The sequence below is a fragment of the Rhipicephalus microplus genome, chromosome 8, assembly GCF_043290135.1.
Source record: "Rhipicephalus microplus isolate Deutch F79 chromosome 8, USDA_Rmic, whole genome shotgun sequence".
In the NCBI taxonomy this organism is placed as follows: Eukaryota; Metazoa; Arthropoda; class Arachnida; order Ixodida; family Ixodidae; genus Rhipicephalus; species Rhipicephalus microplus.
Genome location: NC_134707.1, coordinates 91,839,568 through 91,911,656, shown reverse-complemented (window position 1 = coordinate 91,911,656; position 72,089 = coordinate 91,839,568). Strand labels below are relative to the sequence as shown.

The following is a 72,089-nucleotide window of genomic DNA, read 5'->3' as shown; positions in this document are numbered from 1 at the left end:
AATTACCCTCTGCTATTGTGAGACTGCGGCTCGCGTAAGCGATCACACGCTCTGCGCCGTTCTGCCATTGAACTAGAATGGCTCCAATTCTTACATTGCTGGCGTCTGTGTGGATCTCGGTGTCGGCAGTGTCGTCGAAATGTGCCAGCACTGGAGCTTTCTGCAGTCGACTGCGTAGCTCTACGAAGGTTTGTTGTTGTTCTTCCGTCCATACGAAAGGCATATTTGGCCGTGTCATTCTTGTAAGAGGTTCCGCAATTTTCGAAAATCCTTCGACAAAACGGCGGTAGTACACACAGAGTCCGAGGAATCGCTGAACAGCCTTTTTGTCTCCAGGACGAGGGAAATCGGCAACGGCAGCCAACTTCTCCGGATCTGGTCGAACACCCTGTCGCGAGAGAGGAAGACGGGACGGCAGCCAACGTGGTCGAGTCATTCTCTTGCCACTTTATTATCCAGGGCGATTTGCTGAAGCGGAGCAGTGGCGGCTGCCACGTCTGTACCGCCAGGCCAGAAGCTTGTTCTCCACAGCTCGTGCCTCGAGCTGTCGCATCAGCTGCACGAAAGGCGCAGCGCGGTGGCTAGAAAAATAACGTTGATAATGAATGGTGATGATGATGACGCTACAGATTACTCCCCCCACATAAATGAAGCCGGAATGAAAATAATGAGAGCGTCTATACAAGCGAGTTAGGTTTGCAAAACGAAACGGGGTCCGTGAGCAGTCCAGGTCGTAAACTGGAAGGGACAATCGGCAACCAGTGGGTCTCTGGCGGGTGACACTGGGAATGGCGCAGCGGACGAGGGTGGCTACGCAGGCACGCTGTTGGAAGGAGCGGGCGAGGGTCGTGATGAAATGACACTTTTGTCTATAGCGAGTACCAACGACAAGGTGAAAATTGTCAAGGGCCGAGAACACACACGGGCCGTTTCGGTGCGGTCAATTGTCGCGCGCACTCGGACACTGAGTCTTAAAAGATGGACTGTAGCATTAGCATGGTACGGAATTAACGGGACCCGTGACAATTAATCTGGCGTCCGCGACAGGATCTTTTGGTGTACAGTGTGTCCAAAGTAGTGAGAAAGAGCCTCGAGTTGTCGATAGAGCTATCGGAACGATTTTGTGTGTTGCTCAGTGTTCTCGTTAACGAGTGCAGGGGAGTGTTCCGATAGACTGATTTAGGCAGATACTTTTTGCACGCGGCAAGCCTGAATTAGTGAGACACGATGGATCTCGAAAAGTTAGTAGCTCTTGGTGAGAAGATGGGTCTTTCTGGCGCCGAACTACGGAAGTGGGTCACCCAGAAGGAAAAAGAAGAAAAAGAGAGGGCCAAAGAAAAAAAGGCAGCTGAGCTGGAAAAAGAAAGGTTGGCGGTCGAAAGAGCCAAAGCCGAAAAAGAAGCTGAGTGGGAGAGAGAGAGGTTGGCAGCTGCCAAGCAAGAAAAAGCAGCTGAGTTGGAGAGAGAGAGGTTGGCTGCTGCGAGAGAGAAAAAGAAAGAAAGGTAAAGGAGCAACAGCTGAAGGAAGAAATAGAGCAACAATTGAAGTTGGAATTGGAGAGAGAAAAGCTGGCAGCTGAAAGGGCGAAAGAAGAAAGAGAGGCAAAGGAGCGGCAGCTGAGAGAAGAAAGAGAGCAGCAATTGAAATTGGAGCTGGAGAGAGAAAAGTTGGCAGCCGAAAGGGCGAGAGAAGAAAGAGAAGTGAGGGAGCGACAGCTGAAAGAAGAAAGAGAAGCGGAGATGGCTGAAAGGGAACGGCAGCGGCAGCACGAGATGGAACTCGAGCGGCTCCGTTTGCAACAGCGAAGTGAAACTCCCGTCCAAGCTAGAGTTGAAAGCAGCGAACGGGAAGATCATGGCTTCCGCTTGAACCCAAGCAAGCTGCTCGTAGCGTTTGATAAAAGGAAGGACGACCTTAACGCGTACCTTCACAGATTTGAGACGATTGCAAGGAGCCAGAATTGGCCGGAACATCAATGGGCAACTGTTTTGAGTACTTGCTTGAGTGTTGAAGCGCTCAGTGTGTACGGTAGGCTGACGCTGACCGATGCAGCCAACTAAGCAAAGGTGAAAGCTGCTTTGCTGAAGCGATTTAGATTTACTGTGGTAAGATTCCAGGACAGATTTCGGACAGGAAAGCCAGCGGATGGTGAGACGGCTACGCAGTACGCCGCCCGACTTAGCCATTATTTCGACAGATGGATTGAACTTTCAGGGAGAGCGCAGGAGTACGATGAGCTTAGAGAGCTCCTAATTAGAGAGCAATGTTTTACTAGTTGTCACCCAAGCCTGTCGCTGTACTTGAAAGAGAGGAAGGTTGAGTCACTTGAAGGAATGCTTGAATTGGCTGATCAATTCTTGGAAGCGCAAGGTGGAACTAATTTGGCCAAGGTCAAGAAGGAGTGTCCCGATGATCCGAAAAAATCGGCACCCGAACAAAAGAAGCGTGCACCGGAGAGTGTTCCACGATGTTTTTTGTGTAACCGAGTGGGTCACCGTGCTAACCATTGCCGAACTAACTTCACGAGCTCCGCGGTTGTAAAATGTTCTAAGTGTGGTGAGACTGGGCACAAAGCAGACGCATGTCGAAACGGAGCGAGTCAAACTCACCAGGTATCCTGTGTGCAAACGGCACCGAAATCCGGTAATAAGGCTGTCATCGAAGAATTCGTAGAGTTGAAAAATGGGGAGAAAATTCCTATTGTCGGTGCTGTAATGTCAAAACAGCCAACCGGTGTTACGAAGGGAATGCCAACGCTGCCTGAAAAAGTTGCGGGCAAGAAGATTACGGTGTTAAGAGACACCGGTAGCTCCACGGTTATCGTGCGGAGATATTTGGTACGGGAAATTGAGTTGACAGGCAGAACGAAACCGGTTTGCCTAATTGACCGTACGGTTCGGATGCTTCCCGAAGCAGAGATCGAAGTTGAAACTCCGTACTTCAGTGGGAAGGTTACCGCTCTATGTATGAGGACCCCCCTTTACGACCTTGTCATCGGAAACATCGACGGGACGCGAGGACCGAATGATCCGGAATGTTTGGGAGAATACCCTAAGATAGAGTCTTCGCCAACCCAGCGACCGCGAGATACAGTGGAGGAGCATCCCGTGACGGATCTCACTAGAGCCCAATGTGCAGCCACGGCGCAAGAGACAGCGAATGAGAAGATGATCGTGTTGAATGAGTTCACGTGCTGGGCAGCGGGACGTACGTCGGCACGACCCCAACCGACCGACAGTGTAAAGGTGATGGAGTCGGCCAGCCAGGCCCAATACCGTAACATGAACAAGCTGGTAAATAAACAGACAGGACCCGTTGAACGTTATGACCCGTTAACGGTGTCGGAAGTGACAACGATGGCTGAGACGCCACCTCAGATAACGTCGTTGGAAAGGGCTCGCCGAAAAAGAACCTAGAAACACAAGAACAGATCGAGCGAGCACCGCAAGAAAGGGCGCATGCGCCGCTCAAAGTACACAGGATAAGTGCTGAGGTCGAATCAGAATGTGTTTGGCAGTGCTGAGTGCCATATGTTGTGTTATTGTTGTGCTATCCTGTGTCACAAGTGTCGAAGTGTTTGTGCTGTGATGTGATGTATAGTGTTGTATAATTGTTGTAAAGACAGAACTTTGTACGTTTGTATTGTTTGGAATGTGTGATGAAGCGTTGTACTCATGTACTTGCGGTTATATTTCATGTGTGTGAGATTGAATTGTATTGTCCAATTGTATTGAGTGATATATTGTGAATGTGACGTGTCATGAGCGACGGACTATGTTACAGTCTTTGAGAGTGTGTGGTGACTGTTCGCGCTCGTTTGTGTGGTTTTGAATATTATGAGATAATATTCTTAAAGTGGGGGGCAGTGTCACAGAACGAGCGCTCAAAAAGGACGCTCCGCCAAATTCTCGCGACAAAATGCCGGAGTGACGCCGCGAGGTCAACGATAAAAGAACAAAAAAGAGAAAACAAACATCCAAGGCTTCCCGGGCGCGCGACTTTCTCCCCTCGGAAGCGTGGCTTCGCTGACAAACCTTCTCACCCCACATCGGCGGCCGAGCAAGCACTCGAAATTTCTAGATGGAAAGGGGCGTGTTATGCCGGGTTGAGTCATCTGTCGGGGACGGCCCTCGTACAGTCTCACGCCTTCCCCCAGCCTCTGCTGCGCATCGCGCCGACGAAATGATGAGAACTTTCTTGAATGTCGCGCGGAAGTTATTTAACCGAGCAGCGGAGATTAGAGATCAGTAGAAGACGGAAGTTAGCGCCAGAGCGCGTAGGGATTCCACCGTGTGGTCGGCGAAGGTTTTTGTCCGTAGGGAGAAAGCAGGAGAAGACGGAAGTTAGCGCCAGAGCGCGTAGGGATTCCGCCGTGTAGTCGTCGAAGGTTTTGTCCGTAGCAACAAAGCAGGAGAAGAAGAAGAGGATTTCCACATGATGGGTGAAGGCTCGAGCTACAGGAAAGAGCATGTGTCGAGCGAAGACGCGTGGTAACAGCTGCGTGTGTGAAGCCGACGTGTTTCCGGCGAAGAAGTTGAAGCTTGGAGAGTGGCCAATTGAAGACGCGATGTTTCCTGGAAGAGAAACTTCGGCGAGGTTTCCTGGAAGAGAAACTTCAGGGGTAGCGGAACGATAACAACACTGGACTTTGAGTGAGTGATTCTCGGAAGAGTATCATCCAGACTTTTTTTCCAAGAACTTTGGACTGAATAGGTTTTCTATCTCTTTAGTCTTTAAGTGTCTTGGTTGTTCAATGCATGCGACTGCATTGTAGTGTGTATTGTTGTCTGTGTCCATTTTTTTGAGTGTGGCTGATTGTACTGTGTAGTACGTTGTTTTATTGGTGACATATTGTACTCAACTATTGTAGAGTGTGCATGCTTGTGTATTGTTTTCGATCTGCCAATATAGAGAATATAATTTTGTTTGTTTATCAACTCTCGGCTCTGACTTGTTCTTTGGGCCACAGCGGCGTCCGCTGGCGCACCAAGTAGGACCACTTCTAAATTATCCATGTTTTCGTGGTGCGGTTCGGGGGGCCGATACTTCGGCCCTTGGAATTAGCCCGGCGATTGCCTCCCTAATTACCGGGACCCGTGACACCAGTTCAGAGGGTCTAGTGTTACTTCCTTGTTGAAGCTGGTGGGAACGTCGACAGGGAGTGCGGTCAACCCTGTTAGTGTGTTTACCGTGCTGGCACCGTCGCTTCCGGTGGCACATTACCGTTGCGGCGGCCGCCTGGTCGGCCGAGTAGGGTGCAGATAAGTTGGAAACGGTGCGCTTTGGACCGATGAAGTGCGACATGATTTACAGTGATAACGAGCCGGCTCAGAGAGCACTGATAAATTGCTTTTTCCGACCTTTGACGACGTGTAACGCGTAGGCGTACGCCGATGAGTCGTCGCGTTGTTCGAGCTAGAACCGACGTTTGGTGATGCGAGATCGAGCGGCGGGTATGTGGCGCCACAGTTGTCATGGGCCGTCGACGGCGTTTAAATGCTCAAGCACGAGTACGTAGTGGTAGGTGGATGGTTTAACTGCGCATTTGTTGGGGCATGTACGGTGTGCTCCACCTGTGGTGAGCCAGGCGTGCGGCCCTCGGGATTTCCTGACATCGTCACTGCATCATGCACGTTCAGCCGTGCATGCTCCGGGGCTTGAACTTCTGTAAGATACATCGAGGATGATGTTAGTAGTTGCTGGCAGTCCACGACGTTTTGAGCAGCAGGCACCGGTGTGCAGAGGAAACTGATGACGTGCAGTGTCACAGCGGGCTCTGGGTTCATAGTGTGAGTGGTGTCGCGGGCCTCACCAGGTTCCGGGACAGGCGGGGAGTCTGCAGAAAGGTCAGCTGGCCCAGCTGAGGTCGTCGAATCACCTGGGACAGACAGTTCAGCTGACCAAGTCTCTGCAGCGAATGCGACGGTGTACGGGGCAGCGGCCTGTGTCGAATCGATGTGGCCAATTGCCGGCAGGGGAATGGTCTGGACTGGCTGTTGGGCGAGAGGCATCCTGGAAGGTGATGAGCCAGGTGAAGTTGTGTCATTTTTAGGAGGAGGAGCATGTTTAAGGCCGTAAAACTTGAGCACGGCATCTCGCAAGTGATCGTACGGGCGAGGGCTCCTTGAGAAGTATGTGAGGTGGTGTTTGAGGTCATGTGGAAGATGGTATTCCAATACCTCGTACATGAGCTCTTGGATCCAGATACCGTTGTGATACAAGGCCGCCGCAAACTCCTCGAACCACGACTCTAGGCTAGAGATCCGGAACGGGGGCATTGGCGTGTCGAAAAGAGGCTGCCAGGCTTGTGCTGACTGGAGCATGGCTGCGTAGCTCAGTGGTAGTAGTGCAGCGCCGGTCGCTTGTTCGTGTGTCCGGGTCACCAATGTAGCGAGAGAGGAAGACGGGACGGCAGCCAACGTGGTCGAATCGTTCTCTCGCCCCTTTATTATCCAGGGCGATTTGCTGAAGCGGAGCGGCGGCGACTGCCACGTCTGTACCGCAAGGCCAGAAGCTCATTCTCCACAGCTCGCGCCTCGAGCTGTCGCATCAGCTGCACGAGAGGCGCAGCGCGGTGGCTAGAAAGATGACGATGATGATGAATGGCGAAGATGATGACGCTGCAACCCCTCGGGCTCACCACGTGGCCGAGAAACCTGAGTTCCTGATAGCAGAAGTGGCACTTTTCGGGCTTGATAGTAAGGTTCGCTCTTCTTATTGCAGTGAGGACACTTTTTAGCCTTGAATGATGCTCATCAAACGTGCTTTAAAACACAACGACATCATCCAAATATGCAAGACACGTCTGCCACTTTAGTCCAGCTAGTACAGTGTCCATCATGCGTTGAAACGTAGCGGGAGCAAAACAGAGGCTGAAAGGCAGCACTTTAAATTCGTAGAGCCGGTCAGGCGTCACGAACGCGGTTTTCTCACGGTGGCCCTCGTCAACTTCAATTTGCCAGTACCCTGACTTGAGATCTAATGATGTAAAGAACTGGGCGTGGCGTAGAAGGTCTAAGGCGTCATCAATCCTAGGCAGGGGGTAAACGTCGCGTTTTGTGACTTTGTTAAGCCGTCGATACTCGATGCAGAAGCATAGCGTGTTGTCGTTTTTCTTTACTAAGACAACAGGGGACGCCCACGGGCTTGTCAAGAGTAGAACGACGTCATTATTCAGCATTTCTTGGACTTGACGCTTGATCACCTCTCTTTCCTTAGGGGACACACGCTATGGATGTTGGCGAAGAGGCCGCGCCAACTCCTCGGTAACAATGCGGTGTTTTGTAACAGTGGTATGCTGAACTTTCGATGCTGTGGAGAAGCAGTCCGAGAATTCCCTCACAATGTTTAAAGCCGTTCTTTTTGTGAATCTGGCAAGTCTGGATTACCGTGAATGCGGCTTCCCAGGTCAGCACAAGCTTTTTTATGCGGTGAAGTCGTATCCCATGTGCCGATATTGGAAAAGTCGGCGATTTCACTGAGGAACGCGACAGTAGTGCCTCTAGGGACGTGTTGAAACTCATTTCTGAAGTTGGTCAGCAAAACTCGAGAGCGTTTATTCTCTAAACGAACAAGGCATCGGGCTATGCAGATGTTTCGTTTGAGCAGCAGCGGGATATTTGCCTCTGCAATGCCTTCATAGTCGTTGAATTCATCATAAACGTCGCAGGCTACCAAGGTCAACACGCTACTCTTTGGTGGTAACGTGACGTCATTGTCAACAATTCTCAAAGCATTGATGTAACTCCTGTGAGGGTTGCGCGCTAATGCGTGTGCCGTAGAAAACGTCACCTGCGACTTTTGCAAATCAATCACGGCTCCATTATCACGCAGAAAGTCCAGTCTGAGAATAAGGACCCTTGAGCAACTCGGCAGTATTACAAAATCTCCGAGATACGTGAATCCGTGAATACTGACTCGCGCTGTGCACTGTCCAACCGGAGTGAGAAGATGGCCTACTGACGTACGTATCTGCGACCCAGCCAACTGGTTGAAAACCTTCTTCAGCCTGTAGGCAAGACCCATGCTCATAACGGAAGTGTCTGCTCCAGTGTCATTTAGCGCCATTACTTCTTCGTCGTCCACAGTTACCGCAATGTTTGATGTCACCACTCTTTGTACCACGTTTGCCTGCGTCTGTACATGTTTTTGCTGCCATCGCTGTCGTCGTAGTGGATGATCTTCCGTAGAGACAGCGTCAACGGCCTCACCTCCGGAGGTCACTGAACTCAGTTTTCCCGACTTGCAGGACTGGGTGAACGGCGTCTCGGAGGGCTGCGTGAATAGGCTGGGCTCGGTGACCTGTAGCGAGCAGGTGACGATGAGCGAGACCTTGGCGACCGATGTTCGATACTGCGACGATTCGAGATAAAACTCTCTATTTTCAGTGGTCGCTCACCAGGTCGTGGACGAGGGGCATTAGGCGAAAATCCACGGAGACCCACACGACGGTATGGACATGTTCGGTAGACGTGTCCGGCTTCCCAGCAGTGCAAACAAAGGGGTCTGTGGTCGGGTGTACGCCAGATGTCACTCTTTCTCGGTCTTGCTTCGGCGATCAACGGTGAGCTGCGAGGACAGAAGCCTATCTCCATTTGCTGAGCGTGTCCATCATTGGAGTAAAATACGCTGGTTGAACTGTACGATGGAGGACGTCGCACTGCTTCCGCGTAGCTCATCTCGACGTAGTGCCTCTGTTGTGGCGCCTCGGACAGTTGGGGAGCGTGAACGGCTTGCCGTAGCTCGGAGTGTACCATCTCCGCATTGGAGAGCTGCTCTACAGGTGAAGCAGTCACCTGCATCTTTTGTAGCTCTTCCTTAATGAGAGCTCTGATGAGCTCTCACAACGCGCTGATATCATTTCCGAGAGTGACAGAAGTGACCTTACTTGGGTGTACACCACGGTTGTACTGCCTGGCACGGTGTTGAAGGGCCCCCTCCATGGCAGTGGCTTGCTCACGGAACTCCGCATGTGTCTCAGGTGGGTTTCGAATCAGGCCGGCAAAAATCTCTTCTTTAACACCACGCATTAGCTGGCGAACTTTCTTGGATTCGGACATTGCGGGCTCCGCACACCTGAAAACCCTACCCATGTCCTCTATGTAAGTCGTCACCTTTTCGTTAGGGCATTGAACCCTTGCCTCCATAGCACGCTCCGCTGTCTCTTTCCTGTCCTCTCGGGCAAATGCCTTCAGGAACTGCCGGTGAAACTCATTCGATGACGTAAGCGCTGCTTCATGGTTCTCAAACCACGTTTCCGCGGAGTCCTCCAGGAAGCAGTACACATAGCGTAGCTTACGCTCTGTGTTCTAATCGTTGATGACGGTGACCCGGTCGAAATGCTCGAGCCAGTCGTCGGCGTCTTCAAAAGCAGCTCCATGAAATGTCTTCGGCGTCTTGGGCTGGTTGATAACCAGGTGCACTGGTGCTGGTGCGGTGACGTTAGGCGGTGTTTGATTCATAGTCCTCTGACGTTCAGGCAGCAAACCGTGCTGTGGGTCGAGTCCCTGGAGACGACGGCTGGAACGTACGTGCACAGGGGTAAGCTCGGCTGAGCTACTCGATGGACTTGCGTCAGGGGTGCTCTCAGAGAACCGCATCATCAACCGTACCCCACACCTCCACCAGGGAATGTCACAAAGACACAGGTATTTAGGAACATAAATAGGGCGTTTACTTTCATAACCCAGAGGGCCAGAAACGCGAGCAACAGAGCACGCGCACCCAGAACTACTTCGTTGTCTTCCTTAGAGGCTGGATACTATAGTTGCAAGCCTACCTTTCGTCAATATAACAACTTAGACTACTGATGGGAGCATTGGAGATATGGAGGACGACCTCCATCGGGCCACCTCTATCGTCGATAGCTACGCTCTCGGCTGTGGTCTCCAATACGCTCCTGCAAAATCAGAGCTTCTCCTCGTCAAAGCCATCTCCAAAGACAACACGAAATTACATATTTTTTATGGGAGCTCCTGTCAGAGAAGTCGAGAAGATCTAGATCCTGTGCCTGTTCATTATATACAGACTCAGACCGGACTCTACCATATAAAATTGAAATGTATAGGCGAACAGGTCGGACGTATGACCCACCGAGTTTCCAACAAACGCGGCAGGTTGATGGGCAGGGATACGCTTCGGCTCGTTCATGTCTTTTCACTCAGCTGGATCCTCTACTCCGTACCCTATCTTCGCAATACAAAGGAACACGATTACCGCATCGACGCCTAACAAATTGAGCTTTACACTTACTGGTAACCACCTCCAAAGCCAAGTTATTCGCTCTGGGGGTGCTAAACTCGGTATAAGAAATTGAAAAAGGCACACCTCGTCAGCTAATATACGCGACTTTCGCAGATGGTGTCTGGACGCTGTTTGTTGGGCCGGCTACACATAAAACAGGACTTCATTCCAGAGGAGAGATGCAAACTTTCTAAGATGTGGCACCACAAGTTCTGGGTTCCTCCCCTGTCTCGAAACGTGCACTCGCGGACACACAAAGGCAGACCAGGGGCGCGCACTGTAGCCCTAGAATAACAATACGGATCTAAAGTACGTGTATACTACGTTGATGTAGAAAGGCTGTCACCCACTGGATTCTACATGGTGGCGTAGTTCACAAGGACAAACGCGTTAACGGGCTCTCCTATCTGGCTTCCAACTCCACGCGCGCTAAGGAGGTAGCAATAGCACTTGCCGCCTCGTACACAGACTCTTTATTAATTATTACAGATTCACCTCGAGCCTGTGAAAATTATCTGGCAGGCGAGGTGTCACCTTTAGCCTACATTATTACACAGCGAGCTGTCAGGCGTTTAGACAACTTACCCAAACGCATTGTTTGGACTGCGGGCTACGAGGAGTTTAGAGGTAACGAGGCTGCGGATGCGGCCGCCCCCGTGCTTAACCGACGGGCATTTTACCTAGGCTTTTCCGCCACAAGGACTAGGCTACCGCTTCCAAGATTTAGAGAAATTCTGTTGTACATTTACGAACAACATCGGCTTTTTCCGGTGCTTGCTAAGGGTCTGAGTGAGGACAATGAACGGACCCTAAGGCGCATGCAGACCAACACATTGTTGTATCCTGCAGTAGTAAAACATTTTGACCAGGAAGTCGATGGGCGGTTCCCTCACTGTCGGAAAGTGTCCGATAACTTGCACATGGTGTGGGCATGTCAGATTAATGCTACGCTTCCTCCTAACCCTTTCCCGACTAGAAAGGCGTGGGAGGCAGCCCTACTCCGTAGTTCAGAGCTGAAGGTCTAGTCCAACGGGCACGGGTAGTGGCCTTGTCCAGCGGGATCAAGTAGTAAGGACTCCCCCGGTGTAAAAGGCTTTTATGGGCCTGCAAACTTTCCATAAATAAATGTTTTTCACACACACACACACACGCACGCACACGCACACAAACACGCACACACAAACACACACACACACACTTAGAGCGTCGCAAGCGACAGGTTGTGTCGCAGCTATGTACTCCGCTGGGGGTGTCATTGTAGTACCGTAGTATAAAATGGCTGAGCATGTGCGCCTCAGTCACCGACGTGACGCCGCGATTACCTGCAGCGTTAACGTCACCACAACCAGTGTCAGCGTTAGCGCCAGCACAAGCTCTTACTAATGTACATCATCTATCACTTAAGCAAGCCATGTTGGCATAAAATATTTTATTACAAAAAAGTACCAGAGAGTTGCGGCATATTGCATGCTTGAGTGGTCAGACCCTATTCCGGGACGCCAATGAAGTTAGTCACCGTGCGAGCGCGCCTCATCAAGGAGCGTTCAGCATTCAAGGTGGGGCCACTGACAAGGTACTCCTCTGAAGCTTTTTTTGGTGGAATGAGCCTCGCAAGTCGAGCAGGTGCCACTGATTTCCGGCAAAAATGTCTGGCGACCACCAGACTGAGATAGCTGTTCGTCTGGTGCCGTAGTATTTGCTCGTCGGTTTCTTTTTCCAGAATACGTGTGCTGTCCAGGTGGAGGCGACTCGAAGATCGGTAACGGACCAGAATTTCGCGGAAGCGCGTCAGGTTTGCATTCTGATTAGGGACATGGGCGTGGAGAGGCGCGTTCGCCACCTCGTTTCCAGCCAGGCCCGAGTGGCTTGGGGTTGATATTATACAAATGGGTTGAGGGCTAAAGCGCCAAGAGGCTGCGAAATGTAGGGAACCATCTCCCCAGTGGTTCGCATACACACATGGTTCTATCTATTAGGAGATGGTGCAATGTTTTAGGGGCGAAGCTCCTTTTAGTCTAACGTTGTCCTGCGTCAGACATAACTACCATTATCAGACAGACAGACAGACGGACATTTGGGCGCAAGGATGGACTAATGGATGGAAGCGTGGATGGCAGCACTGAAAAAGATGGATAGGCGGATGAATGAATGGACTGGTGGAGGCACGAATGAATGCAGGGGGGAATGAACGGACGGACAGATAGACATACAAACAGACGGACAACCAGACATACATTTAGACAGACGTATGGGCAGACGTACAGTCGGAAAAACGTACGCTTTTTCTCACTCATCGTGATTCACTCCGTGCATATGCTGTGATTGCGAATGCGAATGCATTTCTTAGTCGAGCTATGTCAGGCGTCCATCAGCATCCGTCCACCGCCCTCTCCCATAGAAACACCTGCTCGTGCACGCACTCCTAGCAACCGGAACCCCCACCATGTCACGCTCGGCGTCGGCAGCTGTCAGCTACGCAACAGCTGCGTGCGCGCACGCTTATCTTCGCCCCTAGCAACCGGAGTCCTCTTCTCCTTGACTTTAACGTAACACGCCACCGCGTAATATTTAATAGTATTTATTATAACATTTAGCGTGTGCTGCTAAATATTTCTCTCTCTGCCTGCCAGCGTTTGTGTTGATAAGATGCTGAAAATATGGCCGCCAGGTACATCGACTGGTGCAGTGCTTCGCCGCTCCTTTTCTCGTCGTTCGCTATCTCTCCTTCCTGCACACCACTCTGCCATCCGCTCGCTCATACGTATATATAAACGAACTGAAGCGGGCGCTTCACTTTCAACCGTTGGCTGGTTGATGATTACGTAAATAAATAGTTACGGTACCAATCCTAGTCTCGTCATTAATTTACACCACTAAAATTACTACGCCGTGTACTGTCGGCGCAATGAATGCATTAGCGTTTCTTCACTATGCCCTTTGGGGAGGTGGGGGCAATTTTTTATATACCCGGCCTGGTGCAGTCTCAAGCTTTATCTTCTCCATTGTTCGTAATACTCTGTGATAATATCAAATAAAACAATTGCTTTTGAAGTAGTTTAGGGGGTGTTAAATTAGGAATAATTACGCGCTGACTCTGCTTACATGCGTATATTTATTCGCATCGGAATATTTCACAGGAAAACACGCATCGAGTTACAATAATTTGGCCTTAACGAATGTCTACACTTTCGGTATTAGTTCTTTTCGCTATTCGGAAAAGTCGACTGCTTTGTTGGGATAAAAACGCGGGGAATTTGAATAAACGCGAAACAAATGGCATCATTGTAAAATACTACAGTGTAGTGGTTAGATCACCGAACTTCACTGTTAAGCACCTATTGTTAAAAAACGCGTTCAGGCACTCTACGTTTGTAGTAACGTTTGACGAGTGGCGTTATGCGTACAGCTGGCGTCATTCACATGTGTGTGATATCACTCAACGGAGAGCTCAGTTGGCCCGAAACCTGTACTCCAACGCTGTGTAATCAGTACATCATGAACAACGGCATCCATTGGGTACTTCGATCATAGGAATATACATGCGAGGTTAAGGAAGCCCTTTTTTTGTTTGCACAGAAACATGAGAAAAATGTAAGACAAAGACATCGCCCTACTTCCATCACACTGTTGAATCAGCGCTGTAGGTGCGTAGATGAATAATAGCATGTCTGCTGCTGTTTTTGATAATTAATTACTGCAAAAAGTGTTGCGAGAAGACTGATCGTGGCCTCACATTTATGTGTGTAGCCAGGTTTTTTTTTGTTGTTTCAGGTGACATTGTGTGCATCGACTGCGCAGAAAAGGCTGGCACCACAGTTAATATTGTGGGTGGTATAAAAAAAGTGACAGTCGGTATTTTCTACAGAAAGTGCCACACTGTCCACATTTGTTGCTTCAAAAAATATTTCACTCAGTGGGGTTGCCCAAGCAGCTGTAGACGTCGCCTATATCGAAGCACTCCAAGCCCTATTCTGAAGCACCACCACCAATATTTATGAAAATCGGGTTTGAACAAGAGTTCTTTGCTTCTTCCTCTTCTCAACCTCAAGAAAACTGTGGACTCACATTAAATAAATTTTTGTCACACATTCGTTCGGTAAACAAGCTTGGGGTAAAGACCTATTGTCGCGAAAACTAAAGATGTTCACAGATATTTTGCATTCTGCTTCTCAGGCCGTATTTTTCTGAGGGCATGTGCACTTTGTGCTCATAATTCCAGATGTTTCTCTTCAAAAAAAATTCTTGCGACTCAGCAACAGTGCATTGTCTTACGGCGCTTGAGTTCCCAAGGTGACTATGACTACAAGATACCCTGCAGTGCTGAGAGCTTGGTTGAGTTCAATCATTTGCAGTTCTTTGACACGTTCAAGCATTGCTGAGTACACAGGCCTTCCTATAGGCCGCGGTGCTCGGCTGCATGGCTTAGAATACGCGTGCTCGATGCGTGCGGCCGCAGTTGCTTTGCGAAGAAGGCGACATTTGGAGCATTTCACCTTTTGCGGAAGGCAACTGTAGCATTTCACCTCTATCGGAATGCGACTGCTGCGGTTGGAAACAAACACGCGTCTGCCAAGTCTTTCAGGCTCACAACGCAACCATTTAGCCACTACTTCCACCAAACTGCTACTCATTTATTTTGAAACAATCGAACCAACAGGTCATGAGTGATACCTCTCAAATCTTAGAAAAAGGGAGAAATTTAGGACTCGTTTTTGTTTTTCGGACGCAAGAATAATTAGAAGAGGCACGAAACGCAGGTAATATAGATGTTTGATGATTTAAACGTGAAGAAAGAGGAGTGAATGAAGAGATAACTTGCCTCTTGCAAAGACCAAACCTTCAAAGTGCAAATAACGCACCTGGTTTCCTAGCAACCAAGCTACAATGGGTGTGTGAACAGGCGTCCAGAGAACCGTTTCGACACCTGGGTAAAGTGACACAACCCGACGTGTCGCATCGCAACAAACTTTATGCTGGGCCTGAGTGGTAGAGTTGTTGGCGCGGGTGATTGTGCAGAAGTTGCAGAAGAGACGCAGATGGGACGGAGGGCGTGTACAAGAAGCTGGTGTCTATAACAAGCGCTGGAGCATGACCATACAAAAGAAAAAACTGGCTGTAAGTTCTAGTGCGTTGAACAGTAGTGTTATCGGTAAACGTGATCTAAGGTAGTATTGTGTTCCAGTTTTTGTGATTGGCTGGTCTTATATAGAGATCATGTCTGACAAGGTTCTAGGACAACGCTCAGTGAGACCATATGTTTGTGGATGATATGCCGATGTGGTCTTATGAATGGTGCCAGAGGCCTGTAGGGCTATGAAAAAGAAATGTCTTGCCACGGTTACTCAGCAGAACACAAGGGTCGCCAAGGCACATATTGTCACGCAGAACAAAGTCGGCCAATTCGGACGAGCACCAGAAGGAGGAGCTGCCGTCTCAGCGTAGCAAGTAAGATGGTACACGGCAGCAACAATCCATCTGTGACCTGCGGGTGCAAGCGGAAAGGGTCTGTATAAGTTTATGCCGGCGAACTTGAGGAGAGCGGACGGACATGGGAGAGGTCGTAGCGGGCCGGCGGAAGTAGATGTCAAACGTTCTCAGTGCTCACAAGACGAACAGGAAGTGTTGTACTTGGAAACACTAGTGGAGAGGCCAGGTCAGAAGCAGCGAGTCTTGAGGCGATTGTAGGTTTTATGAAAACCGAAAAGGCCAGCCTTGGGTTTAGATGGCAGAGTATATACTAACGATTGGTGCTTATAATGCGTCTTGAAGTATGGAACTGACCATGTTTCAGGGCTCTTAGTGTTGACATTTATTTTACGACGTTCTTAAGAGGGCAAATGTTTTGCGTAGTTTTTGAGAGATTTAAAAGCATATCACGCAGAATGTATTATACGGAAAGTATAAAGGTTGTCGATTCTAATTATATCGGATTTAGGAAACTCTTCTCTAGTGCTGTAATAACAGTCCGTGTTACCTATATAGCGAGTAATGTTCTTCTGTAGCGCGATAACTCTACGTATGGTAATTATAGTTGTTGTGCTCCATAATAAAGAGCAATAATTTATTTGGGCATAAAATAAAGCATTTTAGTCATGTAATTTGACTTTTGAAGGGAGAGAACTACGACATCGCGATAAGACACCTTTCACAGAGGAGAGGTTTCCACATAGGTAGTTCAGATGTCTATACAAAGCAAGCTGGGAAGAAAAGTGCATGCCAAGAACTTTGAGGCCGTCAACCATTTCAATTTTTTACCTTCAAAAGCAATTGCATTATTACACTGAAGCAACTTATTTTTGGAGCGAAAATAATTACCTAGTTTTCTTCATGTTGATTTAGCTGAGACCAGATAGAGCCTTCGTAGCAGTGCATTACAATCAGTTGTGAAGTTGCGCAATTAGTTCCCAGATTATACGAAAGTGATGCCATCAGCGTACCTAATAAGTTCAGCATTAGTGTCAATATCCACAATTTCATTATTGTAGATTTCAAATAAAAGCGGCATTAAAACGTTTCCTTGAGCAACGCCAAATTTGTTTGAAAGCAAAGACGACACGTGACCGTTGACGTAAACGCACTGATATATGTCACTCAAGTAAGACTTGAACAGTGATGAGCAGCTACCACGCAGTCTATTGCAGTCTAATTTGTCTAATAAAATGTTCCGACTTAAGCAGTCGAATGCTTTGCTGAAATCTTTAAATAACGCCAGCGATAATGCTTTCACTTCTATGTTCCTTATTATCGTTTCTTTGATTGGCAGATGAGCTGTTTCTGTTCACCAGTGTTTCCTAAATCCGTGTTGCGCGTTAGTTATGGCATCAAATTTATCAAAGAAATTGACCATACGGCAGTGTATAAGTTTTTTGTAGTTTCTTGGAAAACACAGGTAACACCGAAATTGGCCGGTACTTGTTGGGGTAATTTGGGCTACCTGCTTTCAGTATTGCCGATACTCAAGTTTATTTCAGTGCCTAGCCAAATACACCTGATTCAAGTGTTAAATTGAATATGTGAGCCAGCGCAGGTGTAAAAGAAGGTACACAACGCCTAACAGCACCCAGTTGCAGGTTATTGGTGTCTAACGCTTTAGTATTTTTCAAGGATTGAAACGTAGCACAGACTTCGTATTCGTTAGTACTTTGTAAATAAATGCTATCGGCAATAGGACTTGTGTTGGTTTTTTTTGACGTTGCAGTGCAGGTGGGGTAGGCAGAAAGAATAGCAGCACTAAATTAATGTTGGTTAAAGTGATTAGCGAGGGTATCGCCTTTCAGTTCGGTACCATCTTAAAATATATTGTTTGAAATGCTTTGTTTGGCCCATTGGCCAAGAACACCAATAATCATTTGCTCTGTCTTTTCAGGGCGTTCTCGTGAGGCATATAGAAAAAGTTGCTCGTAATAAGCTTGTTTGGCATGTCGTAGGTCACTATTTAATTGGTTTTTAAAAGCTTTAACTCATTTTTATGTATTTGCGAACGCGAGTTCACAAATAAGTGATACAAGGAATTCTTACGCGAGATAATGTTCAGGTGTTCTTTCGTCACCCACGGTTATCTCACTTTTTTCCGGTGGTTTTACTTGTTTCAGTGAAAATTGCCTTTCGTATGTCTTTCAAAACTTTCCTATGAGCTCTTTTGACGCCTCATTAGCGCACGTTACTGTCAAGGCAGTAGACTAATCTTGGGCCATTATTTCAGGTTTAAAAGCAGCCAGTCCATTTCCTGTTATTCGCTGCACAGTGAATGTTTGAACTTCACGGTTTGGAATTCTTTTTAGGTTTTCATGGAGCACATAAACAGGGAGGTGAACGTGAATGCCCGATGCAATACTGCTGGTTGTGTAAGCTTTTGTCCCTGCATTTATTATTAAAAGGTCAAGGCATGACGATGTGTCGCACATAATGCGAGCAGGAGTAATGTATAGTTTTTTGAAACCACTCGAAGAAAGTAGCTCAACAAATTCTCTAGCAGTGCAGTCATCAAGAATATCAATGATGAAATGACCGCCACATGGTTTGGTTTGGTTTGGTTTGCTTTTATTTAAGGCAAAATTGAACAAGATTGCCTTGGGGGATACGACTAAAGTATAAGTAAAAGCCTGACTTAGTCGTGCCACCCAGGCAACAAAGCAGAAACATACTGCAAGTACAGCACTCAGAAACTTACAACATCACGTGTTATCTTACACGGCAACTATAGTCAAACAGGAACTGCCAGAAGTGTGAATAAAAGAATAGAAATATAAACAGTCCTTATTCGAGTGGTGGCAAATAACACAAACAGATGCATGTTTTCTATCAAATAATTTAACAAGAAACATCTTGACTAGAAAATCGAGTTGCTCTACAAGACAAATTAGAGTATAATAAACAACAGGCAAGGGACAATAATGAACAAGGTGCAATGAATACAAAAACATCATTAACTACTAATTTCAACAATCAAGAAAAGCATCGCTTTCATCCACTAGGAACTCTTTCGTAATTTTTTAAATGATCTACCTGAAATTCCGTCTTCCAGTAAATGTAATATAGTTGGGTGTTTGTTTAGAATGTTTGAAATTTTTGACGCTAATCGTTGGTCACCGTAGTTCGTGCGTGATCTATATTTGTATATTAGGCTCTTTCTCAGCTTGTATGGTGTGTGTTTCACATAATAAGTGTCCAAGAATAGTGATGTATTTACTTCATACTGGTGTAATATCTCTAGACATAGCTTATGTCTGTATAACAGTTTTATAGGCAATACTTTGTACATTTTAAAGTATGGTCGAGCACTTTCGTAAAGGGGAATGTTAGATATAGCACGTATAGCACGCTTTTGTAATATCAACAGAGAGTTAAGGTTTGTGGTGGTCGTTGTTAGCCACACCAAGGAGCAGCATGTTAGTCGTGAATGTACTAGTGCGTAGTAAATTTGCAGCTTGACATTTGATGGGATGTAGTATCTCAGTCTATTTAAAATGCCGATTTTCCTGGAAAGATCTTTTTTATCGCGTCATTGTGAGGAGACCAAGAAAGTTGTTCTTGGAATAGAACTCCTAGAAATTTTATTGTTGTGCGCGGAATCTCGGTGCTCTGGAAGTAAATTGGAGTGCATGGTATGTGAGCTACTCCTTTAGGCTTGAAAAACATGTACTTTGTTTTAGCGATATTCAATTGAAGTTTATTTGCATATAACCATGAATTTAGTTTCTCCAACCAAACGTTAGCTTCTTTATATAGTTCACATACGTTTGAACCTGTGAAAAATACATTTGTGTCATGAGCATACAATATTATTTTCTTGTGTCCATCGATATTTACGATATCATTATTGAACAGCAGGAATAGGATTGGTCCAAGAATCGATCCCTGGGGGACACCATACTTAATGTGTTCAACTTGAGAGTGTGTAATATTTACAACAGTATAATGTTTTCTAGACGAGAGATAACTTTGTATTAATTGAGCCAAGTGAAAGCTATTTTTGCCAAGTGTTACATGCCAAGTGAAAGCAATTTTTGAAACAAAATCCAGAAAACTTTCATAAAAATCTAGAAAGTCTACTATTCCCACTCGGTGGTCTACTAACAGCGAATATTTTTTCTCGATCCAAGACGGCGAGCTTTTCAAAATCTTCTGTAGGCCCACAATGTTTATGCACCAATGGTCGTTATTTTTCTGCAGTCCCATAAAGTGCAACACCCGCTCCACGTTTATCCAATCGATTGGAAAAGAAACTCTTATATAGAGGCAGTTTCAACTTGCTACTGCTATTTGTATATATATATATACATATATATATATATATATATATATATATATATATATATATATATATATATATATATATATATATGTGTGTGTGTGTGTGTGTGTGTGTGTGTGTGTGTGTGTGTGTGTTCAAGAAACAATACCACGAATACACTCCGGCACGCATCATCGAATTCGGGTCCTCTCAATCGTGAGTGCGAGGCGTTAACCACTGCACCACCGAAGATCACGCCCTTCTGCGTTCGCTTAAACGGCAAGCTATATATATCTACCACTTTCCGCTGCTGACGGGAATGTCAGAGGAATTGCGTTTTTTTTTTCAGTATACCAGCAAGATGGCGCTATGGTCGTGTGTCACCAGATCGCGTGATGGCACGTGCTCCAATCACCCGCGCGTATACTTTGCCCCACTTAGAGGAGGGGAGTGACGCTCCCTCGCCCGCCCTTATCGCGTGCTGGAGAGGAGGGGAGGGTCTTACGTTTTGGCTGGCGTCGGGCTTCACCTGGAACGATTCTACTGTAGTTACCAGGCCCACAAAGGTCACTACAATCGTTGCAGTCTCCGTTTGCGAAAAGCGCGTGCTGCCTCGCCGCTATTGTCTAATGGCTAAGGTACCGGGCTGCGGAGGCTGCATTTCCGATGGAGGCGGAAATGTTGTAGGCCCATGTGCTCGGATTTGGGCGCACGTTAAAGAACTCCAGGTAGTCGAAATTTCCGGAGCCCTCCACTACGGCATCTCTCATAATCATATGCTGGTTTTAGGACGTTAAACCCCACATATCAATCAAAAGCGCGTGATTTTCAGACACAGCGAAGTAACAACTGAGACGCTTAGTCATGCGCATCTGTAGTTGTGAGTACGTTTCGTGCGTCGTTTGTGGGTGACAAATGCGGGGAACATTTCTACCTGCTTTTTCACTTTGCGCGTGACCTTTCAATTAGTTGCGATGGCGTTTATTGCTTTGCCGTTGCATCAAAGGTGTGACTTTTTATTCAGAACAAACTGCCCAACGAAAGCTGCGTTGCGCCATCGGCACTTGTTTCAATGCCATTGTTTTCATGCCGTCAGCATAACGTCGAGCATGGTTGTTACTTCGCGGCTATAAGCTATGTCTTGCTTTGCCATATTGCACGCGAAACTGATATACGATAGTATCTCATTCCAGTTTTTATTCTCCACATTATTGTACATTCAAAGCATATCTGAAAGCGTTTTGTTAAGCTGCTCTATCAAATGATTCGTTTGTGTTCATAGCGGCTTAGAACTGCGTGTACCAGCTTGGCTGTTAATGCTCTACCCCAGCACGTTATTACTAGGAACCGGAATATAGGCAAGTGCCTTTTTTGTTATTTGCGTGTCTATCACGTCATTTTGATATATGGCTATAAAACGGATGTTAAAAAGGTCTTTTATAGTGTTTTATAGTGCTTGTAAATGCGTGTTTAATTGTTTGTGCTTAAATGCCTATAGGTGCTTTAAATGCCTATTTTTCGAATAATCACCTCTATGACTGCTATTTAGGCACAGATTTAGTTTTCGAGCATGGTTTGAAACCATAAATCATACCAAAAGGCAACATTATTATTCACAAACCCTATATAGTTCAACAAATGATGATGTTCTATGATGTTCCTTTAGGGCAAGCTGATATAGTACAGGCAGTGCTACAGTCAGTGGAGCATGTCATAAATTTTAAAGCCAAAAAAGTTACAGATCTGGAGGACCAAAGCAGACGATCTAATTTTAAGTTCATGGACTACCCGAATCATCCGATGAAACCGAAACATCGCTTAAGGATAAGGTTGTGAAAGACGAGTTCGAAGTTAAACTTGGCGTGAAATTCAGATCCATTGGTCGCATTCATCGACTTGGACATCACAAAGGCAAGCGCGCAGTGATCATATACCTCCAATATTTCAATGAAAAACAGGAAATATTCGCTAATGTAAAAAAGCTAAAAGGCAGCTCAATATTTGTCCAGAATGAATACTCCGCATTAACATTAAGAAGACGAAACCTACTGTGGGAAAGTGCTAAAAGTGAAAAGCAACTCGGGAAGAAGGTCTCCCTCATTCACGAAAGACTAAGAATAGATAAAGAATACTCTTATTCGGACAAAACGCTGAACAAACGTATTAAAGCAACAAAAACCGCACAGTCCACGCACGTAAAAGGTCAGCGCGATAATACATCGACATTATCTTGCGACTGACATGATGCCTTTAAAAGCCCTAAACAACTCCGAATATTGAATGTAAACGCCCGCAGTGTGAAAAACAAAACTGAATCCTTAGAAATTTTGTTGCTACAGTATGATCCTCATGTAGCTGTCTTAACAGACACCTGGCTGAATGAGGAGATATGTGACAATGACATAATGCCCCCTTCTTACACAGTATTTTGTAAAGATCGACAGGCTAGGGGAGGAGGCATGGCTATCTTAGTTAAAGATAGTGTTCAGGCGGTTTTATTAGATGACGTAGTAGGTATCGAAAGCATGCGTGTTAAAATCTCTATCTGGGGTCAGAGTTTTATTTTGTACGCACTTTAAAGATCTCCAGATGCCACAACGGATGTATTAGAGACGCTGAATAATGAAAAGTCAATGCACGAAAATAAGAAAATTGTTCTTCTCGGTGATTTCAACCTGCCGGGAGTATATTGTCAAGGCATTGCTGCCAGTAGCTCATATAATAAACACGTTAGCAATATGTTCGATATTATGTTAAGGTATAATTTAATGCAGGCAGTCCATGAACCAACTCGTGTACAGATTTCATCTAGCTCTGTGTTAGACCTGGCGTTTATCAGTCGTGATTTTTCTGATTGCACTGTAGAAGTGGAGCTAGGGCTCTCTGATCACATCTCGATAGCATATTATTACCACTTCAACCACTTAAAAAAATAAAGACGTCCCTGCACGTTCCTTTAATGACTTTTCTCATGCCAATGACCCAAGCATTATCAATTACTTGCAAAACAGTTTGATTGATTTTGAGGGCAACAACGATCAATTACTCTGGAACAAGTTCAAAGACATGTGCCACTACTGCCTGGATAATTTCGTTCCTAGTAAACCGAAGAAAGTTAAAAAGAAAACGCCTTGGATGAATCGGAAGATCATTCAACTAAAACGCAAAATAAAGAGATATAAAAAGAATCATGTGCAGAATGACAAAATAACGCAGAAGTAAGATGACCTCGCTCGTGCACTTCGCGCAGCAAAAGAATATTATTTCCAAATATCGCTTTTTTACTTCATAAAAATTAGCCTGATAAGTTTTGGCACTACATAAAAGATAGCGAGAAACCAGTTACTCAAATATCAGTTGACGGGAAGCCGGTGACAGATAAGTGTGAGGTTGCTCAACACTTCAACTATTTTCAAGATGTATTCTCTAGTGCAACTGTATGCGCCTGTGACGGCACATTCTCCAAACAATAAGCCCCGCCACGGTGGTCTAGTGGCTAAGGTACTCGGCTGCTGACCCGCAGGTCGCTGGTTCAAATCGCGGCTGTGGCGGCTGCATTTCCGATGGAGGCGGAAATGTTGTAGGCCCGTGTACTCAGATTTGGGTGCACGTTAAAGAACCCCAGGTGGTCGAAGTTTCTGGAGCCCTCCACTACGGCGTCTCTCATAATCATATAGTGGTTTTGGGACGTTAAACCCCACAAATCAATCAATCTCTAAACAATTATATATGAGTTTTGTATCGTATGCTGGGCTAATTAATATGCTTCTTAACTTGAAAACTAAAACTTCTTTTGGTCCCTATGAGATCCCTAACATGTTACTCAAACGATATGCCGAGATTCTTGCAAACTTTCTTGCAATCTTGTTTCGTGTCTCAGTCATCACTGCACAACTGCCTATTGACTGGGAGATAGCCCGGGTTGTTCCCGGGTTCAAGAAAGGTGACAGGACACTTTTACAAAATTATCGTCCTATTTCACTGACATCCCAATGCTGCAAACTTGTGGAACATATTAAAGCCAACTGTGTTCGTGAAATTCTTGAAAATAATGCTGCACTAACAGAACATCAGCACGGCTTTCGAAAAGGGTATTCAACGATAACTCAACTAATAACAGTAGTTCACTCATTCGTTTCATCTCTTGATTCTAATGGCCAAGTAGATGTAATATTTCTTGATTTTAGTAAAGCTTTTGACAAAGTTCCTCACAATAAACTTATCATAAAGCTTAGAATTCTGGACGTTCCTGAACACTTCATCAGATGTATTTCTGCTTACCTGACTAACAGGAAGCAATTTATTGACATTGGAGGTGAACGTTCTGAAAGTTTGGCAGTCACTTCAGGGGTGCCACTAGGCAGTGTCCTATGCCCCTGCTTTTCTTGGTTTATAATAATGATATTGTTAGCGTAGTAAGCCCTGGTGTTCAAATTCGATTATTTGCAGATGAATGCGTATTATTCAAAAAAATTTTTCTTTTTGTTGATCAGGTTGTGTTAAATAGCAATTTAAATAACGTATTGCAGTGTTGCGAAAAATGGGGCATGTTTTTGAACGCTGATAAAGCCGTACTTCTCCCTATAACGCGTAAAAAAGCACCCCTGTCTTTTACTTACCAGCTTGGTTCTTCGCCACTTAGGCAAGTCGATAGCTCTAAATACTTAGGTGTTACAATAACAACTACCTTATCGTGGAATAAACATATAAATATTATTTCCTCCGCTGCATTCAGAAAACTTTGCTTTGTAAAACATAAGCTTCATAATGCCACAAGAAATGTTAAATTACTGGCCTATTATTCTTTAATAAGACCCAAATTAGAATACGCGAGTGCAGTATGGGACCCATACACTCAAACTAACATCACGTGCCTGGGAAGAATACAAAAGAAGGTCGTAGGGTTCATTTTTAACAAGTTCTCACGAGTCGACTCTCCTTCTGAAATAATGAAGGCCAATGGCAATTCCCTTCTCAGCACACGTCGAAAACAGATAAGAATTGACCTTCTTTCTCTTTTTCTGAACCACAAACTTGCGATTGACCCATCGGCGTACCTGAAATCGTTATCAACCCGACCCACAAGGCATCGTCACGCCAAATCTCTAACACCCAATTTCTGCAGGACAGACGCTTATAAGTTCTCATATTTTCCACGCACGGTCTCAGATTGGAACGGGACAACTCAAGCATCCTCAGAGAATCTATTTATCCTTCGCTCTAAATAGCATTGTCCTGAAAATTCAGGTTTCCAATCTTTTATTACAGCGTTTTTTCTTTTCTTTTCGTTTTCTTTTTCATCTTGTATGTGCTGTACGTATTTTATACTTATGTATTCATTACTTCCTTGGCTTGAACGGTGAAAATAATGGTGTTTATTGTTTTGTATTTGTTTTGTATTTATTTTTACTTTAATCGCACAACATATGAAGTATCATTTTGTGGTGTTTTTTTCTCTTTTGTCTGGTACATGCGTTATTATGAAGTAATTTGCTATGTCGCTTCTTGTGTTCCCTATGAGTGTATGAAAAACTCACCCCAAACAATCTTTATGCCACCCATTGTTCGTCTATGTCCCCTTGTAACTGCCCACCTGCTTGGACCTAAGGGTCTGCAGTTTGTAATAAATAAAATAAAAATAAAAATAAAAGATCTCTAGTTTTAGCAACTACCGCAAAACAACCACTAACCGCAGTTAAATGCCATTCGCTGGCCGCCATACGCGAACGATGACAGAAGGAGCACGAGGAGTGCAAAATACGCTATTTCTGCAGCCTTAAGTGGAAGCCGTGTCTGCAGGGAGTAAATGAGAGAGAATTAAAGATGGGAATAAGGGTGGCGTCTATGGCCGACACGTCTTCTACGAACAGCTTTCCAGTTGCCTGCAAAAACTCAAGAACAGCAGGTTTTTCTGTGCAGCTGCTAGTAGGCAGAGAACGAATAAAAAACAATGGAGGGCTACTCAAAAATGCTCATGTTGATTTCGTGGTGGCGCAGGCCACCAAACCTTTATACCTATACAGCGAAGCCTGAGACAGGCGCTGGCAATGGCGTATTTAGCCTACATTACCCCGTGCCTCAATACGTTTGTGCCGTATGAAATCCCTTGGCATATGTCTTTAAGTGACAAACATGAAAAAATACGGAACAGGGCTGCAAGGTATGTCACAAGTGATTACTAAAAATGACAACTGTACCAATAGGCAAAATCAACGAGGATGGAAAGTGCTATCCTCGGGTTGAATTAAGTTGAGACTAAAACTATTATGTCTGGTATTTCATGGGAAAGCTCGCGTTCAATAATGATTGTACCTAAACAGTCCTGTTCGCGCAATGGTAATTGTTTTAAGATTTTAGAATGTCGTATCAGATCTATTCTCCATATTATTTTGTTTTTGTTAGTTTCATGACTCCGTGAAATGGCCTATGAAGAGAACAAGTGTGCTGTATAAATGAAGGCGTGTTTTTTTTTTTGACTTTATAAACCATCTGTGGCAGCACCATCTGTAAGCTTGAAGACGCCCAGCTATCTTATTGGCCGAATTGAAAGCTGCGAATGAGAAGCATGTTGAAGCCAGCAACGAAATTTGTTTGCTTATGGATAAATTCGCGGCATGGGAAAGCCATTCCACGTCTCCCCATAGCGCAGGTTTATCGGAGGCTAAGGCTGATGTGTTGCGTGCTGTGTCTAGCAAGGTAACAGAAATTTTATTGTGGTGTAGTAACTCTAAAATTAGACTGCGGCGATCTAACCTTCTTTTTTTGAGCTGGACGATGAACCTAATGAAGACTGGACAAAATCCGAACAAAAAATAGCAAAATTCTGCTCTGAAAAATTAGGCGTCACTGTGACGGAGCAGAAATTTGAGCGTGTGCACCGAATAGGCAAATACACAGGAGATAAGCAGAAGACTATAATAGCAAAAATAACGTTCTTTAAGGATAAAAAGCGAATCTTGTCGTCCACACACAAGCTAAAAGCATCCGCATTTTCCATACGAGAAGATTTTTCACCAAAAACTCGGCTTCTGGTGAGAAAACAAAGAAACGCAGAAAAATGCGTATAAGCTCTCTGTGCTTATACGCACTATCTGTGCTTATAGCATAAGCTACGAATCGCTTCCAAGATATACATATATGACTCTGCGAGAAACACAGTTATCAAATCTGTCAGGTAGCTACAGCACTTCACGCAAATGCAGAATAAACAAACAAGGCATGCTGATACTTCACTATCACTGTCACTAGCAAACACACGCAGCATTATGACAAAACAAGATTTCATCTCTACTTTTCTGGATGACAGAAGTTCTGAAATTGTCGTCTTCACAGAAACTTGGCTAAATCCTGTCATCAGTGATGATGAAATCTTCACCTCAGCTAGCTTGTACCATAACTACAGGTGTGATTGCACTGGTAAAAGAGGAGACGGTGTTTTGCAGGGCATAAAAAAACCGTCACTTCATTTTTAGTGAACACTCATTCTGATCTCGAAATAGTTTGGGCAGCCTGTACCGTCCCTTCCTCCAAAATCCTTGTAGGCTGCTGCTATCGAGCGCCGGACATCGCTTCTTCCTTCAATACTATGCTACAAGACAGTATCAACAAGGCATGTGAAATTTTTAAAGCAGACATAATTTACACATTACGTGACTTTAACTTCCCCTCATTGACTGGATGACACTAGCTGTCATCACCATGTAAGACGTCAAATGATTTTTTTAACTTGACTCTAGATTTCAACCTCTTTCATACTGTTCAGAAGCCTACACGTAGTGCAAACATTCTAGATCTTATTCTAACTACTGCTCCGGACACAATGCGTAAAACGAATAATTTGAACGGATTCAGTGACCACACGCTACTCCAAGTAGGGATAAACATACCCCGACATGTAGCTGCTGTACACGTAAAACAAGTTAGAGACTATAATAAATGCAACTATCAGGAGATGAATTATCAACTAGCATTCTTTTTTAAAAGTACTTGAATACCTTGTTTCCACAATTGATTTGTCAAAGAGAACTGGCTAATTTTCAAACAAATTTTGTGTATGTTACTAGACAAATATCTACCACTGGTTAAAATTAGCAATGATAAATCAAATCCGTGGTTCACTAAAAATCTTCAGAAAATGCGGAATAAAAAACAGCTATATACTAATGCAAAGTGCTCGGGCAGTTCTTCTTGTTAGCTCAAATATAAAACCTGCATAAAAGCATGTTGCGCTGCTTTACGTAAGGTTAAGGCGAACTATTATTCTATTGATCAACCCACACTACTGAAAAACAACCCAGCTAAATTTTGGAAAGTCATCAATCCCACCAGCAAAAAAACAGGACATCTCATTACACGATTACAACAACGTCCCACTTTCAGCTAGCCAATGCCCAACAGCACCTAATTCCTTTTTCACTTCTGTCTTCACAAAAGAGAACAGTACAAACATACCCTACGCAGCCGAGCTTGACTACCAATTCATGGAACAAATAGACATTGAGCTAGACGGCATAGTTGGAGCCATAAACAATCTCAAGTTATCTACGTGAAGCGGTGTAGATGGAATCAATTTTAAGATGCTTAAAAATACAGTAAAGGTTTCAAGCAAAATTCTACTCTAAATAGTCCGGCAGTCTCTAGAAAGTACCAAAGTACCGTCTGACTGGAAGTTGGCAAAAGTACTACCAATATTCAAAAGTGGAAATAAAACATCATGTGAAAATTACCGTCCTATTTCGCTTACATGCGTTTGTTGTAAAATGCTAAAACACATGATCGCTTCGCATATTTACAGACATCTGGAATGCAATAATTTATTTTTCAAAAATCAACACGCTTTCCAACATGATTTTTCGTGTGAGACTCAGGTGTTCAAACTAACCACAGATCTTAATGCAAATATGGACAATATTCATAAAACTGACTGCGTGTTTCTGGACTATTCGAAGGCTTTTGACCGGTTTGCACACTGTCGGCTGATATTGAAACTATCCGCCTTGAAGTAAGACTCCCGTATACTATCATGGCTTCGCAATTTTCAATCTATTATGCAGCAGTAAACAACAGTAAACAATTTTTCTTCTTAACTAACTGATGTTTCTTCCGGTGTACCACAAGGCAGCGTACTCGCACCATTAATTTGCCTCATATTTAAAAATGATCTTCCGCTACATGTCTCTTCATGCGTCAGGGTATTTGTCGACGACTTCTTTATTTATCGCCCAATTAAAAACTTCAAAGATCACCTGTCACTTCAAAATGACCTCGATGGATTTAATGGTTGACGTAGTACATGGCTCATGACTCTAAATCTCTCAAAATTCAAAGTAATATCATTCACGCGTAAATCTTGCAGATCCTAATTTTCATACAGCATTAATCAGTTCATTGTATCGATTGCAACGCAATATCGGTACTTGGATATTATACCTACACCTACTCTATTGTGGTTCGACCACATTAAAGCCATATCTGCCAACGCCTCCAGGTCACTTGGTTTCTTTAAACGCAAAATTCGCACCTTCAAGCATACGCAAACTATCATACTTAACTCTGGTCCGCCCTCAAATAGGATATGGCTGTTCGATCTGGTCTCCCCATCAAAATACTTAATTGAAACATTGGAAAAAATTCAGAATAGGTCAAGCCGCTTCATCGCCAATAACTAGTCTCCATTCCAGTATATTGTATATTAAACCACAACCTTCACTTCCACTCTATAACATCCGTCATGACAATTCCTTGACTTCATTCTTTCATAAAATGACTCACTCCTCCCGAATCACCGTTACTGGTCTGCACAAATCATATCTCACCTCACGCACATTACACAATCATCTCAGCTATTCCCGTATATACGGCTCTACAGACGCGTTCAACAAGTCGGCACTCTCACGCGCCATTATTCTCTGAAATAGTTTGCCTGAATACATTGCTGCCGAGACAAATCATAAAACAGTCCATCATATGTTACCGATTCACTTCACAAACTTCTCCGAGTAGATGCCTTTCCGCAGTGCTAGGATGAATTTTGGGAACGTTTTCACACAACATCATCATCAAAGCGAATCGTTCGCATGCAACATCAGATAAGCTATTTCTGACGAACAGTTATCTCGCATATCGCCTTTTTTTTCCTCGTGCAGTAAATTGACCCCGCTGTACTGCCGCTATGAAATGTATCGTTTTTTTATCTTCATCGCGCATAGTATTAGTTTTCGTTTTGTAAAACTTGAATTCATTTTGAGATTGCGGCAGCGGTGCCATGTAACCACTGCCTTCTTGTGCTCAATAAACGTACACTTTCGCTTACGGTTTGCATGCGTGCTTCATCTTTACATGTATATACTTATCTATAATGCTTTCTGTTTAATATATTGCAAAGGCATCTTTCCTCATGTATTTTTGCCAACTCGACATGTATATGTACTTGTATCTAGTGTATCGCCCCCCTTACTCAACGCCCCCACCCCTAGGGCCTGTAAGGTACCTTGAATAAATAAAAAAATAAATAAAAATTGTGGAGGCGTCTTCACCGGTGGCAGCAGCAGCAGTGGTGGGCTGTACATTGCGACCAGCGACTCGTAGCGACTCGTTGTAAGAATGAACCAGAATAAACAAGTTGTATGGTACAGGTGTTGGACGACGCACGCTCGACGCATAGTTGACAGATCACTGGTCTAGTAGCAATTAGGGCAACGGAAAGGTTTGCCTCATTTCCTGTCACTTAACTTCCGCAACAGAAGCCACTGCAGGTTCTTGCGGAGGGACAAGGAAGCTGCGGATATATGCCCGAACAACCTCATGAATTAGGTCTGGTAGAGAACCTTAACAGCTGGCTGCCAGAGCAGAGGCGCTGATTGACGTTTTCTTTGGTCGGACGTAAGGGCGGCACCATTGCTGTAGTGCTCAATCGGTAGTTGTAGCCTATTTGAACAATTGCTCAACGATTGTCGGGGGTTACGAAGAAGACTGGCAAACAGCTGTTCTTTTCTGCCTCGTAAGAAATGCCTGAGGCTGTCTGGCTGCCAGCATCTCGGGGTCAGGTCGTCGAAATAGGCGGGTCATATTTTCCGCTAACAAGGTGACACTCTCAATCGGTTTCTGGATGCATTACTGAATGAGTTGCTGAGAGTAATCACGATGGTCATTGTTTGGAAAAATGCTGAGAAGTTGCTGCCGATAATCAACTCATGAAGACATCGTGATGTCGTGGTTCTCGTACCATGTACGAACGCTGTCCGCCAAAGCAAAGAAGGTGCGTGAAAGCTTTTGTTCGACAGTTCAACGACTAACCAGTCCTTGACGTCGTCATAAATCTTGTATGTTGTGGTGCGATCTGTGTTATTGTCAACTGCCTGGTGGCGTCACTCAAGTCAGAGACTGGGACCGGCGTCTCCGAATAATGCACTTGGTTTTGTCTTGCTGACAAGTGCACAACAAGGTGTCAAACCCAACAAGGTGTCAAAAGTGGCCAAGCAGACACCTTCACTACTCCTGACCAAGGAAGCTAAAGAAGCATTGACTAACGAGCAACAAATTCCTGAAAGGAAGTTGCTCGAAATTTCTATTGGGCAACCAGACGCATTCCACTTCACCAATGCTGCATGTTGGCCAACGGGAAAAACGCGTTACGAGGACTACGCAGTGCTCTCCGGAATCTGCCACGCTTTTTTCGACGTCCAGGCACGTTCGCCATTGTACTGTATGGGCCCGAAAAGTCGTCGTTCGCTCAAAACTTTCTCGCTTTATGCAGACGAGCTGATTTCCTATCAAACCGTCGTCAAGCGTTTCATCGAGCACTTTGTGGATCCGGCCAACAAGCTCCACAAGTCTTCTCGCTTGTAATAGGCGCACTTTGGAACCAGATAAAAGTGTTAATGATTGCTATGCAGAATTATGCTGACTTATAAAGCGTTGTAACTACCCGTCTTCTCAAGTCAAAAGCGTCTTGTACCTGACCGGTTTGTGGTAGGCCTTGGAGATTGCCACCTTTTGGAGCAGTTATGCCGTACTTCCAAATTATCACTAAAGGATGCTTGGATTTTGGCGTGCCAGTGGGAAGACGCCGAGAAAGAAAAAAAGGCAAAAGTAACTGCCTAAAAAATTATACGGGTCGAGATGAGCGCAACGAAAGCTCACAAAGCGCCACGGCGTCTCGATGCTAAACAGCGCAACGCGCAGGTCAATAAAGAACTCGCTGGAAAGGCTACTTGTTCTTTTTGCGGACGTTTATCGCATCTTCGCTCATAATGCCCAGCATGTGCATCTCACTGCTATAATTACCGAAAAAAGGACGTTTCACTGAGGCCTCTAATCCCTGTAAAGCAAAAGTGGCCAAGCTTTCCACTCTCCACATGGATACTGTTGTCGCACCCGAACATACAAATTGCGTAGACGTCACGGTTTGTATTTATACTGCCTCTTTCACGGTGGTTTCTTGTGCGAAAGTCTCATTAGTGCCAGCTGATTTCGTGATTTCGCTGCAGTACCCCTTGGGTTCGACCAAGTGCACAACTTCTTGACTGGTCCAGGAGGGGAACCACTTCGTGAGCTGGGATTGTACAGCCCTCAGCTCCTGTGGCAAGGGAAAAAATTGCACAGTGACTCTATGTGGTGCAGTTTTTAACTACTCTATGTAATGCAGTCACTCACTGGGTTAACCCGTGCTGCAGGCTCTTGAAATCATCCTAAGGCCAGGAGGCGTAGTGACGCCCCAACTGAAGCATCATGCGGAACTGTTTAAGAGCCTTGGTACGCTAAAATATGAGTACAAAATCAGACTAAAACCTGTCTCCTTACCATTTTAACTTGGTGCACCTAGACTTGTCCCTATCCAATCGCAAGTTCGACAAGAACTAGACATAATATAGACCGAAAAAGTTGTTCGTCGGATAGATAAACCAACACCTTGGTGTGCGGGACTCGTAGTAGTTCTAAGAGCTTCAGGTGGTTACCGACTTTGCATTGACCAGACTCGCCGGAATGAGAATATGCTTCGAGAAAGCCGCATATTGCCTACTGTTTAGCAATTTCTCTGTCTGATAGGCGACGCAAATTTTTTTTCTAAGCTCCATGCCACAGGTGGCTTTCATCAGGTCAAGCATGCTCTAGAGTCTCAACAGTTGATACCTTTCATAACACCTTCTAACCAATAATGTTTTGTTGCCTGCCGTTTGTTATCACATCCGCCCCGGAATATCTTTAAAACCAGATGGCAAGGATCCTCGAGGGACAAGAAGGTGTTGCAAATATGATAAACGACATCCTCGTTTTCGATCACCACGAGAAAGAGCACGACTCCCGCTTTGAGCATGTCTTCTCAGAAATCTCCAAAGCCGGAACCCCTCTAAAGAAAAAGAGTGCCACTTCCGTGGGTTTGATGTACTTTCCGAAGTGCTGTCGTCTCAACCAGTGGCATCAAACTTGATTCAGACAAACGAAAGGCTATAAAGACTCTTGAAGCACCCAAGAACATCGTGGAACTTCGCCTAAGTCTCGGAATGATGAACCGTCTCACAAGGTTCCTTCCTAACATCTCCGAGATAACAGCACCCTTGCGTGCTTTTCTGAGCAAGAACATGGCTTGTGCGTGACACCACGAACAAGAGTCGGCCTTCAGCAAGATCAAACAACTCCTGGTATCATATAGGTGCCTCACTAAATATTACCAATCCTACGCAACCTCAATTTCAGTGGATGCATATGCTTTTGAACTAGGAACAGTCTTACTAGAAACGCAACCATGTGGAGAACATCAACCATGCAGTAACATGTGCTTCTCGCTCCATGACGGTCATGGAACAGAGGTACAGTCAGACTGATAAAGAAGCTCTGGTGGCTATATGGCCAATGCGCAGGTTGGATGAGTTGGTATGTGGAATTCACTTTGTCGCGGAAATGGATCATCAACTGCTAGTCACTTTGTTTAGCAAAATGACAATGAGTATGGTCTCCCCTCACATCAAAACCTGCGCCTCAAGCTGCTGGACTACCAGTTAACCATGCAGTATGTCTTGGTAAATGTACTTGCAACAGCCCATCCTTTCTCGACAATACCACCGAAGGTTTCTTCTTCTCTCGACATGGTGGAATTGTTTGCAACAGAAGTGGTTTACAACGCATCCTCAACTTAGCCACTGTATCCGCATAACATCAAGCAAGCTCAATGCACAGATGACGAGTGCACATATCTGCTTGATCTAGCCCAGGGAGGTAGGCCACACAAGAAAAATTCTTCCACTACATTTGGTGACGTGTAGTGCGGCAGCTAACGAGTCTGTGACAGTCTGTGACATTAGTATGTCACAGACTGTGACATAATAATGTCACAGTCTGTGACATTATTATGCTCAAAGGTCCCTGCATCGTGGTGACTATTCTTTGAGACCAGTAGTTCTGAATCTGCTGCATGACGGTCATCAAAAGGTATACCGGTACAAGGGAAAAGCCAGAGATTCAGTGTGGTGGCCAAGGGTTGCCAAAAACATTGAGTCTATGGTAGCTCAATGCAAGCAGTGTGCACGCACTCGGAGAAATCCAGCGGAGCACACTATTACCGCGGCGCTAATCGACATTTTTTGTATGAACCTCTTTCACAGCAAAGGACAAACGTTTCTGGTTATCGCGGATTATTACTCCTGTTTCCCTGAAGATATTAGCCTTCGATTATCAACAGCTTCTGTAGTCGTAGAGGTGCTCCAGAGCATATTTGCTTGATGTGGTATCCCAGAAGTTGTGAGATCCGCTAACGGGCCACGACCTTCCTCCGAGAAGCTGAAGGGGTTTGTCGATTTCTGTGGTTTCACTTTTGCGATCAGCATCCCCCATTTTCCTCAATCCAATGAAGAGGATGAACGGATTGTTCGCACAGACAGATCTTGACAAATCAAGCAAGCCGCATCTAGCCTTACTCAGCTACAGGAATACACCACGCATAAATGGCTCCAGTCTCGGTCAGGTCCTGATTGGGGGGAACTCGGGACACGAGTACCGATAATGAAAGAGTTGCTGCTAGCATCTTGGCCTGATAGAGGCAAAGTGGCAGCTAATGATACGTCCTACAAAATTAAAAGTGAATGCAACCTGAATTAGCATTATCGGGCTAGGCCACTGCCTCTACTGGAGACAGGAGATCGAGTTTGAGTTCGACCTGAAGGAGTCCGAGCTACTGTGGTAAGTGAGGGCCAACAACCCGCTGTTACATTGTAGAGACGGACCAAGACGCAGTTTTGCAGCGTAACCTGTGACACCTGTCGGGTCCTCACACCAGAACTCGACGGACTCTGCAATTCCTACAGGTGCAGCGCAGGATGCTTTCCCGGCGAATTCGACGGCGGACATACCGGACACTGCAACCGAGGTCGACAGTGATTGTTGTGATGATGGTGTTGTGATAACGCGTAGTGGCCGCCGTGTAGGGCCCCAGGATGTCTGAACTTGTAAGGTAAACAAGTTCTTGAAGGAATGAGGTGTTGTGCCACCTCTGTTATTGACAAATGTCTGGTGGCGCTGCCCACATTAAGGTCTGGAACGGGCGTCTCTGAATAAATCACTTAGTTTTCTCTCGCTGACAAGTGCGGTCGCATCTCCTGTGCCTGGCTCTAAACGTCTCGCCTTTCAGCCAACTTCCAAAACACATCACCATGGAAGGTTTTGGGTATCTAAGGCTGCTCAACAGTCAGCTGTAAAGCACCTCCTATGCCAATTTTTCCAAGCACAATGCGTAGCTGAGAAATTTGCTGAAAAATTGCGTTCAGACAGGCCGCGCTGTCGGTGACTGCAGCAGTGGGCAAAAGCATTCACTTGAAGAATGAGTTGCACTGTCAGACTCGAAGTGTCAGGTCACGGAGGCGTCCCGAGCATCAGTCACAGAAGTCCATCACATCTTCCAGTGTCGCAACGTAGAAACAACAACACAAAAGATTTTCTTGCAATGATAATAGGCAAGACTGTACTGGAACCGAAGGAAAAAAGGAAGGAAGGAAGGAAGGAAGGGAAACAGAGAGGGAAGGAGAGCCTTGAATCTGTTACACACAACCACGCTGAGATATTTGCCAATAACCGGGTAGTTCTAACGAAGTACAATTGAATTGTTAGCTCATGTCTTTTAAACTACTGAGAGGGATCAAGGGAAAAATAAATATTAGAAATTAAAAAAGAGCACAAGAGCAGACGCCCCAACGTCATCTTCTTCGATTATGACGACGACGACGACGACCACGACGACGCTGATGATGATTATGATGATGATGATGATGATGATGATGTCATCAAGTGTATGGCACTCACTCACGAATTGAGATGGGTCAACAACCGTGTGGTAGAATACATAAATTCAACTAAAACAGCCAGAAAATTTAGTTTAGGGACAAAACTGCGAATAAATAAAAATGGCTGCTGAGCAAGTGGTCAAACCTTCTCTTGCTCCTGATAGACCTAATGACAAATTGGAAACTAAACAGCTGAATAAGTTAAGATTTACTAGCTCAGAAATCATTTTGTTTCCTTGAAGTAGTCAAACACAGTACGACATACATCCCTGGGGCAGTAACTAATGAAGTGCTGTCTAGTAACAAAAGTGCTGTACCAGTTACTTTTATTGCTAGCTTCTGCTATGTGGCTTCTGAAAATATTTTTCTCTGGTTAGAATAACGACGACTGCATAAAAAGAAGTTTTCACTTCACAAGCCAGAAACTGCTCCTCATGCGGCTAGCTTTGTTCTTCTCTGTTGTACTGCCGAGTAGTAATCATTACCATATCACGATATCCATATCCCTGGATGACTGGTTTTCATGTACATTGCTTGGTAAGAAATCAAAGCCAAGCTGCCGTTTCGAAGACCAACCTTTTTTCTCTTGCACGTTATATATTCAACTGTTAAAAACATGCGAAATTCGCGCAACAAAACTTCAAGAGAGTGGTAAGTTGTTCGAGTTAGTATAGGTACGTAATATTATTAACATATCGATAATACTACATTAAAAACAAAAACGCCAGGCCCGCGTGAAAGGCACTGCATAGAGTCAAAGCGTAGTCTAGAAGAGTGGTCTTTCAGAGCCTTTTCTAAACACTCATTTTGTAACTGCTGGAAGCGCACTTGCTTGACGTCCAGTTCGGCATTATTATTAAAAGTTTTATAATTGAAGGCTGGCATTCGATGTGCTACTTTTCGTCATTATTCCGAAAAGCGTGGTATTCGCTAAACTATCACAAAAAATTGGTGCCAAATGTACATGCTGTGGCTGACTACGATGATAAGTTATGCCTGAAGTTGGTATGCACCATAAAAACAAGCTCTTCTAAATGGTTGGAGCGTTGGACGACCCACTCGTTGCACGTCGCATTGTGTGATGACTGCTTGTTCTTTCGCTGTTCTAAACGCTTTATGAGTCATACTGACGCGATTGCTTTTCTGACAGCAAGCCTGCCTAAGGCAAGTTTTTCAACAAGTCCCGAAAAGCGGCGAGGCTAAGTGTAACTGGGCTGGCACTCTGCGGACCCGAGTTCGAGCCTCACTGTGTCATTCGTACTAGGTTTTCTTTGTGATTTTGCGCGAATTTTTACGGACATCTATGGCAGCGGTGGACAACTACGGCACCTCGCGAGACCAGAGTTGGGATCTTATAAAACTTTTACTGTAATAATGATGAGTATACTAATAAAGAAAGCGAAAAAATACAAGATGCAAAACCAGAAGAGCTATAGAGGGCAAGCAAAGTCCTCTGTAGCTTTTTCTTTCATCTCTTCTTCTTTTCAACAGTTTTTTATCACTGTAGATAATATAAAGATATTTAAGGTACTGCCCGAGAAAAATAAAAAGGCAATATGCTTTTTTGAAATAAAAATCTAGATCAGAATTTTACTGGTAGAAATACCGTCACTATATGTGTGTTCACGCAAGCACATCACAATTCATGGTCTAGCTCACATGCTGTTAAATGTAGATTGTTGCTGGCTAATAAAAACAATTTAGAACTACACCAGCAACCTTTAGAAGTATGAATATTGCTAAACAGAGTTATAAAATAAAGAAATAAGGGGAAGTGGGAAGCTTCTGAAGGGTATTTTGTAAACAGGGGACGGGTGCAGGAGTTAATGTTTCGACAAGTGGACTTGTCTTATGCAAGGTTGAAAGGAATTTCCGTAGCGCTTCTGCATTTATTCTTCAGTGCCTCTTCTCCACACTAACAAAGAAGAAAAAGAGGACAACAGAGGAATAGGCTAAGAAGGGGGGAACCATGGCGAAATGGTATGTGAAATGGCAGAAGGTATAGCCTGAAAAAGAAAGACGTTGATGTATATGTCAATCCTAAAGAAAATTGAAATTGAAAATGCTTTTCTAGATTTTACGTGCAGGGGTGAAAACAGACAAGGATTATTATTGGACGTGCTCTTACAAAATGTTTTTAAGAGCAACACGCAGTACATTCAAACAACGAATGCACGTTCGAACAGTTGTATTCCAATTTACTTTTTTCTCTGATGCCATTAAAATGTGGAATGGATTAACGAATGATGTGGTGCTAAAAAGTACATTGAGTGAATATGAAATTGCTCTTCACGAGCATTTTGTTGAAAGTATATAGACTATTTGTGTTCATGTATTTGTTGATTCAAACATCAAAATGTTTAAAATGTCCTAAATATATGTTGAAAATATTACGAGTTATATGGATGTACCCATATGTCTCATAGACGTTTGCTTTATCTCACAGAATTCGTCTTACAAATGCCCCTCAAATATTCATGTAATCTTCGGCACGCTCCCTGTAATGACCCTCAAGTTAGGGTTAACAGTATGACTAAATAAAAAGAATACAATTCTTGCTCACACCACACCGGGGGCTTAGCCAAGAATCAAGTAGCTGAAAAGAAAGAAAAATATCCATTTAAATACTAGCAGAGAAAATTATTAGAGAAAACAAATTGGAGAAAAACGAAACGAAAAAAAAAGACGAAAGGGAAACAGAAAAAGAGGTGAGGCTGGTGAGAAAAAAAAGAGAGCGGTATGGCTGTAAGCGTGTCACAGAGTTATAGTTTTCGTAAGAAAGTACCGCTAAACAACGAAGAGTTAAAATTATATAGGAGCCACACTTAAGACTAATCGGCTCCCGTTGTCTATGTACCTTATCGTGTGGACTCAACGGGTTCGTTTGTAACGTTTTTACCTGATGGATGAAGGGTAATAAACTTGCTAGTAAGATACTACTCTTCATAATAAAGCGAAAGCTGTTATAGGACCACAAGTGTTGTTATGCTGCAATAGTCCTGCCCCACTGTGGTCGGTGTCCGTAGGCACAACAGACGCGAAATAAAAAAAAATTGCCATTTTTTTCTGTTGGTTTAGCTTGGGAATAGATCTTATCTAAAGCATGCGCATAGAAGGTGACTTATTTTCATTGTGCGAAACGTTATGAAGTGGCGCTAAAGATGTGAACAAAAGCACGAATTGACGTACGTAAACAGCCGAATGTTTTATACACCCAGTTGTTTACCGTTTGGTGACCATTCTAACAGCAACATGACTATTAAAAATGCCAGAAGTGGCACGCTAATAAGCACTGGCGCTCACGAGATTGGCTATCCTAGACAATGCTACACGAATCGATTTCAGTGGATAGCGTTTATTACAATTGACGATGACCTGATGGGACGGCTGTTTTGTGGGAGCTGGCGTATCTACAACTGATAAGGCTGTAAAGTTTGACGTAAGATGTGTCAAAGACAGCACGTCCCTACGATGGTTAGTTTATCGAATACTGATGCACAGTGCATCGATATCAGTTCAAGAAATCACCTAGATTTAGGCGGGCTGATAGATAGATAGATAGATAGATAGATAGATAGATAGATAGATAGATAGATAGATAGATAGATAGATAGATAGATAGATAGATAGATAGATAGATAGATAGATAGATAGATAGATAGATAGATAGAAGCTCAAAGTGAATGCGTTGCTCGAAGAAATGCTTGGCATTTAAAACAAAGCAAATAAGAATCAGCCATCACAGACTGGCATTTCAGCCCCCACGCTGCTTGCGTGCCACCCAAGTATTGAAAGTATATTCAGTAGATATAAGTATAGCCTGACACACTACATACCACTAAGAATAATATCGTGCTAGTTGAAACGGATAACGCTCAGTTTAATTTTTTATTGCTTGGTGCTTTTTAGTTGAAAAATCCTGTTTATGTAGCAAGCGCTACGTGTAGCACTCGCAAAGTAAAATAGATGAAGTTATAAACAGCAGAGTGCTACGTTATGGTGATTGTTGCCCGCCAACAATACCAAAAATATTTTCAAATACCACTCAGTTAAAATTCATATATTGCATTTTAATTGACGTAGATAAGTAATTCATGCCACGTCAAGTCGTAATTCGTGTGATGACCTGAAATGTTATGTCTTGATTTTTATGCACGCATAGATGCATAATTTATTTTATAACATACGACTGCACGTATGTTCTCGTAAATACAATGGCATACTAGATCTACCACTTATGTTCTTTATAGACTCATGTCATGCCACACCAACTCTGACAAAGCAAGTTTTATTGAACCATGCTGGGCGTGACACGTCCCGATGCTCTGCGAGGAAAGCGTAAAGTCAACGCGTAGCAGTGGCGTGACCTACTTTTCGCAGCGCCAAAAACTTCAGGGAGCGGCGCGTTTGTACGCAGGGGCCGCGTTACATAGTCTAGTCAAAGAGCTGCTTCGCATTCAATGACTTGTTCTGCTTGGAAATGCAGCGAAAGTCTTTCTCTCTTCACGAACACACACGTCCTGTTTACCTGCTTTCCAATACAACATGAAATATTGCCGTTATAATGTGTGGTGCAAGCGTACAAGACCATCAGTTGTGATAACATAAAATCAACATAATCACTTGAAAGTTTAAAAACGGCCGCCCACTAAAGAAGGCATGCACGTTGCTGCGCCTCATTCCTTGAAGGGACATCAAAGGCAATTAATAATTCGACGTTGATTGTCGAAATAGTGGTCCAGAAACCTCGTAGTGTTGATCTTGTACAACGAAAGGGCTTACTTTGAAATAAAATCACGCTTGATTTGTCAGCATTGGTTTAGCGCTCTTCAAATTACCCGCCTCAAGATGGCCATCGTCTGGGTCGACTTGCGTTACTGTTGGCGTGCATAGCGTGGTCCGGCTTTACTGCGCTAGTAGCAGCAGACCGAAAGCAGCGGGAGCCACAGCAGCAACAACGGCTATTGATCAATATCTCACCATTGGCTCCAAAATTGCACACATTTTTTGTTTCAACTGTGCCCCTCTTGATGACATCACCTATCCTTTGTACCTACGCCAAAATAGAATTTTGGAACAACCGCAATATTCTGCATGGTGACGTCTGGCGATTTTTTTTCCATGAATCAAACAGAAACGAACAACCAGCATTTATTGCATCTTATGATGCACGGAAGAATTTTTATATAGTGCAGCTAGATTGTTTAATAGTGAATAATTGTAGGTAGTCTCTCTGATGTCATCGGGATCATATTGAAAATGCCTTGCAGCGGCGCATGTGTTCTTGTGCATTTACCTTAATTTCTTGGTAAGCACGGCACTGTTGTTGATATATTGTCGTTTTATATGTCACACATAGAGCTTTCACTCTGACTTAAATTGTTATATGACTTTTTTGTCCCTTTAAGGTGACGTAGTAGGTTCACAGCTCGTTCGAAAAATTTCACACTGGTGGAATATTGCTATATCGTTTAACTCTTAAAGACGAAGCTTGATAATCCCCATTTTTGCTCACAAGAGTAACGTGTGGCTTTGCTTGCTTTGAAACGAACTGTTGCTGAGGTAGCATGAGTTTATACCAGTGGAAATTCAGGCAGCCTTTACGGGCTGCTCAGGCATAGCTATTCAAGTAAATAGTTTCAGGTTATACAAATGTGTGCCGCAGAAAAAATACTATGCCAACTGATTTTTCCAGAACAAATGAGCTAGGAAAAAAGATATTGTGTCCCATTTTCATCAAAAGAGTACCAAGGAATAGTTTTTTTATTCGAACAAGCTATGTTGCAGCTGAATCACAAGGAAAATATAACCAGAGGTTTGAAAATCTTCGGCACAGGAAAAATGTCATGAAAAAGACGTAGCTAACATTTCCTTTCTGAATTTTAGAAATTAGCAATTGTAGCAGTCATTTCATTTCTTTCTCTTGTCCTTGAAAAAGCTACGAGAATCCTATATGATTGCTTAATTACCATTACCACACGTCTAGAATACTCCGTGTTTATCGGAAGCCTAATATTTAAACTTTCGTTACACTTGCAAAACGACAGGTCGTCAATACAAGCGAATACGTATGGCTTTACCGTCAAACATACAGCAATTCCTTTGAGATGTCTAGTGGAAAAAACAACTTCTCCATTGAGACCACGTGTATACGCCGTGTTATGACGGGGCTGACATCGAAGGAATACAATTTTACAGAAATTGATGTGATGGAACTAACAAAGTAAGTATTGCATTGTTAGGCACTAGCTTTTCAAGAGTCGCTACATTTTGTCCCAATGAGCTCACTCAGGTGAGTTAAAATGCCGCTGAGTATCGACACATGTTCTAAAACTTATAATTTTTATAATTTTTTTTATTTCTCGAGAGCCAGTAGGAATCCTTCAGGAAACAAGGCAGGTTTCCTCATCTAGACCATTTCGTCGTTATTAAAAACTTCATTAAAATGCGTTTACTTTGGTTGACAGTGCTAGGGCTTTATGGCAAAATCTTTGCTGATTCCCATGCATTTGATTATTAGTGCTCTTATTCTCAAACTAATAATTGTTCAGAGTAGTGAGAACATTATGCGCTCTAGAGAGGCAGACATATTATTCTTTACCTACTTTGCGTCATATGAAAGTTAGTGCGAGAAGTACGGTCTTGAAAATTCAAATGCTTCTTGAAAGAAGCAGACGTTCTTGGACGGTGAAGTCTGGTGGTTTTAGAACCATGATACTGCTATGTTTCTGTGAATCTGGTATCATTTCACAATGGTAAAGATAACCAGTGAATTTTAAAAGGATTTTAACTGCACGAGCAACACCGAAGCGAAACTAAACCCCAACTGATCATTGATGTATTTGCTTAACGTCTAGAAGAGTATTACTTAAAAAACAAGTAAAGCTGGCGTGCAGAAAATTCCAGGAGCTCCCGGTCAACAATAACTTATAATGACCGCTGATTGTGACAAGTTTGGAGGTCATCTGTAATTGTGATTCTTCTTGTGTGAAAGGGGACACACTACGTGCTGTCTTGAATGTGCACATCAATGCAAAATCGCTTTCTCTATCGAGGTCACAGAAACTTGGGGCTGCTAAGTATAGGTAGTATGTTAACAACAAGTGATTAGATGCATGCGAAGTGAACACTACTGGCCAAGTCGTGAATGAGCAGCTTTGTAGCATTTGTGAGAAGCTACCAAAGTAACATGATATATACTAGGAGCACAATCTACAGGAATCTACAGGAATTTACTTTGAGTCACTCTCACCTGCTCCACATTTGGCAGTGTAGACGCCGTGAAGGCCCATGGTAAAACCACCTCGAACATCAGCAGCGGCTCCTCTATTTCTTCAGTGCCAGACAGAAGCACCCAACCCAGCCATTGACCACCCACTCCTCCAGTCCTTACCTACTCTCACCCATGCCTAGCCTTGGAGCCTAACCATGAGGGCGAGAGATCATCTAGTGGTGCTTCAAGATGGAAATCATATTAAGTATTTTTTGTTCAGTTGAATACAGATACCTTGGGCGGTGTCTGGCATTCCTTTTTTAGACAATGCTGGTGGTCACCCTGGCTTCGAAAGGGATACGGTGTTTTGGGATAGCGTCTCGTCGTTCATGGTGCTACGTTGGGAACCTGCGATGGTGCTGTACGCGCTGATTGAATCAGCACTGTGAGGAGGCAGTGGTATTTCTACGAGTGTCGAGAAAGAAACAAATTGGATGAACATATATTGTTGGAGACAGACACACGTCTATCACATTTTTGCGGAAAATTGCTTGGACGCCACTGAACTTCAAGGAGCCCTACTATACATGCCGCAACGCATCATGACCACTTTCTAAACTACTGTGGACCGACAGCTCCTATTGAGTAGGGTGGATTTGCAGTGGAATTAAACAAAAAAAAGAAATAAAGAAGACGTTTACATCAACTTCCTAAAACATGGTGATAAATTGGTAGTTACTCCACTTCCCAGGTATTATAAACACTCAAGTCTAGCAACCACGCCAGTTAATAAGCTGCCGCCCTGTTTGATCTGCCCAGATAACAGAAGTCTTCACACTAAGGCAGGCCGACCTAGAGTAAGAGGTTAAACTGGAGCTCGGGTACTCTCGATGCTTCCTTGAAGTTATTTTGAAAGAACGGTTGCAATGACTTCGTCGATGTGCAAACTCAACATTGTGCATGTCTACTTCACCACACTCGATCGTCTTTGAGATTCAATAAGTACGCTTCCATATAGTGCAGTCAAAATCAGCACTTGGGAAAACCCAGGCCCATAAGCAGTCGACTAAGACAGCTGTGAGACTGAAACAGTCGTGATCATTTATTTCTCAGTAAATTATATATTCTCTGCAAGCATACTGCACCGAACGTGTTCTTTACTGGTTCTTTCATGGGCCCAGCTTTGTCCAAGCAGCAATATCACAAAACGACATCGTCCGGTTAGATCACAATAGGGCACCTCATTGGGACGACAATAATAAACTTGGCGATTTATGACACCACAGCGACGCCGTGTCGACGAGAGCATACATAATAATATATATCAACGTTATAGGGCTAAAGAGCTTGTTCGGCGGAAATTGTGGTGTCATTGGTTGTGAGTGAAACGTCATCATTTTATACGTGATCGAATAATCGAGAACGATGCAAATAAATGAGTAAATAATATAAAAAACTGTGGAGCAGAGTGAAGACCGTACCAGGGTTGTTGGGTCAGAGCGGGGATCGAATCCAGGTTGTTTCCGTGTCAAGCCACACGGCCACACCTCTGCTGGTGAAAACAGTGAAAAGAACTTCCTCTGCTTGGCAATGCAGTAAAAGTAGGTTTCATGCTTAACAAACACACGCGTCCTGTACACATTTTCCACAATGCAACATGAAATACTACAGTAATAATTTGTGGTACCAGCTTCCATTGCCAACGGGCGTCAGATTATGTGTTCAGCATAAAGGCTCCCCGGGTGAAAGCCGGTACCCCACTAAAGAAGACACACACGCTACTGCGCTTATTTCCTTAATGTGATGCATAGTGGGTGCATAACAAATTCGAAAACGTTTCATGAACTGATTTTTGAAGTACGCACTAGGAACAGAATTTCGCTATAGCGTTCAACTCGTAAAGGCAAAGCTTTAAGGTCCCCTATTTTTTTGCGTCACTCCTGCTAACATTGCGTCTGAGAGATTCTCAAGTAAACTGCAAATTTTTGCGTTTGATGAAGCACCTGGCGCTTCTTCCTTAATGATATTGTGAGCGCGACAAGCGAATGACTCTTTATTCTCTTTGATAACATCATCACCTGTACATCTTCTTCATCTGAAAATATCATCACCAGCGTAATTTAGCTCGAGCCTGGCTGAATAAACAGGTTGCTCACAAGTGGTGGACGGTGTTTTTCGTTCCCTCAAGTCCGGTCGCCCGTTCTCACTGGAGCTCCGCTCGGGTCATCGCAGACAACCCCCTGCCTTGGCAGCCCAAAAAAAAACCCTGGCCCATCCAACGTCGCCGTCCTACTGCAGCCACCGCCACCCGCTCCACCCAACAACATTCGCCTGCGTGATCCACCTGTGTTTTTCGGTCTCCAAGGCAATGATGTCGAAGGCTGGATCAAGAACTACGACCTCGTCAGCAATTTGAACAGGTGGAACAATCCACAGAAGTTGCGCAGCGTCCCATTTTACTTGTCCGACGTTGCGAAAACTTTGTTCTGGAACCACCACCCGGATCTTCCCGACTGGGACGCATTCGAGCAGCAAATTCGTCAGATATTTGGTGCCCCTGCAGTTCTCACTGAGGCAGCAAAGAAAAAGCTCGCTGAACGCACGCAGCTGCCGGGTGAATCTTACACCTCTTATGTTGAGGATGTCCTTGCACTATGCAAGCGCCTTAACACCGGCATGTCTCAGAACGACCAAATACGCCACATTATTAAAGACATTAACACCTTCGCCTTTAACGCCCTCGCGACGCAAAATCCTGCCACGACCCAGGACGTGATAACCGTCTGTCAGCGACTTGACGAGCTTCAGTCTCTTCGCCTTTGCTACGATGCCACCGACATTCGTTTGCCTGCACCCCTCGACTTGCGTGCGCTTATTCGTGACATTGTTCGTGAAGAGCTTCACGGGCTTTGCTCTTCCCGTGCTGCGGAAGTTACTTTCCCTTCTGAAAAAGATAGCTTGCGAGACCTGATTCAACAAGAGATCGCCTCCGCATCGCGTCCAACGTGTTCCAACGGTCCCTGCGTGTGCCAGACGCGCACGTACGCCGAAGTTGCCGCGCTCTCTGCCGCACCCACCGTTTCTGCGCCTACAACAGCAGACTATACGCCTGTGACTTCGTTATCACCGCCAGTGCGTGCACCACCTTACTACGCACCTCAGCGCCCACCTCGACCAATCTGTTACTACTGCGGCTATCGAGGACATATCGCTCGGTTTTATCGAAGGCGCCAACAAGACGAGCAACGCGGCTACGCTCCTGAAAACATCGAAGCTTCCGTCCGACCATGAACTACCTACGACCACCCTCCCGATCGTCCTATTACCGTTCACCGTCTCCTACCTACCATACTGACATGCTTGGGAATTCCCTCACGTCTCGCCGCAGGTCGCCTTCGCCAGGTCGCCATTCAGTGTCGCCTCTGCAGCGCACCTCCCATTCCACGAACGCCCACGCTGAAAACTCCCCAATGCAGTTTTAGGAGTGAAAACTGCATCCACAGGACAGCTGACTCCCGATCGGCCATTGAATTTGATAGTAGTGTTTGTAGAAGGTGTACGCGTTGAGGCTGTTGTAGACACTGGCGCTGCCGTTTTGATTATTCGTGCTGATTTTTGTTCCCGCCTTCGAAAAGTCACCACGCCTTATGGTGGCCCACCTCTACGTGCGGCGACCAACGCTCTCGTTTGTCCACTTGCACAGTGTAGCGTTCGTGTCTGCATAGAAGGCATTCTTCATCACATTGTTTTCGTGGTATTTTGTCAGTGCACCCACTCTCTCTTTCTGGGGTGGGATTTCTTGTCTTCTGCGTCCACTTTCAAATCTTGTCATCAGCGCCTCATGCATCTAAATGCCGCTGACTCTTCTCCGCTTGAACACGATGGGCGCATACGCCTTGTCACCACATCAGATTATGTACTTCGGCCATACATCAAAGAAATTATAAGTGTTAATTGCACCGACATTGTGGATGGTGACGTACTAATTCTCCCTTACGGTTATATCCTACGTAGGGGCACTGTGATCACACCAGGGCATATTCGCTTCTTCGATGGGTCTACGTACCTAACCGCCATAAATCAAACGCCCGAGTGTGTACTGCTCCCCTGTGGCTCAACATTATCTTGCGCGATCGACAGTGAGCCTGTTGCGATTGTTACTCTTCCGAACAACAACCACAACAATGTCCCACAGTCACAATCACTGCCATTCAATGCCTCTTCCACACCTGTGTCGGCAACCATAAGCACAGACTTAACGCCTGATCATACTGAAGATTTGCTCGCCCTGTTAAATAGACACCGTTCTCTATTTGACGTGAACTCGCCCACCCTCAGCATGACTACCACCGCTACCCACAGCATCCACACTTACAGCTCTCGTATTGTACATCGGCGTCCATATCGCGTGTCTCAGGCAGAACGCCAGATCATTGAGAAAAACCTGTCAGATATGCTACGGCGCAACATTATACGTCCTTCCTCGAGTCCCGGGTCATCCCCAGTTGTTTTCGTTCAGAAGAAAGATGGGACAGTGCGTTTCTGCGTCGATTGCCATGCGGTAAACAAAATAACGCGCAAGGATGTTTATCCCCTCCTTCGTATCGACGATGCACTGGATTCATTACAGGGCGCAGAGTATTTCTCTAGCCTTGACCTTGGATCAGGCTACTGGCAGATACCGATGTCGGAGTCTGATAAAGAGAAGACCGCCTTTTCAACGCCAGGTGGGTTGTACGAGTTTAATGAGATGCCTTTTGGACTCTGTAATGCGCCCGCCACATTCGAACGCATGATAGACGGCGTATTGCATGGTTTGAAATGGAAAACGTGTCTGTGCTATCTCGATGACATAGTAATGTTTTCATCCACGTTCTCGCAGCATCTACAACGTCTTGACGAAGTCGTCGCACGCCTTGCAAAAGCCGGTCTACAGCTTAACACCAAGAATTGTACCTTTGCCAGCAAGACAATCAAGGTTCTTGGCCACCTTGTCAGCAAAGAAGGAATTCGGCCCGACCCCGAGAAGCTTGCCGCCGTCCTCAATTTTCCTTGTCCGCTACGTCAAAAGGACCTGCGCAGCTTTCTTGGGTTATCTTCTTACTTCCGGTCCTTCAAACGTGGCTTCGCGGAACTTGCGTCTCCGCTCCATCAACTCCTCGCAAAGAACGTCCCCTTCATTTGGTCCAAAGACTGTGAAAGCGCTTTCACGGCATTGAAGCAAGCCCTCACGTCGGATCCGGTACTGTGCCACTTCGATTCCACCACACCCACCATTCTTCACAACGACGCAAGTAGTCATGGTCTTGGTGCGGTACTCTTGTAGCTGGACAAAAACTCACGCGAACGCCTGTTTGCTTACGCAAGTCGTGCTCTTACTGTTCCAGAAAAGAACTAAACTATCACCGAGCAGAAGTGGCTTGGTGTTGTTTTGGCAGTGCAAAGATTCCGACCATATCTTCACAGCCGTCATTTTACTGTCGCGACTGACCATAACGCCCTATGCTAGCTTTCATCGCTGAAAAACTTATCGGGTCGCCTCGGTCTTTGATCGCTTCGCTTGCAGGAATATGATTTCGATGTCGCCTACAGTTCTGGGAAGAAGTATAAAGATGCTGATGCTCTATCGTGCTGTCCTTTGGCCAGCGGAAGCCACTCACCATCGATACTTCAAAACGACAGCACCTCTCCAATTGCAGCGCTAAGTTCATCACGTGCCACCCTATCCGTCCTTGTTTCACAACAACGTGTCGACCCATACTGCCGCACCATTGTTGACCGCTTGACTGGCTCTACTACTCTTCAAAACGCCAGACTCCGTCGACAACTTAAACAATTTAAGCTTGTCGGTGATGCTTTATGTCGCTGCATTTACCACATCGATGGCAACAAGTCGGTACCCGTCATCTCACGTTCTCTGCAACGTGAAGCTTTGAAAGCCTTTCATGATGATCCAACCACCGCTCATCTAGGCTATCACAAGACTTACGACAAAATACGAAGTCGTTGTTTTTTGCCTGGCCTCTCTTCAGCCGTCGCTAAGTACGTCGCCTTCTTTGTCCATTGCCAACGGCGAAAACGACCGACAACTGCTCCGGCTGGCCTAATGCAACCTCTTCCTTGTTCCGCCTCGCCTTTTGAAGTCATTGGAATCAACTTGTATGGCCCTCTTCCTATATCATCCAATGGGAATCGCTGGATTGTCACGGCCGTCGACCACCTTACACGCTATGTAGAAACAGCTATACCATCTGAAACTGCCACTGAGATCGTCGATTTCTTTCTTCGCCACATCTTTTTGCGTCATGGAGTTCCACTCATTATCCTGAGTGATCGTGGCAAAGTCTTTCTCTCTTCCACTGTAGAGCAAGTTTTGCGTACCTCGAACACTGTTCACAAGAACACTTCTAGCTACCACCCGCAGACCAACAGATTGACTGAATGGTTTCATTGGACCCTATCGGACATGATCGCCATGTACATTCACCCCAACCCCACGAACTGGGATGCAATTCTACCCTTCGTGACATTCGCCTATAATACGGCTGCTCAACGCACTACCGGCTTTTCTCCATTTTTTCTCGTCCATCGTCACTCACCAAGTTTCGCTCTGGATGTCTCTTTCCTTTCGGCCCCTGCACCGTTGACGGCTCCTTTCTCTGAAGGATTTCTATCTGGTCTGGCACACTGCCGTCTCCAGGACCGTGTTAACACTGACCCCTCTCAAGACACTCGAAAATCTCGCTACGACTCGTCTTGCCGTGTTGTGAGTTTTTCCCCTGGTGACGAAGTTCTTCTATGGTCTCCACTACGCGTCCCCGGCATATGCGACAAATTCATCAGTCGCTTCATTAAGCCGTACACGGTGGTCGGACAGACATCTCTCAATTACCGCTTTTCTCCTCTTAGCGTTATCCTGGTCATCGTTGCCGAGAAACAGAGATAGTGCACGTATCTCGTTTCGAGGCTTATGCGCGACGCATTTCATAATACTGTCAAGCGACCAGGCAGCCGCTTTTACCGCGCGGGAGAATTAGTGTGAGCACGACAAGCGAATGACTCTTTATTCTCTTTGATGATGATGATGATGAACCTTCAGCTTTGCTGGCACTCGCCCACAAAGGGGGATCAGCCAAGAACCGGGCGGCAGGATCATCAAGTGTGCTAATTCAGGCATTCCGGTGCTAACATCATCACCTGTACATCTTCTTCATCTGAAAATGTCATCACCAGCGTGATTTAGCTCGAGCCTGGCTGAATAAACCCGTTCCTCACAATATTATCTGGATAAACACATTAAAATTGCTTTCACCATCAAAATACCTTCCCCATCGAGACCTCTTAGGATCCCAAGTACGTCATTGCAGCTTGTCTACAAAGAATTCTGAAACAAAACTTCAAAAAGGGAAGCTGTTTCGGCTAGCCGTAATTTGTCCAACTCTATAGCGAAAACATTCTGATGCGCAATCACCTTGCAACCAGTAACCTCACACAGCTGGTCAGACGTCATGTCAAGCCGCATCTGCGCTGGGGTAGCAGCTTCGAGGTCATAACCATGTAGCACTCTTTCCAAGTGAAGCATCGCTACGCGTTAATGGGAGTGACGTCGCGTGGAGCCACGGATGCGTAGAAATCACGCCCAACAGGAGGAAAAAAATAAGTGCGCTTTGTCGAGGAAGTTCCTGAAATTGGTTGGAACAAGAAGGTATGTACTCCCGTAGAGCAGCCAGCGTTCAGCGAAAAGAGACTTGCTGCTACGCCTAAAGGGCAACTGCAACGACAAGCCAATTTCGAATACGGGTATGTTCGAGCAGTGAACTGTAACCGTAATAGTGCCAAGCATGGCGAGGCTATATACTTGAAGCAGCCAGGTTTAACAATAATATACCATAGAAAATCATGATATTGACCAGCTTCCCTGTGCATTGGCTTTGCACTAACCAAAAAAGTGGTTACTTTCTTTTTGTTTTGTTGAGTACTTCCAACAAACCTTTAATAAAATCATTCGCGTATATCGATAATGTGTTCACACATATTATTCTCCTTGCAGCATCGGAGACAATTATACTGGAATATTTATATACAATAGGAAAAATCTAAATCACAATATGCATCCCCCGACATCCATGAACGTCTACGAAAGTGGAAGTAGGTACTTTTTGTGTCAACCAATTAAATTTGAGCTTGTGTATTCTCTTCAAGAAAAGCACGACCACACAATCTGAAGGTGTGTACCGAAGAGAATGAAGCATGTCGGTGAAGAATAGCTCGCGGTGAACTATGTCGTTTTTTTGCGGGCTGCTCTGTGAGTTATACGTTACTATTTTACTAATGTTGTCGAAACACTCAAGAACTGCTGTGAGAGAACACGACGAGCGATACACTATTCTTGACCCAGGCGCACTCCTTTTAAATAATAATAAGTGTGGATTAGTCCTATACTTTCTAAATAGTACTATTTTATGCATTAGAAGTTTCAGAGATCATTGCTAACAGATGTGACTAAACTCATTTACAATATTCCACTGAATGCAAGACCTAATGAAATAAACCATGAGGTGCTTTTTGCTTTCTTCTTGTCAATTACGCAAGCAAAAAAAAACCAATAGTAGTGTAGTATATTTGGATATAAATAAAGAACCATCTAGGTAAATGTAGTGATACAAATGTCGCAGTGGAAGACGTAGTTTCGGCGACAGGATATCACTAAACTGAAGTTATTCTTCTTTCATGTGATGTGCCTGCCACGTAAGTCTAGTGGCTATTGGGTCTCTCGCTAACGCCATTAATAAGAAGCAATCACCGGGAAGATTCGAAGGACAGCGGTATCGGCCCCCTTGAAGGCACCACTACAGAATGAATATTTTAACCTTATGTTCTCTTTGCGTGCCACTGAACGCACAATGTGGTCTAAAGATGGGGTCATAACCAAGAGTTAATACCACAAACATAATGTAACCCAATTACGTCAATGTAAACATCACTCATACACACATTCGACTGTTTCAAAACAACTCACACTAGTGTGGCAAACAACGGGGAGAATCATTCGTATACGCTCAAATATAAACACTCAAAAATACTCTAGAACGGAAAAGTTAAAGCTTTTCTATGTTCACTGGCTCGACGAGTCTCTCCACGTATGCTACAGCGCTAAAGAGTTGTTACCTTTTCTGGGAGGTGACCATAGGCCTTCCATTGCCAACGGCGAAAACGACCGACAACTGCTCCGGCTGGCCTAATGCAACCTCTTCCTTGTTCCGCCTCGCCTTTTGAAGTCATTGGAATCAACTTGTATGGCCCTCTTCCTATATCATCCAATGGGAATCGCTGGATTGTCACGGCCGTCGACCACCTTACACGCTATGTAGAAACAGCTATACCATCTGAAACTGCCACTGAGATCGTCGATTTCTTTCTTCGTCACTGTCCCCGAAACTACTCACTGCTCCCAACAACGTCTTATTTCAAAACTTGCAAGACCATCTCGTGCCACTACACCAAAAAACAACACTCATTCCTTCGACTAACAAACCAGAGACTTCTGCATGATAATTTCAGATATCACTCACACTGCTCCCTTACATACTATCATCTCATTATATAATTGGCTTGGAAACACAGGTTCGCAAATCTTTGACATGAATCATGTTCTTGCATTACTGTTGGAGTTTCAGGAAGGGGCTAGCTTCCTCTTGCACATTTTTCTGTAGTGGCGTACATGCAAGTGAAAGCCGTGTGTTCATGTATTCTTTTATTTTGATTGTGTAAGCGTTGGTGTTAGCCGTTTAGTCGTGCGCATTCTTCTGAGTACGTGAAGGGGCACGCTTTAGACACAAACATCTTAACCAATTGCGAGTATTTAGACACAAAGGTGTGTCCGAGTTTGTTTTTGTAGTTTGTGACTTGTGGTTAAGAAAGAGTAGCATGCTTTTATATTTAGAAACAATACGCCTTCTGCACAATTAATGCGCTTTATTTTCACCAAAACTTGCAGCGTAATTTTGCCTATGTTTATCATGCTGAACAAATACTAAGTTCGACGAGGAATGTAAAGCGCGACTTTGGGGGAGCCATTTGAAAATGTGATTGTTTTGTTCTGATAGATAGTTATACTAAAAAATAAGATCTTAGTTTGTAAATTATTAAAAGGCTTTTTCTTAAATACGCAGAGAGAGAATATGAATGGTTTTTGTAAGTACAGCTCATTCAATTTATTCGGCAATAAATAACTTGAAACAAATATTTAAAAAAATGAAGCTACCGCTGATCCGACAGAACATCGTGCACTTAGAAGAATGTGTAAGCTTGACGTGCTTAAAGGTTGATACTGAAAGGTCGTTTCTGAAAGGGCTATGAATGTTTTATTCAAGTTTAAATAAATGTGACTTGAATAATTATGAATGTGTAGCCACCTATGTACAGATAGGTACTTTATTCATGAAATTTCGTGTTACCCACACTTACTGGTATTTTCTTACTTATTCGTAATTACAGCTGATGTTCAGCTATGAAGACTACCATGCTCCATCCGGCAACGAAAGCTCTCTTGCACACGGACGTTTGTGTTTCTCTGTGCATGCGTTTTTTCTTCAATATTCGTCAAGTTATTTTATTTTGCAAAAAACTTTTTTCAGGGACGAAGGCTGATTATCAGACAACCCTTGAATACACGGAACCAGATACTTACTCCTGCAGTGTATTCACCGTATATTTCATGAGTAACAAGATCACAGATGGTAAGGCCACCTCATGTCAACGTCATTTTTCTAACAGTAGCAGATACTATCTAGACGCTCTTAAAAGAGTGATTAAGTCAACGGATTCATGGTAGATACGAGCGCCATCTGCTATAAAGAAATGCAGATGCACTTATATAGATTCATGGTTTAGGATTTCATTAGTTTACGACCGAAAGCCTTAGCGAAGGAGGGTTGCTTACACATCCGTTCGTGTGAGACATATAAAAAAGTGTTAAAAGCAGTCATACATGCATATTTATGATTGCTAACGAAATTAAATGTGGCTGGGTGGCGTATTAGTTATCTGACTTCTATGAGCATAGCATCTGTGATTTCGTCATGTTTCTCGTTCTTCCAGCTGAAAGCAAAGCTGTACTAACATGTTTTACATTGAAATACAGAAGATAGTTGTCAAAACGATTAGGTTCAAGATTCTTGAAACGACAAAAAGCAATTTTATTTGTTCACTTAGCGTGACATCAATAAAGACCACTTGTTGCAATACTTTGTAGTCTTTTTCGACTGCGCTCGTAAAGAAAAAATTTGAGGGTGCAACAAAACTCAGGGTTAGAGCCGGAAATTCAACAAATTATTCAAAATGCATGCCAACTATTCCAACATCGCGGCATACTACTGCTACAGAAAGCGAAGCCTCGGGAAATGTATCTCGTCGCCACTGCTGCGCCGCTCACCAAACATGCGCATGTTGCATTGGCTCATAACTGATCTGCGAAAACACGTGCCTTTTGAGACGGGTCCTTGGTTGTTATAAACTGGCCCACGTGACTGACGCAGAGAGAACTGTCGGTAGGCACGTGTCATCATATCTCACAACGTAAAAAAAATGAACCTGGGTGCACCCATTTAACATTTCGGAACACGGCCGCCCCTTCAACAGCCAATTGAGAAGTTCACATTTTAATACTCGTCCCGGCAGATACCACAAGACACACTGCACCGATAACCAATGACAGCGTTTCTACTGCTCTATATCTGAAGCGCCGCTTTGAGGTGATCAGTAATTGTACCTCACAACCAGTGCAGACGTCAACTGTGATGACGCTGTTTCCCTCGCATCGGGAGAGGGCTATAAGCTAGCGTCGAGAAGCAGCCATGCAGCAGAAACGTGCTGCAACGCAATGAAGTATGTTGATTGAATTTAATAGCGGCGAAAGCAATAGTGTCACCGATGAGGGGGCTTTTGAGTAAAGATTGATGCGCTGTTTTGTGCATTGGTTTCAGTTACACCTGCTAAGTTAGTCAGATTTAGTTGCCCTGCATTGAATGCCAGTGGCTGCCTTACAGAAATTTCAAAATGGATGCGGACCATTCGCAGACTTGCGCAACTTGCCCATTTGACTCGAATGGTTATTCCCACTGTTTAAAAAGATTATCTTTTCAACTTCTGTCAAACTGCCATAATTAAAACTAACACGCACTTGAAAGTGCTTTCTGTCGCAGTAAAGGGAACACCACGAATTGCACGCAGATACCTTCATTTTGTAATGTGTCAATACTAGTGGGCAGATTTCTTGAGACGCCTATATATGTTTGCGTATGCGTGTGTGTGGGTGTGGTTACCAGTATGCTGCAGTATTGCAGGCCTATCAAATTCAGGTTTCTAACAAAACACCGGACAGCACTACACTTCTGAGCCTACCATTACACAATTCTCAGTTTGATGGCGCACATGATGTGCAGGTTAGTGGAACTTCCAAAGGAACGGAGACGGGGTCAACCTTTGAAAACATATGTATGAGTGAACTTGGTGATAAATGTTTAGATGCTTGCAGACTAATATAGTTTTAATTCGGTCGTTGTGTCGACTATGCATTTCTGATCTGGCATCACGGGGAGAAGAAACTTTTGTCAATACCTACAGGCATCAGTTACGTTCATCCAGTCATCTCTTTTTCAGAATCGTAATCTTTCACACCAATCACCTTTCTCTATACCACTATGGCCATCTATTTTAATGAACCGATGAGTAAATTTTTATGGAACACGTAGATAGGCAATTCTACGTCCATTTCGAAAGTTCTCATTCACAGCTCTCCAAAGGAGCCAAGCATAGAGTTTAGAAAACTGTGTTTTAGAACACGTTTTAGAAAACTGTGTACTTATGAATCAGACTACACAGAGAACTGAGCCAAACTTCGGCAGAACCTGAAATATATAGACGATGTCATGAAATGGGCTTATGGCGTTGACCACAACGAACTTTTTAATAAATAAGAGCCTTATGCTGTCAAAAACTAACCTGGTATCACCAGACTCCCATCGGCCCCCAGCGGCAACAGCAATCTTCAGAAGCTTCAAAACTTGGTGTGGCATTGTGTTCACCTTGAACATTGTTTGCTGGTTCCCCTACCCTTAATGGGAGTAAATCAAAGATAGAGGAGCATATGCGACTTATCACGTCATCTAAACTACCGCCATACTTCACCCCGATTGCCATCGTTGCAAGAAATTCAGTTTCTCGGTATGAAACCCCATGACGAAGACTGCTTTCAAGAGCACAGCTTCAAGATTTGAGCCAAAAAAAAAAGAATTTAAAAGTGAAAAGCCACCTTGTCTACATGCTAGAATGCTCTGTTGGTAAGCTTCGGTATATCAGACCAAATTTAAGGCAAACTACTTTCAGACTGTATTTGAATAATCAGAAGTTGCATGCCGCAAGACTACTTATTATACTTCTGTCCAGGCATATAGGTTCAGTTATTATTTGGATAAACTAACACCTAATACAATAGAATTAGATTTTCTTTTGCAGCATGACACATAAATTCGCGAACCTTTCCTCACACAAAAGTTCGACGCTGTAGGATCTCGTACAGATGAAAGTTGAGGCAAGGTAACGTTTCCTTCGTAGCAGAAAAAAGTACTAGCACTATCACAGTTAAATAGATTTAACTGTACATGCGTGCTTTTCACTAGATGCATTCACTATTTCGATTTTCTTTGGTTTTCGTTGTAGGTCTTCGCAGCCCTTGAAATTCTGTAGTAACGCACACGGTCATAATAGAGTGAATTTTCTTCTATTTTTGCTATCTGATTTTCGTAAATTTTGCTTTTTACTTTTGTCATGGTTTTCAAATTACTAATAACGCCATCTGTTTCACTGAGTCACCAATGAGGCGTGTTTACAGGCTCGTGAAGTGACCTCCTCTTATCACTATGATCCAAACACATGCATTTCGTTTATATGCTTTGCAATACAACATGAAATATGGCGATAATACTCTGTGGTACAAGCCCCTTTGTCATCGGGCGCCAGAACATATGATTGTCGTAAGGGCTTCATGATTTCAAATTGGTCACCCTCTACAAAAGGCACACACATTCGTGAGCCTACTCCCTCAAGGACACGTAGTGTGTGCATAGCTAGCTCTAAAACGTGTCTTGCACTTAGTGTTTGAATTACGCACTAGGAACAGGATATCGCTATCGCTTCCAACTCTTAAATACGACGCTTCAGGGTCACTTAATTCTCTTTTTTCAGATTTTCATAAGTGCGAAATGTACATAAGAGAAAGTCAGCTCGGAAGTGGACCCACATCTGGCTGTGAGAACTACTTCAACCAAAAATGCCGTGGCAAACAGTATATGCCTTACATTTCTCAGTGTACAAATAAAGGAAACGATATCTCGTATAACTAAAGAAGTGTTGATGATTCGTACACCCTAAATATACTTCACATCTATTCGTTGTACTCAATCCTGCTTTAGGTTCCTACGCTACAGGGTTCTTGGCGACATCTACCACTTTTATTGTGCTTCATGAGAATTGTCTTACCCTGCATGAACATGCCCACGTCGAATACATTCAAAATAGGTTAGAAAGATCTAAAGCCTTATCAGAATCAGTTTTGCGTGAAACAGATAGAGGAAATCTTTCGAAGCTGCATCTTATAGCTTTCAAACAAGCAGTATGACGTATTAAGACGCAATTTTGTAAGTTATAGGCACGTTGTGGGCTTCTCATAGCTGTTGCTAATGGAGTACCTTATGACCTTCTGTAAACTCAACACTCAACTCAGACCGCAAACGCCAGAATCTTTGAAACCAAGTGATTTTGATTATCGCACGTATTTTACCACGGCATTTTTATGCTGTCGAGCGACGCGTTGACCTAGCTTGTCAGATCTTAGGATGTCAGTAAAAAGTCGTTATTTCAAATTTGGTTATTTCCAACATACAAATAATTCGAATTCGCGCCTTGGTGCTGGGACACCTCACTGTAATTCTATGTAATTACTTATTAATTTTTCTAGTGGAAAAGAAAAACGTGTAGTAGTTCATTTCCACACAGATTTTTATGGCCATACATGCCCTCGCTCTCGCGCTACTGCTCTATATGGGTGGCACGTCTAGACAAACAACGTTTGCCTTTAGCGATGTCCTCTTCGACAATTTCAGTATTGTTCCAAATTAACAAAGCAAAAAAGACCGTAAATTTTGGTTGCACTAATGTTGTCATGTGTTTCGTAACACAAGCATCTTTTATGTAGACATTTGGATTCACTGGTCACGTGAATGCAAGTCGCTGCTTGTTTCTGACGTATAGCTGGCTGATGAGAAAATCTTGGGTGCTGTTAGATTATAAAATTATTTTAGGAAGTTACTTATCACAAGCATGTAGTGTAACCGCATTTGTGGGGTCGATTCGAAAGATGGCTTATCTGGGGTACCCAGCACAGTGTGAAACGATGTCTGTTTAATCTAGCACCTGCCCGCTCATTCGAAGTGTGGCAGCTTGAGCTATAGTTGGTATGACATGACGATAGTTAAAGCGCGAGAACAGAACGACAACAAAAAGACGTGTTGTTCGTCTCCTTCTCTTCTCTTTGTCATCGCTCTGTTCTCGCGCTTATCTTATCGTTATGATCATTCGAACGAACAATGCTTATTTCGAACAATTTTAATGTCCCCTTCACATCCAAATAATCGAGCTTTTATTGGCCGCGCGCTCTATATATATATATATATATATATATATATATATATATATATATATATATATATATATATATATATATATATATATATATATATATATATATATATATATATATATATATAAGGGAAAGAAGTATGTATTTATGGGCTCGTTTTTCTGTGTTTTGACACAGTATAATGAGATCTAACAGAGACTAAGGCCAAAAAATGTATAGGGGAAGTTAGTAGAAGCAATTTTTAGTAAATAGGAAGAAAGAAAAGTGGGTGAGAAAATGAATTGCCGTGAGCAGAAAACGAACCTACGACCTAACGTGTTCGATGCTCTAACACTGAGCTATCACGGTGGTTATTCCCCGAGCCACTTTATTGGGTTTATATGTGAATTTAAACGTAGGAGTGTAAGTCAGCGCCACCTGTAGGCATGTCGGTGAGTGTGATATACTCTTTTAGTGAGCCTTTATGGAACCACGTAGCACGTGAACTTATTACGGGCTGCAGCTGACCAATAGTCCCTCGTATACAACCTAACGGCACGAAGTCTGCCAGTACGAGACCCTCGTTAATGAATAAGAGAAATAAGTGTATACCTAAGGGCTCGTTTTTCCGTGTTTGGACACAAAATATGGAGATCTAACAGACAATAATGCCAAAGATTGTACAGGGGGAGTTAGTAGAACCAATGTAAATATGAAGAAAAAAAAGTGGGTGAAAAAATAGAACTTGCCGTGAAAACAAATATATATATATTTATATATATATATATATATATATATATATATATATATATATTGCGTGCGCGCGGACAGTAAAAGCTCGATGTTTATTAAAAGACAGCCCGAAAACCACCATAGCCCTCCCTGAAACCACAACTAATGTAACGTGACACGTGCATCAGCAACGTATATGTAATATTTATTGCTCTGTTACAAAACAACTTTTACAGCATAGCAACTAAAATGGGCGTTGCCTCGATCTTACGTTTTATAACATCATACACTGCAATAGCGTTAAAGACCTGTTAATTAGAAGTGCTGGTGTTCACGCGGACATCGTTGGTGTTAAGCAAAAAATCATGATATTGCCAGTGACAGAAAAACTGACAATATGAAAATAAATAGACAATAAAACAGTTCCAATGATTTCCGCTATCTTTATTTGCAGTGGAAATAACTCTCGCTATAGAAATACATGCATTATGAATGCACGTTTTACAGCACAACATTTAATGTTAATTATATTGCACGCTACAAGCATACATTGCCATCGCGCGTCAGAGCATGTCATTACCATAACAAATTCGTGGTTTAAAACTGGTATACCTACTGAAAATGTACACAAGTTATTGCGCTTATTCCTTTAGGACTACGTAGTGGGTGCACGGTATGTTAGAAAACGTTTCACCGTCACAATTGTTCGTTTTCTAAAAAAATCTACTCATTACAGAGTATTCAGCAGTATGCAAAAGCTTCGCTGAAACAGGCCACTTTCAACATTATCAATTACAATGTAGCAATCCAGTTTTTAAATTTCTCGAGTAACATCATAGGACAGAAAGTATGCACTAAGTCGCTGGAAGTATGCACTAGGGACAGACTATTGCTTGCGCGTTGAACTGCAAAAGGCAAAGGTGAAGGGTCCAACATTTTTTCCCAAAAACTTACAAGAACTGGCGTGACTCTGTGGTAGGATTTCTAGCTGCCACGCTGACATCTGCCACGCTGAGGTTCTTGCTGTGATCCTTGTTTTTGTTCATTGTATTTGTCAGTTCAACGTGGTCGACGTGGATGATTGATTGATATTTGGGGTTTAACGTCCCAAAACTACCATATGTTTACGGAAACGTTGTAGTGGAGGGCTCTGGAAGTTGCGACCATTTGGGATTCTTTAATGTGCTCCCAATTCTGAGCACACGGGCCTGCAGCATTTTCGCCTGCATCGAAAATGCAGTCACCACAGCCGAGATTTCATAGCCGGGTCAGTAGCCGCAGCCGGGTCAGTAGCCGAGTACTTTAGCCAATAGATTACCACGGCGGAACTTTGTGATCAGCGTTAGCTCTAAATGCTAAGCATATTTAGCAATACTTGGCGACTTTGAGCACATCTACTTATCTACTAGCTGCCTTCGACTTTCTGATTTCATGAACGTTTTGTTAATGGAGTGTATACGAAATCTGCCATAATGTAACGTCACTGTGTGGAAAACAGGTATGACAGCTCAAACAAAATGAAAATTAGAATATCAGTTCTAATAAGAACCTAATTTTCCGGTTATGATCTTGTTGTACATAAAACCATTTCGTCAACTTGATATATAGGAAATTTTATATGTGATGACAAGAATGTAGAAGTGCCAAAATTTAAGATCCCATTCATTACACGCCTAAGACGTAAGCTTTATTTCAAGTTATGACATGGGGGGGGGGCGGTTGGCAGGCTCCTAATGGATATGAACAAATATTGTCATTTTGTTACGGCACTGTCTTACAAACAGAAGTGACAAGTAGTAATATAAATATTGTGCAATGCAAGTCATGTATGCCATGATTTGCATGCAACGGTCTTGGTGAGCTCGAGGTTGTTGCGACCGCTTGATGTACACTAAAAATGAATCTGCGAGACGACACTGTATTGTGAACATATATATAAGGTGGTAACACGTGAGCAATGCTATGCACCTCATGTTTGCCGTGACATGCTTATGTTACGCTCGGTGCCATTCCAATCACTTCAAATAAACTTAAAAGGAGTTGCGCAACGTGACTGTATGGTCCACACACATAATTGGTAATATGAAATATTAAAGTGCACTCAATGCATCGCATAATTTACATGCTACGTTCATGCTGAGGTCGCAATCGTTTTGCTTTCTTGGGATACGCCAAAAGTGGTGCTGAATGACGTAACTGAATGCTGAACATATATGAGATCTGGTATTATGAAAGTATTGACTACACGTTATAATTGATTGATTGATTGATTGATAAGTGTGATTTAATGTTTCCAAACCACTATATGATCATGAGAGACGCCGTAGCGGAGGGCTTCGGAAACTTTGACCACCTGGGGTTCTTTAATATGTACCCATATCTGAGCACACGGGCCTACTGCATTTTCGACTTCATCGAAAAGGCAGCCGCCGCAGCCGGGATTCAATCCCGCGACATGCGGGTCAGCAGCTGAGTACCTTAGCCACTAGACTAACGCGGCACGGCAATGATTGCACGTTATGCATAGCATAATTTGCATGCCCGTGGTTTTGGTGCACAGTTGCTGTCCCGAAGATCACTGCTCTGATGCAAGCTTCTGCCGTCAGATTTCAGAGGAGGCAAAATGATACTGGGTAGTATTCTGTGTGTTGTACGTGCACGCTAAAGAACAACGCATTATCTAAATTTATCGAGCACAATTGTACAGTTAGCTTCCAATAATATTGCAGTGCTGGCACTCAAAGTCAAGGTACCATTATTGAGCCTTTTCCTGCATTCGGAGTGGCACAACATGAAGCGTGAACAGCTGCTGTGTGACCAATAATGGATGTGAAGGACATAGGTAATATAGCTGATACCTTTCGTATTTAAAAATTTAGCTAAAATAAATAAAACAAAATATTTTTCTCTAACGGGCTGCATTTATACGTTTTTCAGTATATTGGCCTAAACATATTGCCTCATAAAACAAAATCTGTCGAGCAAATTCACGAAATTGCATCAGACTATGTTCTAATTTTTGTTGATTGTCTCTCCAATTACTGAAGGTTACTCTTCCCCTTGGTAAAGGGCACATGATATTAGGGCTCAACTTGAGATCCATAGCATCGGCAGTCCCATTCGGGATTCATCGTCGGACAATTGTGCAAATTGATTGATTACGTCAGAGCGTATCGCAGTCGTATTTCACGTGCTCGTATTTGTACAGTGCTGACATTATTCGGGAAGGCGCCCCATCCTTTAAGGAAAAGCCCAGTTGCGTTGACCCCTGCTACGCAAACGCTATGAAATCTGAACGTGGTAGGTTGCATTATGGGTAGAGTACATGGGACAGATGAGAATTATTGTGATTTTTTGTGTCATCGAAAGGGTAGCGTAGGAATATGCGTCACAGACACTCGCTCCCTGCAGCACACTGTTACGTCAGCACTGCCAAGGTTTCTCTCAATAGTAACATGTAGGCCCTTGCAATTTGACTGTCAAATAAATGAGATTTGTGAAGAACTACGAATTTCAGTCTGACATGATTGTAACCCACCTGATTTTTTTTCTGCTCTGGGTATTATTTGCGCATGAGCATCCTGCTAAACGTTTTAACCCGGGGTTAATTTGTGTACCTCATGGTATAAACAACAAAGTGACGCCCGAAGTTTTTTCTAGAAATTGCGGTGACGTTCGTATTTTACGGCATGTTAAAAAATAATTTCTCAAGTGAGAGAACGCGTATAAAGCAACCAGTCTCACGACAACAAAACGTATCTCATATGTGTTCGCATTCTCTTTCTCTTGCTACAATTTTTTTTACAGATGGCACTTGAACTTTGAGCTTGGTTCGAGATGTTAACCGTTTAGTAGCGTTTTTTTTTTTCACGACTGAGTTGGAAGTTTTATTTTATTATTTTTTTGCGGTGGTTAATGGCCCGAATAGACTTTGGGTCAGGGAATGCGACAGCGTGAAGGCTGAGGGGCCATCGAAAAGTTAAACTCTCTAACGCGCTCTGACATTACACACTACAGGAGCCTTATTAGATTGCGGGGCTCGGATGAATACCACCGAATACGGATGTTCAATTCCTGCAGCAGCAGTCTCATTCGCAAGCGGTCGGAATAATATAGAGCTTTGGCTCCTTGGAAATACGAGTATATGTTTCACATATTCGAGAATCCCAGCTGATGTAGCCTGACTTGAAAAGGCGCTCTATGAGCTGGCAGCTAGGCGGCCACTCTTGTACATTACAAAATTGTAAAATAAATGTACGGGAAGTGGAGCCGATTATGTGGGGCTTGTCTGAATGAACGACCCCATGAAACATTTTCCAAGACACCATATAGCTTTGCATCGAACTATTAACTAGCTTTGTTTGTACGTTTGTCACGCTAGTGTTGAGAAATAAAACCATTTTTCGCTTTAGCTAGTTTTAGCCGCATTCTTTTCTCGATCATCATTGGATACACATGGTATTTCGCTGTTATTCTTCTTAGCACCTACAACGCTTGTTAGACCAATCGGTTATGCAGTGCGACTGGGCTAATGTACGGAACTAGGTTTAAAATAAAATAAGGCAGCTTCGTCCGATAGTAGAGCCAAGCCCAAAACAATAAGGGAGCTGCGTTACTGTCCTCGTATTTTTCATTTTTTTTCTTTGTATTTATTAATTTTTTCTGTTTCTTTTTTCTCACTACTTAGCTATTACATCTTTTCTCTTAATTTATTTCTTGCTTGTTCACTTTTGGGTGCACAAATATCTCTCTGTTTCTATTTTTTTGTGTATCTCACTTGCCCCTCTTCAACTTTCTACTTTTTACACGCCTTTATCTGCGTAACGCCAAGCCACGATATCACGCGACAACCCGGGTCCTTCAGGGCTTCGCACTAGTCATTAAAATAGAAGAAGATGCAGAACTCTTTGTAGCAGGCTGCAGCATATTGTTGGCTGGTTCACCAACATGGCGGCCTTGATGACGTAGATGCTCCTGCCACGTTTTGTTAGCCAGCCGTCACTCCTGAGGCCCACTCGTTGCTGAGCCGTCCCTGTCCTTGCTGTCCTCGCTGTTCTCGAGGTTTCCTTTGGTGCTTTCTGATGCCTGAACGTCCGGTTTCAATTCAGAATCTACCTCCACTGCTACTTCAAGGGAACCTCTTTTGCTTCCGCCTGTGGTGGTATGGCCGGATCGGGCGGTGCTGTTAAGCCTATCAATCTGATGTCTCTCTCATCTCCCGGCCAGGCATATTCTGCCTTGTGGGCTTCGCTTCCTAACAGTAATTTGCCAATCGATATGTTTTTTCGCAGTGGTCTGAAGAGCGTTCCTGTGGCCCTGGTTCCTACCGACGGCGAGTCCATTCGCATAAAAAATCCGAAACTAATTCAGGACGAACTCCGGATGATTTCCGAATATTACCGAATGATTACCAAGGTGCGTCAATTTGGACGTGGAGGCATCCTGTGCTGCTCGCCGGACCAGGCCTGCATCACAAATCTCCTAAAATGCACAACGTTTGCCTCGAATCCGATAAGTTCTTTCATGCCTGTTCATTTGGCCTGTGTGAAGGGACTAGTTCGAGGAGTGGACTTCAGCCTTACCCCACCTGAAATACTTGAAATGTTTGCGCCTGCAGAATCAGTTTGTATATTTAGATGATCGCGAAACGTTGAGTACAAAAAGGTCCTCACAGAATCAGTGGTCGTGACTTTCGCCGGCACGGCTCGACCAATCGAAATTATGGCATGGCCACTAATTTATTGTGTAGATGCACTGTCTCCTCGCCCACTGCAGTGCAAAAAATGCTGGAGGTAGGGGCATACTCTCAGGGGATGTAGATAGGATGTGAGGTGTTGCACATGTACTGACCAACATAAACCCGATAAATGTTCAACCCGAGAGGTGAGATGCTGTCTATTCAGAGGAAACAGCGCAGCTGACGATGAATGTTGCCCCATGAGGACATATGAGTTGCAACTTCTAGAGATCATCGAACAACAACGATGCTCCCGGTGTTAGGCCCAATCTATTCTTTCTGAGAGCTCACGTTACTATGCCACCATTCTCAACCGGGCAAACCAGATGCTTGAGTCGTCGTTGCCTGATTTAATAACATCAACGGTAGAAAGGGCCATGACGAAGCTTATGGATCCTCTATTCGTGAGCCTAACGGAGTCATTGGCACAAATAGTGATCAATCAGTTGACTCAAATCTTGCAGGCAGATAACCAACCTACCGTGCCTCCTTCTGTACCTTCACCAGTTAAGCTTACTGATATTCCATCAGAACCAGGCCCTTCGAAGTCAAAGCCAGACACGCTGAACTCTGGCCATAAAATAATTATGCCTCTTGTGCAGGACCTAAATTGGGGCTCGGACTCCTATTCACGTCTCTCACAACCCGAACAAATGGACTCTGACTTAAGGAATATGAAAAGACGGGCTTCTCCTGAGACACAACGCTCCTTAGTTAGTCCTAAATCAAGAAATAGGAGACATCAGAAGGAAATTTCATCAAAAAAGGATTTTTAATGATAGCATCTTAGAGAAAGCAGTGAGTCCTGCTAATATCTCTTCGAAATAGAAAATTGAAAAGTACTACAGTGGATTTGCCACTCCATTTTTTCAGCAGCTACATACTTACTTCATCTTTGCGATAATTATTCCCCTGATATTGTTGCTTTACAAGAAACTTGGCTTGCAGAAATTAAGTATTTTAGGAGTAAATGTTACAGCACATTTCATCCAGAACACCCAACTCGGGATGGAGGTTTGGCAATATTTATCTCATCTAATGTCGCCCATGGAGCTAATAATAATTTCAGAAGGCGAGATATCAGCTTTATACATTACTATTCCTGGGTTCCTCCCACTCTCATTTATTAATGCTTATTTTCCTGCGGGTGTTACAAATTCTTCCGTTCTAGATACTGCAGTTTACTATAGCCAAAAACATATTGAATTAGTAGGTGACTTCAATTCTCCTCACATTTCGTGGGGCTTTAAAACTTATTTGAATGGCAAACGTTTATGGGATTGGGTGAACAGGAATAAGTTTATACGCATAAACACAAAAACTCCCACTTTTATATGTAATCAGTCCTCCTCAGTGCTTGATCTAAATTTTTCTAACGCTAACCGGTCCATCTTATTATGGTCTGTGATTAACTCGAGAACAAGTAGTGACCATATGCCAATATTGTTCGAGGTGGTATGTCCAATAATCTTCAAGAATAGATCATCAGTTACGCATGTAAACTTTAATATATTCGAGAAATCATTACGAGGCGCTTTATCTTACCGAACGAATGATGAGGAGCTAGACGCCATAAGAATAAGCGACATTTTAAAAGAGTCGTTGGATAATTCAAAATTTACCATTGAAACTATTAATCACGGCTTCAGGAAGACAAAATCGACAAAACATGCACTACTTAACATTGTTGAAAAAACAAAAGCAAACATAGAAAATAAACTACTTACAATGGTTATTTTCGTTGACCTCACGAAAGCGTTTGACATGCTTGATCATGAGATATTACTGACAAAACTAGAGCACTACGGAATATGCGGGACAGCGCTATCGCTTTCGTAGAACTATATGAATAATAGAGAGCAGTATGTGTATGTGAACGGTGTGTCGTCATGTAGATGTATAACTAATAGAGGTGTTTCGCAAGGTTCATTTCTAGGGCCATTTTTGTTCTTAGCTTATAATAATGATCTGACATTCATAACATCGGAAGATTGTATCCTTTACGCAGATGACACTAACATATTTATAACAGCAAAAAACCAAAATATCCTATACCATAAAAAAACAACAGCCTTACAAAATTTATCATCTTGGCTTAATGCAAACAAACTAGTCGCCAACAGCTCAAAGAGTAATTATATTATCTTCGCCCCCAAAACACCCACCTTTCATTAACTAATCAGCTTGAATAACACAGTACTGTAAAGGGCTAACAAATTTTGTCGGTGTATACTTGGACGCACAACTTTCATGGCACACACACGTACATAAGACAACACTGAAGATATACAGAAAATTACCTATTCTTTACAGGCTACGCTACATTTCCACAATAAACTCAATGTTAACATCATATCATTCTTTCATACATTCACACATCACATATGCCAAAGTAATTTATACATTGACCTACCTGACAACACTGAAACCCCTCAAAGTAGCACAGAACACGGCTGTGCGTGCCCTTCTCTCCATACCAAAAACAGACTCGGCTTCCTATGCGTTTAGGCTACTAAACACACAACCCATCACAGTTTGTGTCAATTACCGTGGTTTACTACTTGTCTACAAACGTTTGCATAACGCTGTTCAATGCCCGTCTATAGCAATAACATATCAAACGCCCACATATTCTTTACGTTATACTTTAAGTGAACCATTACAGATACCTCAAATAAGGACTAACTACAGATCACATTCATTTTCTTATTTTGCATCATAACTCTGGAACACTTTACCTTGTACCATCGCAGCATCCACATCATTTCATTTGTATAAACAATGCGTTCGTGATCACCTGCGAAACTCGCAACAGTAATACATGAACTGGGAACATTATTCCGATTTCTTTGTAGGTATATGTATTTTTGTATTGCTATGTATCAATTATATGTATATAATGTATTTTGTTACACTTGTATGTACTTACCATCTGTTAGTAGCTCAGCAGTACCTACTACTGTTAAAAAACGGATCCATGCAAATGCCTTCTCTGGGCTCTAAGGTCCTACCAGTAAAATAATAACCAGCCATTATATGTATGATACACAATAAAACTGATTGATTGATTGAAAGCTCTAAATCATCTACCAACCCTTCGTGGAATGCAGACTGTTCGCGGGCTTATAGTTCAAAAAAGCTTCATGGAAAAATTATTTTTAACCAGTGTCCCAGGAATAAGAGTGATTATAAGTATGCGGCCGCTATTTTTAGGAGAACCATCGCCAAAGCGAAGAACAAACTTAACAACGACCGATGTGAGTTCCTTTCAATGCCGGTAATTTGAAAAGCACTTTTTCACTTTCTGAAAAATAAGAAAGTTCTTCCTGTACTTAGAAATATAGGACCTTTACTATCATCAGCACTTGAACTGAAGGCCTTTCTAGAATATATAGCTCAGGGCCTAAAAAGCCGCTTTACGACAATTATCTCATACTAAGCCGAGTCCCCCCATAGGGCTGAGGATTCTGAAGAGGTCACATCTGCAGAACTAGCAAACGTAGTCAGAACACTACCCCATTCTGCTCCTGGTCCTGATGGCATGACGACGTCGGTGAGAGAATCAGCACATAAAATATACCCACTTGGCCTACTCGAAATTATTACTCACTCACAAAGAAGCTCTTGTATTCCACCCGATTAGAGAATGGAAAAAGTGGTCCCATTATTAAAAAAGCCAGGCGCTGGGTTCATCTTAGATAATATTAGGCCCATTGTACTTACGTAGAACCTAGTAAAACTCGTTGAAAAAACTTTAAATAGACGTATAGATCGATGGATGTCACAAAAATGGACACTGAGCCCACGTAAAATTGGATTCAGACGTAGTTTCTCTATTCGGGGTGCGTACGTGGATCTCGAAAGCAGAATTCAACTTCCTCGATATTAGAAACAATACTTCGCTTTAGTAACATTAGATATCACAAAAGCTCATGATAGCGCAGAGCATGTGAAACTGCTAGATTCGCTGCAGAACTTAGGACAGCCTCAATACTTTGTTGCCTGGATCCATGCTTTCTTAGAAGATATATAATTTTACTGCTCGCAATCTGGTGTCAACTCTTCAATATATAGCCAAACGAGAGGTCTACCGCAAGGCTCAGAACTATCGCCCTTATTAATAATTGCACTACTATGTAACATTCCTATACAGCAAAATGTACAGGTCTATGTGTATACTGATGATATAGCATTTTTGCTGCGTCGGCGGACATTCACACAGTGTATATGATTCTGCAGACATACACAAACAGCCTGGAAACGTGGCTGGAGGATATGTGTTCACAGTTTGTGTTCATTAACCAGCAGACCTCATTTTTCAACCACCAACGGTCTGAATTACGGTGCCCTCAAGTAATATATACACAGAAACTTTTGGACCCCTTAAGAGTTAACCTTTGGGAAATACTCGTACTCAACACTGTAGATGCCATTACGATTGAATTTGATTATATATATCTCAAGAATGCAAAAAATTTACAATATCAGTATATAAATGGCATTTTGAAGATCATTTCGCTAATCTAGAAACATCCATTGTTATAGCGACTGACGCTTCTGTTTATGAAGAGAAGGCTGGCGTAGGAATCGTATCAACCTCTATAGATTATTATTTCTCAATTCGATCACCCGTCTTTACTTCCATTTACCCAGCTGAGCTACTGGCAATAGTCCTAGCATTGCGTAACGTGTCCCAAGATCTATCAGCGGTGATTGTTCTAACAGACTGTCTCTCGGTCTGTACTACCTTAAGCTCACCAACTTTTTCGCGTACCTTACAAACTCTCTACTCGCTCATTCCTAGACATGTACGACTCGTTCGACTACTTGGGGTTCCAGGCCGTAGAGGTTTAGCTCTCAATGAGCATGCAGATGCACTAGCTGTATCTTCCCTTGATTTTCCTGTTTTACCTATTTTGCCTACTTCGGATTATATCACAGCAGCATGCTTTCAAAAACACACAACGGCCAATAACTTCAAAAAAACCTCCTTTGTTTTTATCAGACTATCCACAGCTAACGTTCCCTTGGAAGAACAAGTGGTGTTCATCAAGAAAGGAAGAAATAGTAATTGCAAGGCTGCGTTGTCAAGTCCCTTCATTGAACTTTTACCTTCACAGGTCGGGTCTGGCACAGTCGCTTTGTGCCTTCATTGTAATGAGAGTGAATCTGTGGAGCACATCTTTTTGTCATGCAGAAAATGCAAAATTCAAAGAAAAAAATCTCCTAAAAGAACTTTACAAAAATTGGACTTAAACTTGACATTTCTGGTGATCCTCTCATTTGGCACAGTTGCATTTAGTTTGAGCCACAGGAGCGTTTGTACCACTGCTACAAATTTCTTACGAGAAAATTGAATGGAATGCTAAACATAAATGACTTCAACTGTTTTATGTATAGATTTTTTCTTTGTTTTATGTGTTCTATATGTTTTTCGTTTCAAGGGTTTTCGTTTGTTTAAAAATTTAACACCTTTAAATTATTACCTATATTACCTAATCATTCCGACCCTCTCTTTCAAGGAGCGAATTAATTTAAAAAGCAAGACACCTTCCCATTCATGGCCTATCCCCCTAGGTGGGTTGCGCCAAGTTGTTGAGGAACCAATAATTCAATCATATTGAGCGCGATCTTGTGCTCTAGGTGATACAGATGGCTATGCTGTTACTGATCTTGGTAAGTTTTACGTGAAGGTACGACAGTATACGCTGGCAGCATACGACAGCCCAAACGGTTATAGCGCTTCGCACTTATACGCACATAAATATAGAAACCACGGCATCGTTGGAATAAACAAGGTCATGAAACGCATGCGTTCACCGGCGGGATTCTACAACTGAAGGTCTCGCCATTCTACTTCATCATTAGTTCACTTCTTACAAGCCATATCATAACCTTTATGCTACAGCGTGTTAGTGAGATATAGTGCCTTTTGGTTATCATGTTCCTTTCCTGACAAAGGACCCATGGCAGAAAATCAAACATCAGAGTAACCATGTGAATGATGAACATTTAATTCTTGAGCGCATATGTTAGCCTTAGCGGAAAAAAAGAATGAAGAGCATCAAAAAACATGGGCAGATGTTTCTGTAGTTTTCTCGCGTCTTCCGCCATTTTCTGTCATACCTTGATAACAAGCGTGCAGATATGGAGTATTGATAGCCTGTTTATTCTTTTTGTTAAACTCGTTGACCGGAAAAAGCAAGAAAAAGAACAATAAATAGGGTAATCAATACCACAAAAACGTTTACTAAAAAGGCTCGAAAAAAATTTTGCACAGCAAGATCTTAACAAAACCTAGCACCTTTGATTGTCCGATCTACAGGATCTTTTGCACAGATCAAAAGAATGTCAGTGGCAGAGATGCTTTATACGACACGGCCTCGCGGCACAGCCTGCTTAGCAATTGCAAAGCGATGTTGTCCATGGCGGCCACGTGAAGGAGGAAAAAGGTGAGTTTGATGCACAAGCAGCGGTTCCTAGAA

General features: G+C 43.6%; 1 protein-coding gene across 2 annotated transcripts; it reads left to right on the top strand.

Annotated features, from left to right (window-relative positions):
* The first annotated feature begins 42,122 nt into the window (after positions 1-42,122).
* On the top strand, positions 42,123-62,775 carry LOC142761732 (uncharacterized). 2 transcript variants are annotated; one of them, XM_075872326.1, is made up of 4 exons: positions 42,123-42,469; positions 51,510-51,607; positions 54,097-54,198; positions 62,597-62,775. In XM_075872326.1, the coding sequence occupies exons 1-4, from the start codon at positions 42,354-42,356 to the stop codon at positions 62,689-62,691; spliced, it is 411 nt and encodes a 136-aa protein (XP_075728441.1). In that variant the 5' UTR covers positions 42,123-42,353; the 3' UTR covers positions 62,692-62,775. The 2 variants fall into 2 exon arrangements, with proteins under 2 accessions (XP_075728441.1, XP_075728440.1); XM_075872325.1 differs by lacking the exon at positions 62,597-62,775 and adding an exon at positions 57,704-57,891 and having other exon boundaries at positions 42,264-42,469.
* The last annotated feature ends 9,314 nt before the right edge of the window (positions 62,776-72,089 follow it).

Coding starts and splice junctions, on each gene's coding strand:
- LOC142761732 (XM_075872325.1), top strand. CDS start 42,354: ATGTCTAGTGGAAAAAACAACTTCTCCATTGAGACCACGTGTATACGC. Junction 42,470..51,509: donor GATGTGATGGAACTAACAAA/GTAAGTATTGCA, acceptor TTCTCCTTGCAG/CATCGGAGACAATTATACTG. Junction 51,608..54,096: donor GAACGTCTACGAAAGTGGAA/GTAGGTACTTTT, acceptor AACTTTTTTCAG/GGACGAAGGCTGATTATCAG.